This window comes from Euprymna scolopes, chromosome 22, assembly GCF_053919585.1.
Source record: "Euprymna scolopes isolate OS-2025 chromosome 22, ASM5391958v1, whole genome shotgun sequence".
Classification (NCBI taxonomy): domain Eukaryota; kingdom Metazoa; phylum Mollusca; class Cephalopoda; order Sepiida; family Sepiolidae; genus Euprymna; species Euprymna scolopes.
The window spans coordinates 25,674,643-25,746,731 of NC_136503.1; the positions used below are offsets into that span (position 1 = coordinate 25,674,643).

General features: G+C 35.3%; 2 pseudogenes; both read left to right on the forward strand.

Moving 5' to 3' along the window:
* Positions 1–27,450: 27,450 nt before the first annotated feature.
* On the forward strand, positions 27,451–27,577 carry LOC145244167 (U2 spliceosomal RNA; annotated as a pseudogene).
* A 251-nt stretch (positions 27,578–27,828) lies between these two features.
* Positions 27,829–28,064, forward strand: LOC145244148 (U2 spliceosomal RNA; annotated as a pseudogene).
* Positions 28,065–72,089: the final 44,025 nt, after the last annotated feature.

Consider the following 72,089-nt stretch of genomic DNA (forward strand, 5'->3'; position numbering starts at 1 on the left):
GATTGCAACGTCTTGTCAGACGAGTGCTACTCCCTCAGACACTTAGTCCATGAGCCAAAATACCTGAGAGAGTATCTATACAAAGGTGATGTTACAGAGTCTTAGCTTTGTACGACAGCTGAGTCTCTCTCTCGGTTCAAAATGTTGAGATCCAGCAACAAGCAAGAACAAGATAGCCAGCAACAAATTAAACTGCAGACCAGCTTAATCCGGGTACTGGTCTCCTGCTTTATGTTTTTTTTTTAATCAGAGATTTGCTTCTAGAAAAGTTGTCTTCACCACGGCTTACGGGAGTCCTTTCCACCCCAACACACACACACACACACACACACACACACACACACACACACACACACACACACACACACACACACACAAATATACACGGTGCTAGTTGGCCGTTGACCCCGAAAAAGGGTTCATTCGCCCTTTGGAAGATCTTGTTTTTAATCCTTAAGGGAGACTAGCAGCCCTCCTCACCAAACAAGTCTGGTGAGGGAACCAGTTTAGTCGCCGGTGACCCGACCATGAGGCAGGTAGTACTGGGTTACATGGTACCACTAGCATATGACATGACCTGACAAAACATACATACATACATACATAGATACATACATACATAAATTTAAACAGACAGGTGAGATTTATATTATAGATTAGTTCAATAGAATGTTGAACAGAGAAAAGAATACAAAACTATCAGTCTAAACTTTCGTTCAGTGTTATCATTCGATGCCTCTGTTCAGTCTCGGGTGACAAGGAATACCCCCTGTAATGGTAGCTAATCGATGGATTGTGAGGCAAGGGTTGCTCAATCACAATCACACCTCTCCTGAATGGGCATTGTTTGATTCCGTTGGCAAGGAGAAATGCTAAATGACTGGAAACAATGCTGAGATAAACAGAGAGCACATACAGTACCTGAAATTTTTAAATGGTCACCCATTTTATTAATGACCAGGCTCAACGTTGCTCAACCTCGGTAATCTAAGAGGAACCAGTGTGTCAACGTGATTATGCTATATGTTATATATTATTATTATTATTATTATTATTATTATTATTATTATTATTATTAGCAGAACCGTGGAAATTCCACGGTAGTTAGAAAATTTAAACACACACACACACACACACACACACACACACACACACACACACCTCAGCATCCGAACGTGGATTAGAGGGGACGACTCTAAGCTGTATCATCGGGGATTTCGGTTAAACCTAGAAAAAGCCGCAGTTTCGAATGGAATACTGGCTCTCTGGAATAGACTGTCGCTTGAGGTTGTCACCGTTGCATCAACGGGTCATTTCAACGTGAAGTTGGACAAGTGCTGGTCAACTGAATTTTCGACCGTCTAAATTCGCAGCGCCCTCTCACGCTCTTTTTCAGTTTCCTTATTTCTTTTCTCTCTTCCCACGCCCTTCCTAACCGCAACGAAACATGTAATATTTTAACCTATAACAAATAAATTGACTTGAATTTAATTTTTCAGATATTTGACATTGGTTGAGTTAATAATAATAATAATAATAATAATAATAATAATAATAATAATCTATATATTAATACGATAGTGTGTGTTATCTTGTGTATTAATGCTTTCCGGCAAATTTCATTGGTTGAAATTTAATTCTGGAATAGACATTATTTTCGGAATACACATTTCCGAACGCTCTAGGTTGCATTCGATTACCGTGTTCTCATCGCTATATTTTTTTTAATTCTAAAAAATTTACGGTGTTATCTTTCTAGTAAATGCAAAAGTTGTTACGAAATAATTGATTTTAAGTCATTCCGTAGTAAAAAACAATAACAAATCTCTCCGCCGCCAGACGCTATAAGTTTTCTAATTTAAAATATTAGGGACAAAAATTAGGTAGTTATGTGATTTTTTTATTGTTTAGTTTTTTTTAAAAACATTTTTTTATTGAGAGAGAGAGAGAGAGAGAGAGAGAGAGAGAGAGAGAGAGAGAGAGAGAGAGAGACGCTGATGTAATTTTACCAAGAATTCTTCATAAGTTTTGTTTTCGGTATAGATTATAGCTAAAGGAACTTAAGTTATATACATACATTCTTTTTTTTTCTCCATAAGTTTTGGTTTCGGTTTCGATTCAAGCTGATGCACCGAAGCCATATGGATATATTTTTTTATTTTTGAAATCACAAGTTTATAATATATAAAAATGGATCAAAAATTGACTCTTATAGTAATATACACGAAATCTGCATAAATTAAAATATCATATTTAAGCATATTTTACGACCAGGCTATGCCGTGCGTCCCTACTAGCTTAGATATATACTTTTGCAGTTTTAACAAAAGAACTAGAATAATATCAGGGTGTCTCCATTTACGCTGAACATCCATGAAATGCCAACATCAATATATTACATATGAAAGAGTTCACTGTTGAATTTCCACAGGTCCCGCTAGTGGTAATAATAATAATAATAATAATAATAATAATAATAATAATAATAATAACAACATTATTATTATTATTATTATTATTATTATTATTATTATTATTATTATTATCAGAACTATGGAAATTCCACGGTAGTTGACAATTTATAATAAAACACACATTAGTAAGAAACTGCTTATCACATAAACAATTATAATTGGGTAGACCATACACCATTAAAGACTTAACTAAATCACGAAACTCTGGATTTTCAAGTCCTAGTATCTCAGCTGACACAATTGCATTAATTTGTTGAACTGTTCTAAACTTATCTAGATCTTGCAGCATTATGATCATGTGGCAGTGTGATAGCCCTCTTTTTTGCAATCCAATAACATAAACATTTGAAAATTGAATTCCCAGTACTTGTCTGTCTTTACTGTCTTTCAAAAGTTCAGCTAGATGTGCATGATACACACGTGATATAAAGTCAGGTCGGTTTTATGGAAGTCTTGATAGTCCTAAGTTTAAAAAAAAAATATTTTAGGACATCTTGGATTACACGTGTATCTAAGAACTAGGTCTGGTTTTCCGTGTTTTGTAATAATTTCAACATAACATATAAGTAGATAATAATGTTTTCACCTGAATAGCGTAGGTTTAAAAGATCCAGAATCAACAAAAGCACCTGATGATTTTACTAATTTTAACATAACTCTTTAGTAGGTTGTCGTAATATTAATACTCTCGTATTTTGTGTTTACTGTGTTGTCTAATTATCCCCCCTTGCTGTGTACGCTCTAGTATTTTCTATTAGTTTATTAAAGCCTTTATTCTAGGTAAATGTGTCTTTTGTTTTCACTTCATAACAATTTAATGAACTAATCAAAAAATAAAAAAATATGGACGAATTTTTAACTCCTAATCGTCTGGGTATCTCTCCTAGCTCAACCGTAAAGTAAATAATATAGTTTTCTTATGAAATGCGCAGGTTTCAAGGAACCCTAATCAACAAAACAGCCTATGATTTTAAGCATTTCAACATTACATGTAAGTAGGTAATAATGTTTTCACCTGAAATGTGTCAGTTTAAAAGGCTTCTAATAAACAAAAGTATCCTATGATCGAAAATATTTCGACATGGGACTTACGTAGGTAATAATGTTTTCACATAAAATGCGTATGAATTTGTGCTTATTTCAGCATGACATGTAAGTAGATAATAATGTTTTCACCTAAAATGCAGATATTTAAAAATACCTGAAGAGCAAATGCACCTGAAAAGCATTGGAATTCATACTGAACATGACCTGTAAGTAGAAGGTGGCTAGGGTTTTCTTAACTTGCGACACCAATTTTTTTAATGTTGTTTGGAATATTCCACATTCCTTTTAAGTGAGGTCAGGATGATAACTCTCGAAGCAAATAACCGTAATCTATATATGTGTAATGTGTAATATATGTGTGTATGTGTAAAAGTGAAAGCGTCTGTCTGTCTGTCAGTCTGTGTGTGTACATTTCCCTACACAATAACTCTGTCAATTTTTAGTCTACATACTCGAAATTTGATATACATGATGCCAGATGGAGATCAGAGGGTTGATGATGTAAAGATAGACGCTTGGTTTTAAATGCATTAAAATTAACCAACCCGACTTTTTCCAATTGCAGTATGTGATCAAGATCAGAGAAGAGAGAATCATAGAGAATTTGGTCGATTTGAGCCTTTGAAGAGTTGCCATAGATGGTAGTGTTATCAGCATAAATGTCTTCGAATTATCTTAGGATTTGATTTCCGAGACCATTGATGTAGCCACCTCTTTTGGTAACCTTTTCAAATGAATTTGCGTTATAGCAACAGCCGTTTGCCATGGACTTCTCACTAGCAATGTCCATTGGTCTTCACTGGAATTTGCGTGGCAATAAGCCTCCTCAAGATCTAATCCCCTTCCTATCCATCTGACCCGGTTAGGGATTTCTCTTCTCATCCTTTCTACCCTCCTTGATCCTTCTCATCTATTTCGTGTTGTGCGAGTGGATACCAGCATTATATTTTTTTATGGGAGGATAGGAGGGGCAGTTAACTTACCATCTTTCAGTTTCAGTTATCTTCTCTCTCTGTTGAGTTCCTTATATTTTTTTAATATTTTTATTTGTTTTTGTTTTATACATGTGTTAGTTTCTGTGGCTGGTTAGCGTTTTGTTTTCACATTATTATTTTTATTATTATTATTATTATTATTATTATTATTATTATTATTATTATTTACTTAAAGTCATTTTTTATTGTCTTGCAAATTCAATTTGTTGACGACCGAATTGTGCATAGCAAAAGGAGCGGAAGTTAGCATAATAGATCCTTTCCCCCTCCTCATTGTTCATCTGTCATTGGTAGCCATGTTACGTATCGCGTTTGACAGAGAAATTCTAGTAATGCTCTCACAAAATTGAACACGTGTTTTCTTTAACTGTCTCTCTGACTATATCAATCGTCATGCCGTTGTTCTCCTTTGGATGCAGCTGAGACGATGCACCCCAATGTGGCCCGTAGCAGGCTATGTTGACAGAGATGCCACGAATGGCTACATATTTCTTGGCAGTAATTTGATTTTGAAAACTGACTGTAGATATGGATTCTAAAGGAAACCATTCATATCAGACAATCGCTAATTTTGGACTCTGTCAGAGTGCCTCCTTGGGGGAGCTGGTTTTTCCTCCTCACACTAAAAAACGGCTTTTTGCTCAGTGGGGAAGCAAATAAATAGCTATGACCAATGGAGTAATAATACGTGTGTAACGTTGTCCATGAGCAACACACAGTTTCAGTCGTAAGAGACACCAAGTCAAAGAATAGGAAATAACTCCCACTCGCATTTTGATTCTGTACAATAACATTTATTTCATCATTGGTAACGTCAGCCACGTAAAGCCACCCACGTTATCTAGAACGTTCTGCATATATTTTACGAGATCTCGTTTAACACGAGACGTTTTTCTTTCTCTTTTTTATAGTTCTTCCCCCCACCCCATCGATGATGTCACTTCTCATGCATTTACGCATGCGCATCCGCGTTATGTTACACGTGTCTCTAAGAAATCGAAATAATACTTCTATATCCGAAGACGAAACTATAATATTACTACCTTTTAATTTTCCATTCTGTGTACAATATTATTTCAGACTGATGGAGTAGTGAGTATATGTTCTGTTGTCATGGTATCAGACTCCCTGCTATTACTCTCTTCTTTTTGTCGTTTGTTCTGTGGTCATACTACTGCTTTCACGTTAATCATCATCTTTCTTTTAGGCAATAGTCTGTTTTGTTGACATAAGACAACATTCCGAAGTATTACACCTTCCCTTTTGAGAGGGTAGTGTAGTATATATTCCTTAGTAAGTATACCATTCTCTTAGGTAATACCTCTGTTTCAAGTCGAGCAGTAAAGAGTAGGTTGGTTCATCATATACTAATAAAAAATATGATAGCCTCTTTAAGTTGTATCTAAGCTATTTGTTATGTTCATTTGTATATTATTTTTTTTTATCATTGTCTCAAGTAAAAACCTAAAAAAAAAAAACGAAGAAAATCATCTCCCGGAATATTTGCTGCATTAATACAATGCTTTACTTAATATAAAATTAGGTTAAATATTTCATCTGATATTTCCGAAAATCCAATGTTTTTAACATTGTTTCAAAATCTACTCACGTCCAACTTAAAATTGTCTATGTTCTTACCGTATCCCCAATTCTTATTCTAAATGCATATTACTGAATTAGAAAGGATTTCAATAGTCAGTGTGTTATTTTCAAATATCAACCTTGACAATAATTTTTCAGCTCGAGGAGAAAATATACAAAAAAATGATTTCAATGATGTGACGTCGATAGTCTGTGATGGACAACATTGGTATGCATCGCATCAACTACATGCAAAGCATAAAAATAGCGATTGATATAATAAAGGAACCAGTTAAAGAAAATGTGTTTAATTTTTGGAGAGCATTAAAACAATTTTCAAGACTAAAGGCAATAGATACCTACCTCCTGTCTTTGTGATAATTATCTCTCGTTCTTTTTATCGTCTTACATTAACTGGCTTCACGACTTGTCTGGAGTAATTTCCTTAGATAAAGACAATTGCAGCTTAAAATTTAGCAAAGAAAGACGAGTCATGTAAGATCGTCCGGTATAGATAGGTTTTACTACATGTGTTAGTAAACGTGAACTCATAGCCTGAGAAATTGTTCCATAGTAATGGACATGGCTACTTTATATATAAAAGTCACTTTGTGTGAGTGTGTGTGAGTTCTTTCCTTATAGGTTTCGCCTATTTTTTGGCAAATGTTACATAAAGCTAATTTGTATGTCTGGCAGTGTTCTTAGATATGTTTTGTAAAGAAATTCATCCGATAAGTATCGAAAATCGAAAAATTCTGATCTTGAAAGAAGCTTTTCTCTCTTACCGATAAAAATAGGAATATTTTACGTAACACCGGCCACTGAAGGAAACGAGGCTGCCTGGAAGTGGCACCATCAAAGAGGAAAATTATACATTTTACTAGTTTGTGTGGTTAGAAACTAAGAAAAAACAAGTCTTACCGTGGGTGCTCAGCGAGTGAGTTCAGGCCGAGAAAAGGAAAAACAACGATGGCGGCCAGCATTTTATTACGTGCGTTCTCGCATAATCTCGTGTGAGCATGAAGCTGGAAACTACAAAACGAGCTTCATTTCTTGGTGCTGAGCGATTCCAGATCGGGCAGGAGTGTAGGCGCAACGGGAGTGGAGATACTTTCTGAAATTATAATCCTTTTTTGTGTGTTTGAGTTGACCCCCCCTTCCATTACGGAGGCTCAGTTTGCTAGACCGGAAGGAGCAATAGAACTGTACGGCACTAGGTTTGCTGAGGCTCAACATAGAGCAGGGTAGTGTTCTCGTCTTATCTGTCTACGCGCCAACTCTTGATGATGAAGCATCAGTGAAAGATGTCTACTATGAGCAATTAGAAGAAATGCTAAGAACCTGCTCTGAGAAAGAACGTACAGTGTTGCTTGGGGATATGCATGCTCGGGTCATGACTAATTATACAATGCCTCCGAAAGTTTTGAGTTGGACTGATAAATGAAAATGGGCAACACCACTTTGATCTCCGCTGTAGAATTTACCTAATCATCACAAACACACTATTCCCAGGTAACTCTTTTCATAAGGTGTCCTGGTGTCATCGAAGATCATCCCACTGACATCAACTTGACTTTTTCATAACCAAAATAAATAACAAGAGCGAAATACACAACACACGAACAACCACAGTGCAGACTGTGAGACAGATCACAGCATTGTCGTGTCTCGAATGTTGCTTCAACCAAAGCGCTGTTAAATTGCTTAAGATTGACCTCTCCAAAACCAACATTCCGCCCAAATGCGATGAGTTCTACGAGACCTTGTCTGAAAAGTTGAAAACAGCCACAGACGGGATGACCGATTCAGAACAATACTTCACAAACATGAAGAAATCAATCAAAGACTGTGCTGTTGATGTTTTTGAGAGACAGGCCAGGAAAAACCCAGATTGGTTTTCTGCCTTACTTCAGACTAGTAGTAAACCACCTCAGCAGAAATAACCTTCTTAGTGACTCGCAATATGGTTTCCGTTCTGCTAGATCTACCGCAGACTTGCTAACGGTTATATCTCATAGAATTAGAGAATCTCTTGACAAATGCTTCATTTCTAGGACAATTGCTCTTGGCATATGAAAGGCCTTCGATAAGGTATGGCATAAAGAAGATTTCCAGCTACGGTATAACTGGAAATGTTTTCTCAATACTTTAAATCATTTCTCTCCGATAGGCTCATAAGAGTAATGGTTGATGGGCAGAAATCAGAGGCCCACAGTATTAATGCTGGGGTCCCTCAGGGGTCCACCCTGGGCCCAACTCTCTTTTTGATCTACATCAATGATCTCCCAAAACACATACTAAAATAATTCGTTGACTTCTATGCTGATAACACGACTATCTATGGTAACACATCAAAGGCCATAAATGACAATGTTCACTCTGATTCTCTCTTCTCAGATCTTGAGCGCGTGGTACAGTGGGGGAAGATGTGGATGATTACCTTTAATGCATCTAAGACTAAGCTCCTATTATTACTTCATATACGCTCTGATCCCCATCTGACATCGATTGAAATGAATAGCTTTCGTCTAGGGGAGGCCCCATGTTTTGATAAGCTTCTGGGTTTGACCTTTACTCCTGATTTGAAATGGAACACATACATCAAGTCTGTGGCTAAGGTCGCTGGAAAAATGGTGGGATTCTGCTAACGCCCCAGAAGATATCTCACTACTGATGCAATTCTCTATCTATATAAAAGCCAAGTACGTCCAAAAATGGAGTACTGCTGCCACATCTGGGCAGGAGCTGCTAAATCAGCCTATCCTGCTTTGACAGAGTACAAAATAGACTTCGTGGTTTGGTGAGAGATGCCATTTTCTCTTCCCTGCAACCTCTCTCCCACAGAAGAGACATTGCGAGCCTGTCTCTGTTTTATCGTTATTTCCATGGCAAGTGCTCGTCTGAACTCCATTCTCTGGTCCTCCCTCGCTTATCTTTCACGAAAAACACCCGACTAGCTGAAACCACTGTCAATAATTTTCCCCACTCGTTATCCGTGCCTAAATCAAAACGTAGATTCCATGAACAAAGCTTCTTTCTTAGAAGTGCACGCCTGTTAAACTCTCTGTCGAATGCCCCCCCCCCCCGACTTCAACTTGGATGTCTTCAAGTCCAACACAAACAAATTCCTGATGAACCGCCCCCTTAAGTAATGACACTTTATCAAATCTCCAATATTAACTATTACTACGATACTATACCATTAATTACTGTAAACGCAATAACCCTTATCCCCGAGTTGCTTCTGGGCCTTGATAAGTAGTGACCTCCATATAAAAAGAAAAAAAGACCATCCAGCCAGTTCTGGAAGAAAAACAGCATGCACCACTCTCCCATAAAATCAGAACATCTAGAAAAAGTAAAGAATACCACAGGAAATACCACGCTGAAACTCAAAGGGCCATTAGAAAATGTGTAAATAAGTATTGGGATTCTCTGTGCCCTGGAATTGAAACAGTCCGTGATGCAGGAGACCTTCAAAGAATGTACTCTGGAATAAAGTCTGCATTAGAGCTCTCAAAGCAATCACTTGGTATCCTTCAGCATAAAGACTGTACGACAATCATGGATAATTCTGAGAAATTAGGTCGATGGATTGAGCATTACACTGATTGTATAATGGTGACAGCAACGTGTCTCACCAGGTCATTCAGTCAATCAATCCTTTCCTAATCCTAAATGAACTTGACGAAGAATCCCCCATCCAAGAGGTAATCAACAATAAAGCTGCAGGTGAGGACGGAATATCCGCTGAACTTCTAAAAGCAAGCCCAACAGTTCTTACCGAACACATCCATCGGCTTATCCTCAACTGCTGGGCCCAAAAAACTATTCCACGTGATTTTAAAGATACAAAAATTACAACACCTTTCAAAAACAAAGGTTCAAGATGGAGACTGCAACAATTACCGTTGCATCTCACTTCTCAGTGTAACTCGAAAAGTGATAGCCCATTTGGTCCTCTCACGTCAACAGAAAATTGCCGAAATTGGGTATTCTGAATCGCAATATGGTTTTAGGGCAGGTCGGTCAACTCTGGACATGATCTCCTGTGTGGGACAGCTGCAGGAGAAGGCACGATAACAGCGACAACCACAACATATGGTTTTCAAAGACCTGGCAAAAGCATTTGACCTGGTCGACAGAGGAGCTCTATTACTTGTCCTTGAGAAAGCAGGCCGCCCCCCTACCCTGCTGTTACTCATCAAAGCATTTCACGAGAACATGCATGGGCGAGTTCAATATGGGGGAGACTTGTCTGACCGGTTTTCGATCAATCGCGGAGTCAAACAGGGCTGCGTGTTTGTCCCAGCCCTGTTCGGGATGTACTTCTTTGTTTTTAAACAAGCATATCAGAATGTCGATAAATCCGTGGGGGGTTCGATCCTCACTCGTGACTATGGGAATTTGTTTATGCTCTCACGATACAAAGTCAAGTCGAGAATTCAGAAAAAAGTTGCCCTCGAACTCCTCTACGCTGCTGCTCTTTGCACATCTTCCGCTTAGAATCTTCAAAGACTTCTAGATTCTTTCTCAAACTCATGTAGACATTTCGGACTAACAATCAATCTTAAGAAAACCGTCATCCTCTCCCAGTCATCAGAAAGTGTTTATTTTACAATAGATAATACAACCCTGGAGAATGTGGATACATTCAAATGCCTTGGTGCGACGCAAAAACATTACTCTTGACTACGAACTTAGCACGTGACTTAGCCTAGCCTCTACCACATTTGGGAGGCTCACGCAGCGCATTTGGAAGAACAAACATCTGACCATCAAGACGAGATTCCGTGTGTACAAAGCGTGTGTGTTGAGTGTCTTTCTCTATGGGGCTGAGATGTGGTCTGCATATCGTCCTCAAGAGTCCCAGGTTAGTGCCTTCCATACAAGATGTGTCCGATCAATCATTAGCGTATCATGGGAGGACAGAATGACAAACGAAGAGCTCTTCAAACGAACAGGGTCAGGTGAATTTTCCTTGAGACTTAAGTTTATGAGACTTCGGTAGGGCAGACCATGTAAACTGTCATGTGAACATCTACCTCACAGTGTATTACATGGTGTTTTAAAAGAGGTTACTCAGCCTGTTGGTCGTCTCAGATTCAAGGATTGGCTAAAGCGAGATCTCAGGGATTTCAGCGTGGAATATGAGCAATGCACAGCTCTATCCCGGGATCGGGATGCTTGGCGAGCCAAAATTTATGGCGGGAAAGAGAGAAATGAGACGGAAAACCTAAAAAAAAACTCAAAATACGTCGATCCTAGACGCCATAGTTTTGACCTCTATAGCATTGTCGGTCACGACAGACGCTTGCAAAAGAGAGAGGGAAAGAGGGAGACCGGCCACAGGAGATAATAAAATTTCAACAAATCATTTCTTCTTAATAAACAGATTTATTATAATCTGGAGATATAACTTAGTGATAAAGAAATCGACTACAGATCGAATGATCCTCTGTTACTGCCCGGGTGTACTTCATCATTTTATTTTATTTTTTTCTTATTAATGAGTTCAATTTACAATAAAAGAGGCACCATTTAAAATCGCCGCAAACCATTTCTTCGTTTTAATATTTTAAAACTAAACATCAGAAGTAACTTTTCTAAGGTATTTATCGTCAAACCCAAATATCAGCTGACGTGATATTTTAAACAAACACAGACGGATTTGATGAAAGACATTATTATTTATTATTATTATTTATTATTATTATTATTATTTATTATTATTATTATTTATTATTATTATTATTATTATTATTATTATTTATTTATTTATTTGTTTGTTTATTTATTTATTCAATGTTTTTTTTTTGCGAATTAATCCACCGGAAAAATTATTCCTCGTAATCGTAAACAATAGAGTATTGATTTTATAATCATACATACGCAATTTGTACGACTTAAAATATGTTTAAGCGTATTGTATGATTGAACAATACCGGAGGGCCAGCTAGTACAATATATATTTAACGTTTTTAATTGCCTCTTTTTTATAAGTTTTATTATAACCGGCAATGGAAAACATACCCACATGAATATCTAAAGTGAACCATTTTTAGTTTATGAGATTAGAAAGGTTATATAATATAATTAAATACGGCTACCTCGAAAATCTTTGGAGAAGAGTGACCAAGTGTTTAACACTAGATGAAAGAGGAGAACCTTTATCTGTAGAGGCAATGGCCATATCTTAAAATCTATATAAATAAAACAGTAGATCCGTGTGTAAATATTAAACCGATAAACTCTTAAACTACTGGCCACAATACACTGAAATTAACAAGAAACAGTAATCATTCTCTAAGGGTGGCCTATAACGAGTAAAATATTTGTTTGTATGAATGGATAACGCGAATTTGTATTGGTTTCCGCATGTGTAAAAATATTTTTATTTTTAAAACTTTATTATGTGTCTGTCGGGTAAACTTAAACTGCAGGGAACCCGGCTGGAGCACTAACTGTTTGGGTTTTGATTTTAGCTGATGGCGCTTGTGTTTCACTTTTTAAACCAGTACTATATATTAGGTACAATATGATATACAATAGATAATTGGCTTTGTGATACTAAATACGAAATCTGAATGAATTAAAATATATTTAAGCGTATTTTACGAGCGGCAACATCGGCCTACGTCCTGCTTGTTATAAATATACGACGAAAACATAGTATGTTATAATGTGCATATATAAATGTGTAAATATAAATATAAATGTGTAAATATAAATATAAATGTGTAAATATAAATATAAATGTGTAAATATAAATATAAATAAGTATAAATAGGTAAGAATATATATATATATAAATATAAATGTGTAACACTGTATAAAAGATTACTTTTTTAAGAGACAATAGATACCTTCCGAAATAACACGTGCTAGATGAAATGTTCATCGTGTCAAAGTGTAAATGTGTTTTACATCGTATCATCTGTCTCTAGTGAGAATGACGACTTGCTGAAATAATACGCAAACGATGTCAAATGAATTTTGGGAATATGTCTACATATGTTTAACGGTGACTTAAATACGTGTCTTCATATAGATAATAGGCACCTCATGTAATGATAAGCATACGACAAGAAGAGTAACGTGGCAATATCTTTTACACTACGCCAAAAACTCAAGGGACAATGGTTTGCCCGGAAATCATGTGTACACGCTGTAACATGTATCTTTTGTACAATTTGAATACATGTGTTTAACAGTGGATAAAATATGTTTTCTTTTATCTCAAGAGAATAGCTGTGGCACTATATGCTGTAAGTGCTACTGCGTTGTCATTACCCCTCCCATAGCCTGGAGGTGATTAGGGCACTCGCGAAAGGATACAGGGAAGAGATAACAATGCAATTCACCCGGACTCATTCTCTTTTCCTTCGGCGATCAGCATGAGGTAAGGACGTACAATTTTGTCTCTTTTTTAAAGGGAGATACCCCCTCTTTCCCAATGCAATAAGTAGTTAGGGTTAGTTAAACTTTTTTAATGTTTAATTGTTATGAATTGTCTGTTGTAATTGTAATATATTGTGAATATATTTGTAAAAATGAAATAGTTAAGATTATAATATATGTATATATATATATGTATATATATATATATAAATATATATATATATATATATATATATATATATATATATTGCAATCTGTGTTGCATGTTGTTTGATCTGCCTCATAATCAAGACGAGGTCTGCCGTCATCCCAGCCAGAATCCAACAGAAACAAGTCATCATCAATGGCTGAAGAACCGCCCGGAGAATAGCCACACCCAATTCCAGGTATTCTTACACTTTTTGAAGACTTCCAAGTAACTATACCCATAATTATATATGTTATAATTTGCTGCTGCTAACCAGGATGTCATTCCTAGCATCGAAATGAAGCCGAGCAATTATGTTATAAATTGGTGCCTAAAGACAAGAAGAGACCCATGCCAGCCGGTTGTAGTCGATGTCATCTTAATCCGTTAATGTGTCCACGTGCCTATCGTTTGATATCGTGTCTAACACCCGGAGAGCTGGTTTCCTCAACCAAGTTACACTCACCCGGCAAACGAAATATGCATCTCTATTATAATAGAGCATGACACGTACTTATGTGTCTGCAAATATGTCGTAGTGCACGAAATACCGTTTTATGGTTTAGGAGGCAATGGACATATTCTGAAATAATATGTATTCGCTGATTGTGCATCGTGGCAATATGTGTAAATAACTTTAACACTAAAAGTTTTTACTTGAAACAATCCGTTTCTTGGACAGTCGCATCATTTCCTATTCGTTAAAGTGGTTAAATTCGACTGATAAATACAACATCAGTTCTAGGAGATCTACAGGATTTCTTCATTAAGTTTGCAGACTTTATTTTTGTGGACACTTTTAGTCGATAAGTTAAGTTCTGGGAATATATCCACCCACTATCTAACAACACACACATTATAATTATAAGACACATACCAAAATCAATTGAACGTAGAATAAATATCTTCTCCAACAAAGAAACATTCAATAAATACAAAAATATGTATTAAAATACACTAAAAAAATAGCCAATACAAAAAACGCCGACATGAATACAATAGAAGCAATATCAATATGAATAGAAATCGAAGTACAAATGATCTGGTTCATCCTCCCTTCAACCTTATGGCAAAACAAAATTTGAAAAAATGTTTGCACACCTTATAAATAAACACGTCTCACTAGGCTGTATATTACATCTTTAACAAAAACACCTTAAAACTGTGCTAAACCTAAAAAAAAACTCATAAAAACATACAATAATAAAATATTAAGGATAAATAATCAAACAACTATTAATAGTAGTAGTAATAACAATGACTGTAATTGCCAAAGACCGACTGAATGCTCGCTAAACGATATTAGCCTATCATCTCGGGTGGAATAACAAGCTAAAATATACACCGTAGAAAACCCACAAATAGAAAAATTCTATATATAGTACCTCAATAACTTTTAAAAGCAGATTCTATGGTCATCACTCTCAATGAATGATATAGCATATGGTATGAACACACAGCTCTCGGTGCGTCAATGGAATATAATCGACACGAACTTATAGTCGAATGGAAGATACACAAAAGGTGAAAACCAGTATTTCATTAAATTCATCCTGTTATTTATGTTTAACAGAGAAACTTGAAATTATTTGATTTAAAGACCGCGAAAAATTATTAAAAGTTAAAGTAAAATCGACTATAAGCTACAAGTACTTAAAAGATATGCATTAAATAAGCTGTAAAAACAAACAAGTATTTCCTTCATTAGAGAAATATTACAATTCTTAACCCCTGATTGCCCTGATTAACCCCATAAGGATATCTTAATTAGCAATTTTTTTTAAATAAATCAATGCAAAAGGCAAATGGATACGAAGTGATTTCAGTACAACTTTATGTACTAACTATACTAACTTAAAAACGTCGAAGAAAGACGAACAAAAACAATTTGCAATTTTTTTTTACACAATGATCACCACTTATCAAGGCCAGGAAGCCACTCAGGGATAAGGGTTATTGCAAGTACATTACGTTAGTGTGGAGATTTGATGAAGTGTTTACTTAAGGGGGTGGTTCATTAGGAATTTGTTAACGTTGGACTTGAACACATCCAAGTTGTAGTCCGGTGGGAAGCAGGCAGACGGAACAGAGTTCCACAGGCGTGCAGTTCTAAGAAAGAAGCTTTGTTCATGGAATCCGCGTTTTGATTTAGGCACAGATATAGTGGGTGAAATTTTTCACAGTGGATTCAGCTAGACGGGTGTTTTTCGTGAAAGATTGGCGAGGGGGGACCAGAGATTGGAGTTCAGACGAGCACCTGCCATGGAAATAACGATAAAACAAGGATAGGCTCGCAACGTCTCTTCTGTGGGAGAGAGGTTGCAGGGCAGAGAAAAGGGCATCCCCCACTAAACCACGAAGTCTATTTTGTACTCTTTCAAGGCAGGATAGGCTGTTTTTAGCAGCTCCTGCCCAGATATGGCAACAGTATTCCATCCTTGGACGTACTTGGCTTTTATATAGATAGAGAATTGCATCAGTAGTGAGATATCTTCTGGAGCGGTAGAAGGATCCCACCATTTTTCCAGCGACCTTGGCAACAGACTTGATGTACGTGTTCCATTTCAGATCAGGAGTAAAGGTCAAACCCAGAAGCTTGTCAAAACACGGGGCCTCACCCAGACGAGAGCCATCCATCACAATTGATGCCAGATGAGGATCAGAGCGTTGATGATGTAAGGATAGGAGTTTGGTTTTGGATGCATTAAAGGTAACCAGCCACGTCTTCTCCCACTGAACCACGCGCTCAAGATCAGAGGAGAGAGAATCAGAGAGAACTTTGTCATTTACAGCCTTTGATGTGTTGCCGTGAATGATGGGGCCACCCTCTAATTTCCTATAACATCATTTCTAGCTATACCAATTAAAATTAAAATAAGCAAATGAGAACACAGTACATCATTAGCTGGAAAAATATGAGTGGACTTTGCATAATTATGAATAACGGTTAATTAAAATGTTGAGTGAGTGATATACTTATTAATAGACTGCTGATATAAATCTACAGGAATTATTAACATAAAACAGCGTGATAGAATGGATCAAAATGCATAATGGATTTTGAGTACTTGCTAAAGACTTTAACTCGTTATTTTATGTGAACTGGGAGGTCTTCCAATATAGATGCATTTATACTATTTGTTTGTATGCATGCAGTCAGAAAATCTTATCTCTATAAGGAAATACAGAAATTTATAAAATATATATTGTATATCCCAGCGTTGATGAAAGGATAAACAGATCAAATGAAAGAATGACAACCATTGAAATAAAGTTTATATATATATATATATATATATATATATATATATATATATATATATATATATATATATATATTAAAACTTATACATGGATACGCTTAAATGTTTCCATATGTGTTTTAAGGTTTGATTACTATATGCAGGTTAATATAAAGAACACAAGTCCCATGATACCATCATTATAAAATCTTATAAAAAAAAGAATGTATACATGATACACGTTGTTAATTTGATCATATAGACACATGTTCTAAAGAAAATTAATGAATAAATAAATAACAATAAATTTAAAAACAAAATAAATAAATAAAGTTGACCAGTAAAATAACGAGATAAAAATACGTCAAAGTAAACACAGAAAGACAGAAAGTCTACAATAAATAAATGAGAATAAAAAGACGAGGCTAGAACCACTTCAGATCAAAGTAATAGACACTTAGTCCTAAAACAAGATTATAGCCGAATTCCCCGCTGCTACCTTGACCAGGCTAGATTGTATTCTCCCATCTCACCACCTATTCCCTTTCTTTGCCGCAACCTTACGCACTAACTTCAACTACCCGAATTCACGAACTAAACATCCCCCCATTTTTCCAGGGTTTAAGTCGTACTCACCGAGTTTTTTTTATGTACATAATGAATGAACTCTGATTTTCGTTTCAGTGTAGCTTCTTTTTCTCGGTCTGATGAGGGGGGGGTCTCTAAATTGAGATTCTACTGAAACACGTATGCATATATGTAACCAATAATGATTGTATAATAAACATACTATATATATATATATATATATATATATATATATATATATATATATATATATATATATATATAGATAGATAGATAGATATCTTTGGGGTCCAATGATCATGTCTTATCTTGATTATGTATCCTGGCTGGTGGCGGGTGGTACCAGTCGTTTTTTTTGTGTCGGGCTCGCTTCTCCTACCACGATTCTCTTCGCCTCTTTTGATACCGCTGATCTTTCCACAGATCACGCTGATCAGCAAGTGGTCCCTAGCTTTCAAGGTCTATGACGACTTCTTTCACATCTCTCTTACACATCTATTTCGATTGAAGCTGAGAACGACCCCTTTTTCTCTATCTGATTATCAATTCTCCACAAAGGAGGTGTTTTGAGATCCTGCCGTCTTCCAACCGGCTGGCATATTCAAGCCACCACAGTCAACTGCATACTGGGGATCGTTACACATTCAAGAACCTCGCTATTGGTGATTATATATATATATATATATATATATATATATATATATATATATATATATATATATATGTCATCCACATACAGTACTGTTTCGTTGTATCACAACTCATCAGTGCGGCTAGATACACCTTTCCTCAGCCGTGGATCGAACCTACAACCGTTGAGTTGACAGTCGGCTATTGTAACCATCGGACTACGAATCAGTGCCGTAAATATTTCTCCTCGAGTCAACGGTTGTAGGTTCGATCCACGGCTAGGGAAAGGTGTATTTAATCCACACCCGCCCGTCGCTTGCAGTACTCAAACCATAAGTCTGTTTATAAACAAATTAATAGTGGGATTCACTTGCTCAAAGCGACAAAGTATTATAAAATGGCTGACTGGAAAGCCATCAGGGATCTCATCAGAAATGTCTCATGGGGAAATATCTCCTCTCTTCCCGCTGAACACTGCGCAAATGAGAAATCTGATTGGTTCACATCTTTCAACCCAGAAATTCTTAGCAAATCCCACTTTCCTCGATTGTTCACTTCTACTTGTGCAGCAGCCATTGCACAAAGGCAGCATGCATACCGCAGATTTAAGTCCAGTTCATACAGATAAAAGTATATAGAAGCTAGAAGTAATTGTAAGGCAGAAATAGCGACAGCTAAGAGTGAATATACAGAAACAATCACAAAACGCACCGAAGCACAAAAATTAGGAATCTGTGATTTCTGGAAAATCTAAAACAATGCAGGAAATAATGGGCAATCAAAAATTCCCCCAATATCTTACAATCATGAAGTTATTTGCACGGCATCCGAGAAGGCTAGCATGCTTGCAAGTCGATTTGCCTCAAACTCCACATTGGACCAAGCAAACCACGCTAATATCAGAAAAAAAACTATATCCATCAAAAGAATGTGGACCTGACCTTATCTTGACTGCTAGAAAACTGTTTCTGTGGTAACAATTTACAAGAATTCTGGCGAAAGAACTGACCCATTGTATTATCGCTAAACTTCTGACCGACCAACAATACAGATTTAGAAAAGCCCGTTCTATAGCAGCTATCCTAATTGTCATCTCTGAACATATATACCACAAAATGGACAAAGCAGGAGAGGGTAGAGCGGTAGCCTTAGATATATCAAGGCTTTTGGCAGGGTATGGCACGATGGTCTTTTCAGAAAAATCAGAACATACGCTATAACTGGATGAATACTTAACAAAATTAAATCCTTTTTAAATAAGAGACGAATCCAGGTTGTCCTCGACGGTCGTACATCTAAACAATATGATATAAATACGGGTGTACCTCAGGCGTTTCTCCTTAGAACTTGATTATTCCTAATATTCATAAATTACCTCCCTGATAAAATTATCTCTGAGATTGGTATATTTGCTGATAACTCTATAACAGGCACGAGGAGAAAACAAATGAACATATATCTAAGGAAACGGCAGAAACACTAGAGGAAGATCTCCAATCTGTAGTGGAATAGAGACAAAAATTGAGGTCACATTCAATCCTGCCAAGACTAAGCGTGTTTCCTCCAATAATTACAAGAAGTCTTCTCAACCACTAATAGCTATAGCTAAAGATATATTACCTGAAAGTACTTCTTTTAAACTCCTCGACTTAACTTTCACAGGGAACATAGGTTGGAACCGGTACATTGAGAGCATTGCTACGACCGTTGCGATGAAGATGGGCTCTCTCTACCGTGTTAGAAAGTTACTTAAGCCGGAAAGTAGCCTGTACCTTTACACTGCCAGCATTCGCCCATGTATGGAGTATTGTTCTCACATTTAGGCTGGTGCATCTGCTACTAGTCTTTCGCTCCTGGACAGGATTCAAAGGTGAGCTTTCAACCTGATAGGTCCGTAAATGTCATCCAAGCTGTCCTATCGACGAAACGTTGCATCCCTCCGCCTGTTTTACAAGTATTTTAATGGTGGATGCTGTGAGGAACTACAAGCCCCTGTGCCTCTTCAACGTAAATACCCCGAGAAACCCGACAAACAGCCATGTCTCACCCCTACAAAGTAGAGATGTAGTTGTAATAAAGCCTTCTACTCATTAGTTTCTTCCCAAGACTGCTAGACTCTGGAACTCCCTTCCGGGTTCATGTTTTCCCAACTTTTCGTGTAATGTGAATGTACATCTTACTGCTCGTCTCCCTACATAGTATTCCTACAACTACTGTCCCCAATAGAAGCCCCCCTACATCAACGTGGAACTGTGTTTTGATAGGAGTGAAAATGGAATAACACACACACACACACACACACACACACACACAAAAACACACACACACACACACACATATATATATATATATGAGAGTACGACCGTATGTTTAATTCGAATGAGCAAATACTTATTCATTTTTTCTTGCCGTAATTCAAAATGACTTGAGATTTTTTGGGCGCACATACAATCGAGAAAAATCTGTAATTTCTAGGAATTCTCATTTATGCAGCTCACTAGAAACCAAAAAATCACTCCCCTAAGAAAATATTTGACCAAAGCAACTATTTTATATGCTTTTTACGTAGAACTAGTTTACGACCCTTCTGAATGTATACCACAGAGATATACAAACTACGTTTAACATTACAAACAATGCAATTCGGATGATCTGATATGTAATTAAACGTAAAAAATGTGTTTTTTACGTTTAATTCTCAAAAAGCTGCATATTTAGCATTTCCTTTTAGATTCACGATATTATCAATCATGAGAAGAAAACATGAAATTGTTTTGTTTTATTATGTAATACACGTTCAATTTTCAAACTTATCGATTAATCATATAATCTAATATATTCAGTATTGGGTTACTCAAATGTAATGAGTAGGGCTATGACCATATCATATACTTTTCATTGCTTTAGTACTCGAGTATATATCCGACACACTTAGACACAGTTAATCAACCGCGAACGACATCACTCTATATAAAAGCATATAAGATATCAACGGAGACACACTCGAGAGTCAAAACAGTAAGAAGAATATCCTATTGTCATAGCCCTAGTAAATAGTATTGCGTTTAATCATATAATCGAAGCGGATCAGTGTTATATTAAATGACTAGCGGGGGTACCCGGCGTTGCCCGAGTGTTTGTTTCCGGGACAGGGGGGGGGAGAATTTAAAAAAATGTTATGGTAGGTAAGTAGGAAGGATCAAACCCGGAGTCATGAGTAAAAGTAGGAAAATAAAGTGAAAAAAAAAACAAAAAACATCTGCAACGTTAACAGTTCGGCCACCAAGAAAAGTCCATTCCAGTTGTTTAGGAAAAAAAAACAAACAAAAAAAAACGACTACGGTAGGTCGGCGCGAACGTGAAAATATAATGTGAATTGTCCAGCACGCTAACCACTACGCCACAGAGCACTGCAGCCTAGTTTAGTGATTTTAAATAACTTCACATGAAAGAACTACGAAGCCAAACCGGTGTTCTCTTCTCAACTGTTCCTTGTGAACGATCCCCAAACGGTGTTAAGAGGTGGCAGGGGATGGAGGAATTTATTAGAGAGAAAATATTTTACCACTTCCATTGATCTTAACCGATTTTGGCCGTGACTTCTCAGCAGAAAAAGTATAGAAATCTAAGATTATCGAGGAATTTGAGAAATAATAAGCCTATAACACACCTCAGATATTGTTCTGCCGTTTGTGCATATTATATTTGCATGAAATATCTTGATTTTTAATCCTATTAATGTCAAAATCAGACGGGAAAAAATGAGTTCATTTTATTTATATAGAAGAAAAGATAGAAGATAGAATAGAGAAGAGAAGAGAAGAGAAGAGATAACATCTCATGTAATTCCTACACGTTTAATTTTATATGCTAATACAAATAACATTAAATTTAATGTTATAACCTCAAATCAGTACTAATGTCACATCAAGGGAACGCATTTGAATGTAAAAGTTTAGAAGTTCACGCCTCAGAGGTTGACATTAAGCAACAATTGCAAACCACTTGATGTCAGGGCGAAACTTTCTCTCCTGCTCACTATCTCTCTCTTGACCAGCGAGATATCGAGCAAAGATGTCCACCGAATGGTTCATGGAGAGAGACGGACTATCTATCTATCTATCTATCTATCTATCTATCTATCTATCTCTATAATATAAAGCTGAACATCTGTGTGTGTGTGTGTGTCTGGTCACGAATAGGCTCCTCTATGGTTGACTATTTTAAAAAACTGATTACATATAATGCTAGAAGATGTATCGAGGATCAGGAATGGGTATGTTTGATCTGGTAGAACGGTGGTTCATAAAAATTGTGGGGTCTGCGTTCGCGCCTTGCCCTCAAAGTATGGATATAAAAAATGAAAAAAAAAAAAAACGTTTACAAATGTTTTTGATATAGATGTACATAAGAATACTTTGATAAGTATGTTTCAACTTAAATAAGGATGGTATGATAAAATTGTGGGGTCTGCGTTCGCGCCTGGCCTCCATAGAATGGAAATAGGCACAAACTTTAATAAAGACTTTTCATATCTATCTGCGTAAGTATACTTTGATAATTATGTATCAGTTTGAGGAAATATGGTATAATAAAATTATGGGGTGTTCGTTCGCACCTGACCTCCATAGAATGGAAATAGGTCACAAAGTTTAACAAGTGTTTTTTAATATAGATCCACAGAATATTGTGATAAGTGTTTCAGTATGAACAGGTATGGTATAATAAATTATGGGGTTTATCTATGTTATTTTTACTTTCATCATGTTTTGCTTTGGTTTTGATACTCCCGAATTCGAAGCTATTTCTTTACAACCCTTTCTTTTCATAACCTATCATGCTTTCATAAATCAGAGTCCATTTCTTGTAGGCTGTTTTTGAACCCAGTCAACGACCGGTCCTTTTGCTAGTATATATATATATATATATATATATATATATATATATATATATATATATATCCTCCCATATACCATGACGATATTTGCTGTGATTGATTTTGTTAAATGTTGTAAAAAAGTAAACACGTAGTATAGTATAGTATTGTGGACGGCGTTATGTGAAGTCTTTATGCACAAATCAGTAAACTAAAATACAATATTAAATATAATCATATAATCTCATGTAATCATCATGGCATTAAATCACATAATCCTATATAATGACTGTCAGGCTTAACCACATCTGATATAATCAGTATTATATTTAATCATATATTATCATATAGTAAGTATTACATTTAAGCTTGTAATAGCCAATAAGCAGTATTACATTTAATGATAGAATCTCATATAATCACTTCCATATGTAATCATATAGAATCGTGTAATAAATATTAGATTTAATCATATAGCATCAGATAATCGATATGATTACATTTAATCTCTTATTAGATTTAATTACAGAAAAACAAGTCAGTGTGAATGCGATTTTCATGGATTTTAGGTAACACACATCACACACACACATATATAATAAAGTCGTATTCATTTTTTTTTTACAAAGGAATCATCACTTATCAAGGCCATAAGCCCATTCGAGGAAAAGGGTTAATAAGTGTATGTTAGTCAATGGAACAATATCATAGTAATCGTTAGTAGTGGAGATTTGGTAAATTGGATTACTTAAGAGGATGGTTCATCAAGAATTTGTTTACGTTTGACTTGAATACAACCATATTGTAATCAGTTAAAAAGCAAGTAAATAGAAAGTTCCACAGGCGTGCAGTTCTACTAAAGAAGCTTTGTCCATATAATCCACATTTAGGTTTAGGCACAGATAAAGAGTGGAGGAAATTATTGTTAGTGATTTCAGTTAAACGACTGTTTTTCATGAAAGTCAAGCAAGGGGGGGTCATAGATTGGAGCTCAGACGAGCACTTGCCATGAAAATAACAGTAAAGAAGAGACAGGCTCACAAAATCTCTTCTTTGGGAAAGAGGTTGCTGGAAAGAGAAAAGGTCATCTCTCCACCAAGCTACGAAGTCTCTTTTGAATTCTGTCGAGGCAGGATGATTATTTTAGCAGCTTCTACCCAGATCTGGCAACAGTGCTCCTTCCTTGGTTCTTATACAGGTAGAGAATTGAATTAGCAGTGAGATATCTACTAGAGCAGTAGAATAATTCCACTATTTTTCCAGCAGCTTTAGCAACGGATTTGATGTATGTGTTCCATTTGAGATCAGAAGTAAAGGTTAAACCCAGGAGCTTGGCAAACCATGACGAGAGCCATACATTTCAGTTGATGCTAGAGGAGGATCAGAGCGTTGATGATGTAAAGATAGAAACTTGCTTTTAGATGCATTAAAAGTAACCAGCCACCTTTTTCACAATTTGGTTAATATATACAAATGGTACACTCTTTTACAAATAGATTTTAATACTGGATACGTACGTACGTGTATAAAGATTTTCAAATCATAAATTATTCGGTCGGGAGATCCTATTCATTAAAAAGGCGGATAGAAGGGGGTAACGTACTACGAACATTAAATTAGTATATAAATACGCTAATCTAATGTTCGTAGTATATCATAACCTTCTATCCTTCCTTTTAAATGAATAGGATCTCCCGATCACCGAAGACGCAATGGTAAAAAAAAAAAAAAAAAATTAAAAAATGATGTCGCTTTTGGGTCGTACGTAAAACTAATATATACCATATTGATCTTCTGGCTGCAATCCAAAGGTAGTATTTGTTGTGTCTTAAGATGGCATTCATTTGTTGAAGTGTTATCGTGGGGTTTACCTTCGCGCCAGGCGTTCATACATTTGAAATATATCACAGACTCCTATTGGAGATAAACCGTAATAATCTTCTGACACTACATCAAGCAGGTTACTTAGATAAAAAGTTTTACAGTTTTAACAAAAGGGTTACAATAATATCGCGAAGTCTACATTCACGCTGAATGTCCATAGAATGCCCAGCAGCAATATATTACATCTGAAAGATGCCGCTGTTGAATTTCCACAGGTCCCGCGAGTTTGTATTATTCAGACTATTGTTGCCATCTTGAGCTTTATTCATACAGCGCTTCTGTTGGTGAAACTTCCGACCTTCTGCATGTCTATTGTTGAACTGAGGAATTTTCCTCTCGAACTCGCAAATCCGCACGAAATTTCGAACGACTGTTTTATTTAATCCATAGGAACAGCATATTCTCGTTCCGTCAACCATGAACGGAAAGAAGTCTTAATTCGCCCGTACTGAAGATTTAATTTTAAACTCACAGAAAAGTGTCATCACCTAGTAATTTATCCATTACGCCAGAGTTCCTCGCACAAAGAAAGAGAATATGTATGGATTTAATCCTGTTTAAAATTCCTTGGAGATTTCAAAGTCCGACCAAATACACCTGAAGAAAGTCGGCGGAAACTTTGTGCGAATAACACTTAAGATACTTTATATATTTATTTGCGGAATATTATCCTTATCTTTTACAATATAGTATAATAGTCGGCAAGTAAATAAATGAAATATACACATTACTCATCTCAAAAGAATTGCAATAATTAAATAAAAAAACATTCAAAATCTCCAAAGTATAGTTTAAATTTGTCCAAAGACTCTAAATAACGCAGAATCCTATAAAATTGTTTGCAGGGAATCTTCAGGATAAGTTAAGTTTTTGGAATATGGTTTAATGTATACGATTTGACTGATATAGAATAGGAATAACGATGTACAGAGACTGATGAAATATACGTGATCATTGAAATGACAGTGTGTAGTATAAATAAAAAAACAGGATTGAGATCTACATGTAGTTTGTCTTGAGATTGTGAAATTAGATTACAAACATTGAACTCTCTATTTGCATAGATTCGATTACAAAAAACAACAGAAGATATTGCTAAGTCTGCTACAAAAATATTGACTCCCTTTTACCGAGTTAGAAAATTTCACTCGCGTGCCAGTACCTATACCAGAATAAAATCACCATTCGTCCATGCATGGAGTATTGTTGCATCTGGTTTGGGTGTCTACCAAATTATTAACCCCCCTTTTCTTGGACAGGGTTCCGAAAAGAGACGATAATCTATTAGTCCCACACAACATTTTAAGTTCTTGTCCCTTTAATCGCATCAATGTTAGATTCGTGTGCTTGTTAGTCGCGTGCAAGCGACTCTATAAGTCACTCCGTCGGTCCGTCAGTCAGTCGGTCTGTCGGTCGGTCTGTCGGTCGGTCTGCCCGTTACACTTCTGTGCTTTGCCTTTTTGGTTAAGATAAAAGATCTGTTGTTAATAAATGCTGTTCATAGCTTTTTAAGCTTTTCTTGGCCTTTTGGCTAAGATCAAAGTGTATTTTCTTCGCAAATTCAAGAACGTTTTATTTTTCCAGTGAATTGAACTTTTTTCACACGTACACACACATTTTAATTACAAAAAAAAAAAAAAAAAAATTACACACACACACACACACACTACACAAAGTAATTGTAAATATATTCTTTTTTGCAAAAACGCTGGGGTTTTCATTAGTTAGTTTAGAGTCCAGGTATTGTGGTAAATGTTGCCAGTCAAGAGTAAAGTGGCCAAAGACTCCATTTTCACTGTAGTAACAAAGACCCTGCAACACTCCCCCACCCAGATTTAAAGGGCCTTGTGCCTAAATTTGTTTTGTAAATGTGAATTTTGCTTTTAATTTATTTTAATTTTACATTGAATTATTTTGATTGTAATTTTCATTTTCACGAAATAAATTATATATAAAGATCAAAGTGTAGTATCTGTTCCGGTAGATAATGCAAGCAAAGCCAATAAGTGGGGGCAACCCCACGTATAAGGCCTTGGTCAATGTAGGGGCAACCCTTCATACCAATTGTCACTATCCAGCTCCCATTTCCTACCCATCGGGAGCTGGTCCACTTTTTCCCTTCCCCTCCCTCTCTCTCCACATTAAAAAAACGGCCTTGTGCCTAATTTGCTCAGTGGGGAAGCACATAAATACAAAGCCTTCATACCAATTATCCAGCTCCCATTTCCCACCCATCGGGAGCTGGTCCCCTTTTCCCTCCCCCTCTCTCTCTCTCTCCACATTAAAAAACGGCCTTGTGCCTAATTTGCTCAGTGGGGAAGCAAATAAATACAATCTGTTCCGGCAGATACTGAAAGCAAAGACCATATGTGGGGGCAACCCTTCATATAAGACCTTGATCAATGTAGGGGCAACCCTTCATACCATTTGTCACTATCCAGCTCCCCTAATCCCCGGGGAGTTGGTCTCCATTTCCCCTTCACTCATCACATTAAAAATCGGCCTTTTTTTTTGCCTTATTTGCTCGGTGGAGGAGCAAATAAATACCCTTTTCTTGGCCTTTTGGCCCAGATCAAAGTGTAATATCTGTTCCGGCAGATACTAGAAGCAAAGACCATATTTGGGGACAGCCTCACAGATAAGACCTTGGTCAATTTTAGGGGCAACCCTTCATACCAATTGTCACTATCCAGCTCCCCTACTCCCCGGTGAGCTGGTCATCATTTCTTCTCCACTCCTCACATTAAAAACCGGCCTTGTGCCTAATTTGCTCGGTGGGGGAGCAAATAAATACCAACTCTTCATACCAATTGTCACTATCCAGCTCCCCTACTCCCCGGGGAGTTGGTCCCCATTTCTTCTTCACTCCTCACATTAAAAATCGGCCTCGTGCCTAATTTGCTCGGTGGGGGAGCAAATAAATACCCTTTTCGTGGCCTTATGGCCAAGATCAAAGTGTAGTATCTGTTCTTACTACATGCTGTACTTATGTTTGTAACTTTGTGATATAAAGTGGGGGATCACTTTTCTGTATTAATTTAATGTAAAATGATCACCCACATTACAACCAGTCAGTCTCAACGCCATTCAAGTCATTCTCCAGATCATTCAAGTTGTTTTTTTAAGGATTCCAGTTATTTTTTAAGCATTCAACTCATTCTTAAGGTCATTCAATTCATCCTTAAGTTCATTAAAGTCATTCTAAATCATTTACTTTTTATTTATTTTTTCAGTCCATTTTTCGGTCATTTTAGTTTATCTTTAAAAATTTCATGTCAATCATACATTCACGCATTCATTCATTACACGAGGGCACGCGACTAATGGCTATCGGCCTTGTTTTTTAATCGAATGCTCTTTGGCAAACATGCAGCACTTATCCTTTCTAAATGTAAATATCTTTGACAAGCCAGATAACCAGCAATATCTAACCCTTTTACAGCAGAGTTGCCCGGGTGTTTGGGGGTGTGTGTTGAGCAAAAAAAAAAAAAGTAGTAGTAGTCAAGTCGTACTACGAAGGAGGAAAAGAACGTAAAAAAAAAACGTGACGTCTTTGCCGTTGCGTCCATTGCCAAACCGGAAGTGGCGAAGGTTTAAATTAAGGCTAGTCAATCGAAAAAAGGGAATGATTTTCAAAAATATTAGCGAAAAAAGCGATACGCTCCTTGTAGAAAAGTGCTGAGTTGAGGGTGAAGGAATTAATGTTTTTAGCCGATTTTTCGATATTTGTCGACCGAAGGGTCGAGCTTCAAAACAGTACCGATCTCGCGTAAATCCGTCGCCTCTGTCGAAAGTTTTAGACAGACATACAAACATACATACATACATTTAAACAGACAGGTGAGATTTATATTATAGAAGACATAAATACTGAAACAGACAATAATCGATGCATCTTTTTGTAACCAATTTCGGGTTAAATTTTAACACATTCTTGGATACGAAAAGGTAAAATAATTACTTTGAACACATTATTAATTTCACACACAAAAAAAATATTCTTACTGAAATGGCAACAGTGATGGAATAAAAGTTATCAAATAAATTCCGAAGATGTAACATAGTACCTGACTTTAATGACAATCTTAAACGACAATATTGGAAACCTTGACTATCTTTCCTCATACCACAGTTAAGCTCATTAAGCCAATTGCCACTGTATTAACTTTAGAAGAATGTCAGATCATTACAAAGTTTTGGTGCTTATGTTGGACTTTAATTGAAATTATAAAGGAGTACATGAAGTCAAGGTTTGCAAGGGGGATCAGATTTTATTTCACCAGTGACTATGACCCGATGTTTAGTGTGTTGTGGACACATCCCACATGAATTCCTATCAGAATGGCACTGCGACGCAAGATACTCGGCGTCGATAGTCACATTTCTTTTCGGAGCAGCATCTGTCTATCGTCGAGCCACGCTATGTTTAATATGTTCAAGAACATTTGTTGCAGCTATGACAAAACTGAAGAGTGACTGGTAGCGTTGGTCATTAATATAAATTCTTTGTAGACAACTTATTGTCTAAGACTTCAGAGACAGGAATCATTGCAACAGAAGAACGAAATGATTGATAGCAAAATACAAAACTAAACAAAAGAAAAAACCCTTTTGTCTGTGTTCACAACAATAATATTTATTTTATGTCTTGGAATTTTTAAAATGGAAATTGATTATTCGTATTATTTGGATTCTTCAAACAATTGTTCTCATCTTGACTGTTATTTTCACAACGTTTCGGCCGATGTAAGCTCCCGCTTTCTGCAGGTGTCTCTTAACTACTTAACTAATTCAGGAATCTTTCTGTCGAACTCGGGAATCTTTCTGTCGAACTCGGGAAACTTCAAGAAATTTCGAGCAAGTCTGTTATTTAATCTACGGAGATAGCATGCTTTCGTTCTGTCAGCCATTATTAAGCAGAAGTCCTATGTAATTGGCAATTGAATGTTTGAGTGCCGATCGTCCTACAGATTGAAACTTTAATTTTCAGCAGAATGTAATTTACAACTGCATTTTTACTAACATCCGACACTCTTAAAATGTGTATCTGTCCCAGGACAACCTTAAACAAAACTTTTTAAAGAGTATCTCGACCGAAAAAAAGCAGAGAGTATAGAAAGAAATGGAAAATTAAACCAGCCTGGGTCAATCAATATGTACCTCACCCTAAGTTAATCGTAAATATCTGTTATTACTGTCTATCGTCCTCCAGGTGGCTTTATTGTAGCTTGACACGCGTTATTTTCAAAACAAGGCTGAGTCTTCTTTATGTGAGAGTTCTGATTGGCGGATTTCTCTCTTAACAACGGCTAAGGCCATTTTTGTTATAGTATGTGACAGTTTTCTGAGGTTGAGAAAATCGTGCTATTGTTTCCCGCCTCGAGTCAAAGGCCGCGCAAAAAGGGGCTCATATTTCTGATTTGTATTGCAAAACATTAAAAGGTTTTACTGACAGGACATTACAAAAGGGTCTACTTTAAATCGAAAAATACATGGAGCTAGTCTTTTTTTTTTTTTTACATTTTCACGCCAAACAAGGCATATTGCAACTTTGATGTAGGTAGATGCTATCAGGAACATAAGCTACAGGGGTACTATGTAGGGAGTTGGGCAGCAAGATGTCTGTTCACATTATTCCAGTCGTATTAAGTCAGGAAAACTGGAGGCGAAAACATGTGATTTACCGGGGAGCATTTACGTACTTTTGTCGAAAAGTAGCATCACTTTATTTTTTAAGAGCGAAATAAATTCAAATCTGAGCGATATCATAACATATGTAAGTGCTAGAGCTCGGTGCAGCTTTTTGCAGCTAAACTTGTTGAAATTGATTGATGAGTCTCGCGTGAGTTGCATTGAAACTCAAGAAGATAATCCGAGGTGTCAACACTGATCCTAAAATAGTATACACAGAACAAGCTGTAATAGAACTCCGTAAGAATTAATATGTTTGCACTTCTCTGCTTGGCGATCCATCATACGATCTAATCAGAGTTTAAGCGAGAAAAAATTAAATTAGTCAAATACATGTCTTAGGTTGTAATAGTTACTAACAAACTAAATTATCATGAGATGCAAGTTTGGTTACCCCTTTCTAAAGACTACAGCATCTGTCTTTACAAATGGCAAGACTTAAGATAGCCAACTCGTAAAAGCATAGAAAATCTCGTAAAAGACCGCTTTCAAATTTACCTAATTCTTTTTATGAAGAGACACCTCTTATTCTTATAAAAAATTAATGAAATGTATAGGTTGTCGATCAAATGATAATGGGGCAAGGGACATTTGATGACTTATAAAGATGGTCTATGAAAGTGTTTGTTGGCAATGAATTTGAGGAGGACCATATTGCAGTAATCAGGAAATTACACTTGTGCCAACTTTGCCCGCAGATGCGTAGTTCTTGGAAAGAAACTCTTTAATATTATGAAAGTCTGCCATTTAAAATACTGGGTTTAATATTAACAGACTACATATGTAATAAACACAAATCGGATACTGCCATCGAATCGAGCTACCATCTAGAAATTTAGTATTTAATAAATTCATCACCAAAACATACTGTGCATAAAAATGTTCATATACGGTATCATCACGTTGAAAAACCGGTTCTCGTTATATCACACAAGTTAGGGAACATTGAGCCTAACCTGTACCTGACCATTTGGGAATACCAGGTACTGTATGTATGAGGTAATTCACGCCTCATTGCATAAAATTGAAAAACCTATGATTATATTTTTCTCAGGCCGGGATATAGATGCAACTGAAGATCTCTGATAACTTTAATAGTGTATTAACATTTCCCTTTCGGGGAATGTCGATTCGATCCAGCTACAGTAAATGCCGCCGGCATTATTGTATGGCATTAATATGGTTGTGATCTATATCTATATAAATAAAACAGTAAATGTATGTATGTGTGTCTGTGTGAAAATATTTAACCGATAAACTCTTAACCTACTAGTCACATAACAGTAGAATAATCAGCAAATAGTGATCATACGCCAAAGATGGTTTATAATGAGGAAAATCTTTGTTTGGATGGACGAATAACGCGTGCATAAATATGTCGGCAAGTTGAAATGCAAAATATTCATTTGAACTTGCCGACAAATTTTATTATTTTGCGCATGCGCAAATTCATTCATAGCTTGAAGTGATTTAATCTGAAATCTTTATTATTTATCTTTCGATAGCTATAACGGTAGGGAACGCGCATAAAACGCTAAATATTTTGGATTCAGTTCTATCTGATGGCATCCAATCATTTTTGAAACTTTTGAAATCAGTAGTATATATTAGGTACAATATAATATTCAACAGATAATTGGCTCTGTAATAATAAATACGAAATCTGCATGAATTATAATATATTTAAACGTATTTTACGACCAGGCAAGCTTGCCCCCCTCCCTCACTAGTTGTAGAAATATGACTTACCATACAAGGACGCTTGTCAGAATATTTTCTATCGGAGATGCATTGTGGGACTAGAATTTTTTTAAAAACATTAATTTTTGTAAATTTTGCCTTTTCAACAATAACAATAAAAATAATAAAAATAACAATAAAAATAACAATAAAAATAATAAAAATAACAATAAAAATAACAAAAATGACAAAAAATAACAATAAAAATATCAAAAATAACAATAAAAATAACAATAAAAATAACAAAAATAACAAAAATAATAATAAAAATAACAATGAAAATAACAAAAATAACAATAAAAATAACAATAAAAATAACTCTAGAAGTGTAAGCCATTTTGAGTTTCAGAACAGTTTCAGATGGTTCGCTGTTACACACAAGTCCTGAGAGGTGACTTGTTTGTAGTAGACAGTTCCACAGAACAAAATATTCTTACCGTGTCAAAGCCGGGAAAAGAACATGTGAAATTGCTCCAGAAAAGGTTTAATATTTATGAAGCAATTCTGGTTTCTGATTGGTTGGTAGCAGAACGTGAATTAATTTGATTCGTCAGTTCTTAGAAGCATCGTTCATAAATAGAATCGTCCGACTGTGTGGGATCATACCCCATTGATACCAAAATATTGCAACAATAACAATAAAAATAACAATAAAAACAACAATAAAAACAACAATAAAAATAACAATAAAAATAACAATAAAAATGACAATAAAATAACAATAAGAATAACTATAAAAATGACAATAAAATAACAATTTACATAACAATAACAATAACAATCAAAATAACAATAAAAATAACAATAAAAATAACAATAAAAACAACAATAAAAATAACAATAAAAAGAACAATAAAAAGAACAATAAAAATAACTATAAAAATAACAAAATGACAATAAAAATAACAATAAAAATAACAATAAAAATGACGATAAAAATAACAATAAACATGACAATAAAAATAACAATAAAAATGACAATAAAAATTAAAATAAAAATAAAAATAACAATAAAAACAACAATAAAAATAACAATAAAAATAACAATAAAAAGAACAATAAAAATAACAATAAAAATAACTATAAAAATAACAATAAAAATAACAACAAGAATAACAATAAAAATAGCAATAAAAATAACAATAAGAATAACAATAAAAATAACAATAAAAATAACAATAAAAATAACAATAAAAATAACAATAGAAATAACGATAAGAATAACAATAAAAATAACAATAAAAATAACAATAAACATGACAATAAAAATAACAATAAAAAGAACAATAAAAATGACAATAAAAATGACAAAAAAAATAACAACAAAAATAACAATAAAAATAACAATAAAAATAACAATAAAAATAACAACAAACATAACAACAAAAATAACAATTAAAATAACAAAAAAAATAACTATAAAAATAACAATAAAAATAACAACAAAAATAACAATACAAATGACAATAAAAATAACAATAAAAATAACAACAAAAAAAAAATAAAAATAACAATAAAAATAACAATAAAAATAACAATAAAAATAACAACAAAAATCACAACAAAAATAACAATAAAAATAACTATAAAAATAACAATAAAAATAACAACAAAAATAAAAACAAAAATAACAATAAAAATAACAATAAAAATAACAACAAAAATAACAATAAAAATAACAATAAAAATAACAATAAAAATAACAACAAAAATGACCATAAAATAACAATGAAAAATACACTAAAAATAACAATAAAAATAACAACAAAAATAATAATAAAAATAACAATAAAAATAACAATAAAAATAACAATAAAAATAACAACAAAAATAACAATAAAAATAACAATAAAAATAACAATAAAAATGACACTAACAATAACGATAAAAATAACAATAAAAATAACAACAAAAATAACTATAAAAATAACAATAAACATAACAATAAAAATAACAATAAACATGACCATAAAATAACAATGAAAAACACACTTAAAATAACAATAAAAATAACTATAAAAATAACAATAAAAATAACAATAAAAATAACAATAAAAATAACAATAAAAATAACAACAAAAATAACAATAAAAATAACAATAAAAATAACAATAAAAATGACACTAAAAATAACGATACAAATAACAATAAAAATAACGATAAAGTAACAATAGCAATGACTATTAAAATAACGATAAAAATAATAATAAAAATGACTATTTAAATAACAACAAAAATAACAATAAAAATAACAATGAAAATAACAATAAAAATAACAATAAGAATAACAATAAAATAACACTAAGAATAACAATAAAAATAACAATAAAAATAACAATAAAAATAACAATAAAAATAACAATAAAAACAACAATAAAAATAACAATAAAAATAACAATAAAAATAACAATAAAAATAACAATAAAAATGACAATAAAAATAATAATAAAAATAACAATAAAAACACCAAAAAAATAACAATACAAATGACAATAAAAATAAAAATAAAAATGATAACAAAAATAATAATAAAAATAACAATAAAAATAACAATAAAAACACCAACAAAAATAACAATACAAATGACAATAAAAATAACAATAAAAATTACAACAAAAATATCAATAAAAGAACAATAAAAATAACAATAAAATTAACAATAAAAATCACAATAAAAATAACAGTAATAATAATAATAACTTAACAATAAAAATGAAAATAAAAATTACAATAAAAATAATAATAAAAATTACAATAAAAATGACAATAAAAATAACAATAAACATAACAATAAAAATGACAATAAAACTTCAATAAAAATAACAATAAAAATGACAATAAAAATAACAATAAAAATAACAATAAAAATAAAAATAATCACTTGTTTGATAAAAATGCGAACCATTATCCATTCGGATTTTATTGAATCAGAAAAAAAACGTCATAGTGAAAATCAACCCTCAGCAACTGTGGCGATTCTGGACAGGTACAAAAAAAGACATGAGCAAATTTCTGTCCTCAAGCAATCAGAAATAAACCAACCCCAATTCCGAAGTAGGAGGCAATGCCAAGGAGGTTAGCACATCTGTTAGGGAGGTTAGCCTCTTATTAACGGACAGAATTCAGACAAAATAATGAAACCGCTTAAAAATCAGAGCTTAGAATCAGAATGAGATATGGTTTCTCCAGGTACGATAAAATTCCATTAAAAAATGCCAGATGGAAACCAAATTTGATAAACTCAAATGAAATATAAAAATCTAGGTAATAACTAGGCCTGAGACAAAAGAATATTCTTTTCATTCTTTTGACTCTCTGGTATATATCCGACGCAGAACCACTTAATAAACATCCGTCAATATAAATAAACATATAAGATATTAACGAATACATACTCAAGAGTCAAAACATTGAAAAGAATATGCTGTTGTCACGGCCCTAGTAATAAGACGCTAAAGGGTTCGGTGGTCATATTACATGATCACATTTCACGCACAGTACAAATCCTCCGATCAGCAACGATGATGTTTAGTGATAAATCTGATGTCGCTAAGGTAAGAAATTCTGACTTCACCAATTGTGACATGAATCGTTCTAAAGTCACATTATATTGTTCTCTTAAGTAAAACAGTGCTTTTTAAATAAATAAAAAAATTTTACTGACTTTTATTTTGTTTATTACTTTAAAAGGAACTAAACTGTTGCAGTTTTTTTTTAAATTCTATATGCATATAATGTTGTTTGTCTCACTCTGATATTAATATGTCTGACCTACTTTTATCTATTTAAAATTACTAAAATGAATTATATATATATATATATATATATATATATACACTAACACGCATATATATATATATATATATATATATATATATATATATATATATATATATATATATATATATATATATATACTAGCAAAAGTACCCGTCGTTGACTGGGTTCAAAAACAGCCTACAAAATATGGACTCTGATTTATGAAAGTATGATAGGTTAGAATTTGGGGGTATCAAAACCAAAGCAAAATTTGATGAAAGTAAAAATAAAATAGATAAACTCCATAATGTCTTATGCCATATCTGTTCACACTGAAACACTTAGCGCAATATTCTGTGGATCTATATTAAAAAACCTTGTTAAACTTTGTGACATATTTCCATTCTATGGAGGTCAGGTGCGAACGAACACCCCATAATTTTATTATACCATATTTCTTCAAACTGAAACATAATTATCAAAGTATACTTATGCAGATAGATATGAAAAGTCTTTATTAGTTTGTGCCTATTTCGATTCTATGGAGGTCAGGCGCGGACGCAGACCCCACAATTTTATTATACCATCCCTAATTTAGTTAAAATATACTTATCAAAGTATTATTATGTACATCTATATCAAAAACACTTATAAACGTTTCTTTTTAATTTTTAAATTTTTTATTTCCATACTTTATGGACCAGATGCGAACGCAACCCCACAATTTTAATGAACCACCGTTCTGCCAAATCAAACATACCCATTCATGTGTCTCGATACATCCATCATTATATGTAATCAGTTTTTTTTAAATAGTCAACCATATAGGAGCCTATTCGTGACCAGACACACACACAGACATTCAGCTTTATATATATATATATATATATATATATATATATATATATATATATATATATATATTGAAGATCAGAGACACCTCTTGTTTGTTTCTCTTACACTCCATTTTTTTCGTTTTGGCGAAATAGTTTCCGAACCATCTGTTCGAGTGTAAAAATAAATTTGCCGTATTTTTAAGTTTTAATTTTTATTAGATCGTCTAAGATTTTCGTTAATAGAAGTATATCGTCAACGTATCTTACGTAGATGGATGGATTTGGTATGATATTAAAAACTTTCTTGGTTGGTTATACAAAATTCAGAAACCAACGGGCCGAGAGCAGAGCGTATTGAAACGCCGTCGACCTGAGTATATAGGGTGCCATTGGGGCCATGGAAAAGGGACCTCTCTGCTACAGGAAATTAATAGTTTTCTTCGTGTGTTAGGGTTGATTTTAAGTGCGGGAAGAGTGGGGTTATTATATATATTATTAATTATTATTCCTACAGTTCCATAAACAGGGACATTTGTGAAAAGACTGTCAACGTTCATTTTTGGGTTCTACTGAATGAAGTATGTCTATTACATCTTCAGAAGATAACTAGGGGGTATATATGGCATAATTGGTTTATGAAGGGTTATTATGAGTTTATGAACGTGTGTAAGGAATCTGCGAAATGATGGGATGAGGAGGGAAATTTCCTTCATATATTTTTACGTTTCCATACATATAGACCGGTCTATGTTCACCTATAATTTTATTAAATTAAATAATATACTATTTCATTTTTAATTTTTATTATTTTTCATCACTTCTCTGAGGTCGAAAACGTTCGTGAATATGGCAAATTTCTTTTTACACTCGAACAGAATGTTCGGAAACTAGTCCGTCAAAATGAAAAATGCATTGTAAGAGAAATAAACAAAGGTTGTCTCTGCTCTTCATTGAAACGTGTATAAAGGAGAGAATGCTGCCCAAGTTTACGAATATATATATATATATATATATATATATATATATATATATATACTCATGAGCAAAATATGGGCCAAACAAATTTTATACATTTTATTGCACTAAAAGCTATATTGAACAAAGAAGAATTGAACAAGAAAACTTAAACGAGACTAATAACACAGAACAAGACATTTACTTTAATAAATGCTTAGGATGGAATCGCATTCCCTTTTGATTTCTTCATCAGATCAACCCTTTTAGACATGCTCTTAACCAAAGTGGAACACTGTGAAGAGGAGATGCTATTCCATTCGCTTTGCACAGCTTCCCACAGTTTGTCATGTTTCTCAAAAGTTCGTCCATCCAATGCACGAGATATTATGGACCAAATATTATCGATTGGATTTAAATCGGGGCTTTTACCTGGCCAAAATATCACATCAATTGAATTATCAGAAAAAAAACATTTTTTGTGACTTTAGCAGTGTGTGCAGGCGCATTATCATGTTGAAAAATAATGTTCTGGGATATTCCCAGCTTCTGGATATTTAGTAACACTCCTGTTTTTAACATTCGAATGTATTGCTTTGCATTGATTGGCTTCTCACATCTAATAGGTTATCCAACTCCTACTGCAGTAAAAGTTCCCCATACCATGATCAATCCATTTCAATGTTTAACTGTCGTTTTTATGCAACTTGTCGAAAATCATGAACCGTTCAAGAGCATCGAAAACATCACTAACACGACAAAATCTTAATTCATCAAATCAGAAAACATTCCCGAACCATTTTGTATCTTTCTTGCCATAACACGAGGAAAATCTCTTTTTATCATTGATGTTCTTCTTAAATAAAAAATGGCTTCTTTGCACATCTTTTAGGGAAAAATCCTATTTCTCTTATTCGTCTAGATATTGTATATCAAGAAAGAGAATTTCCAGTCCCTGTTTTAATTCTTTGCTATGATCAACCTAACATTTCTTTGAATCCTTCAAAACAGTTAATTTAAGAATGTGGTGGTCCTTCAAAGTTGATGCTCTAGATCGACCAGATCCAGATTTCCCTTTTACCAAGCGTTCGACTTCGAACCTTTGACCAATTCGCTTCACTACAGAAAGAGATGTTTTCACATTGTCTTTTCTTAATATATAAAAAAAAATCTGCTTGTAAATCATTTTGGACTGTCTTAATCCTGCAATTCGTTTTTTTATATCCTCCCCAAGATGCGATCTTACCATTTTTAGGATTCATTTTTTTCACTTATTATTATATGCTATAATAATAATGACCTACAAAATAGAAATTTGCAGTTAAAATTAACAAAAATTAATGGAAAACTATTGAAGAATCGATTTCTTCCTTCTTTCACTCTTGGCCGATTTTTTTTTGCTCATGAGTATATATATATATATATATATATATATATATATATATATATACACATATATATATATATATATATATATATATATATATATATATATATATATATATATATATATATATCAATACCATGACCCACAGTTTACATTTCATTCTAATGGAATCAAAAGTGTGGGAGATATCTGTTTAACCGGTCACACGATTCGAAACCCGAAAACGAATCACCTTTTATAAAAGTTCGACTAATTCAACAACCCAGCAAAACGCTGAGAAATAATCTTGATTTATCTCATAAAAATAGTCAGCCATCTTAATCGCGTTTAACAGGTCAAGTTAACAAGAACTTTGTATTTAAGCTTAGATTAAACAGCTTATTATATTTTCTCTTAAAGAGCCCACACTAAAGTGGGGGGGGCTATAAATAATTATTTAATAAAACTAATTAATTATTATTCACATAGTATATGTTTAATCCTAATAGAATCGAATAATTCGGAATATTAATTCGTGAGATTTCTTCTTATATTTTTTACTCCCTCCTAAAAGGATACCCAATCAAAACCGGGCCCCACTTTGGCTAATGGCTCTGTGCGTGAGTAAAAGTAACGACAAAAATAACACCAGATGCGTTGTGGAATTTAAACTCACAAAATAGACGGTGAGATTAAAATTGACGTCAGTGTTGCGCAAAATTGAGTTGAGGCCATTAAACCACACCTCCTATTTGAAAAATGCTTACCCTTATTGCTGCGAGATTTAAGTTTGGTTAACAAATTAAGTTAATGGTTTTTACACTTTCTCGGTTAGTTTCGAAGAGCTTTTCCAAAAGCACTAAGTGCCCTATATTTCTGTTTATCACCATTTGATTACTTTAATAAAAAAAAAAAAAAAAACTTTGCCATGTTCTCTATTTCAAATGTGCTCAGTCATCTCAATACCAGGCTCGGTCCGTCGTGATGGCGTGTAGACCGTCCAGTGGTATGTGGGAGTTAATCTCGACGTAATAGTTTTGTGATTAACTTGTTGAATAGAAGGGTCTTATTTGAGTTCCGTCTTCCCATCGCTAAAAACGCTTTGTCCGTCGGCCGATCGGCACGTTTCATTTTCCTTTTATAGCAGTTAGAACTTCGGATATAATTTTTGTTGTGACGGTGGTCAAGGGATTAAGGTACAGTGCAAAAGGAAAATGAAACATCCCAATCGACAAAGCATTTTTAATGATGGGCAGACGGAAGTAAAATAAGACTCTTTTATTCAATATGTTAACAATGAAAATATTATGTCTAGCTTAATTGTCACCAACCGATGGACCATACGATATGATGATGATTACTGTTACGCTAAAGTTTGGAACAAGTTATTTGTCAGTCTGCCTCGCTCAAATTGATCGCAATTAAAACGGACAAGGAAAGGGAAATACATATATATGCAACTTTTTCTTGTTTAAACAAGCATTAAACGAACAGTTTGCACACGTCGGTTTCAACAAACACATACTTAAGCAAATGCGCGTTATCGCCAGTGAGCGATCAATATACAAAACAAAATCCTTTTACATACGTGCGTAGTCACTAGTCTTCATTCTTTGATCCTCGCTTTTCCATTCGTGGCCGTTTTTAAACGCTGTCCTTGCTTTCAAGGTCCGACTGACTCGAATATCTGTTATATTCCATGATCACGTTACGTCATTTATATGTGATATAATTTGACACTTGCATTTCGATTGCGTTTTTCTATGGGAATAACCCTTGACATCCTCGCTTCAATCACAACAGATGCACTAAGTATACCAGATGCACTAAGTATACCAGATGCACTAAGTATACCAGATGCACTAAGTATACCAGATGCACTAGGCGCATTCCAAATTTCCGCCAGGTTACCCTTCCATGTACACATATAACCATCATAGTACAAGTGTCCGCTCGATATACATGCGCTCGACTAACCCGAAAAGAAGCAAAATCCCACCACTTCATTGTTGAGCTCACTAGATAACGGAAAGCCTTATAATCTTCTTTCCACGCACAGATAAACTTTGGAATTCCCTCCCTGTTTCCTGCCTCCCTGATTGTGCCAACCTGCTGAGGTTTAAATGTGAACAAACATTTGCTGCTCAACTCTCGTTAATTCTTCGTTAGCAATTCCTTATGCTCGTAGTGGCAATATACATTTTAGGGAATGAAAAAAGAGTAAAAACAAATTAAATCGACACATCTTACCAAGGGCTTTGTTCTTGGTGTAATACTTTTAAATGTAAATTGCTTCAGACAAGGCTTGAAGCAACGCAAGGAGCTAAAAAAGAAATGAAAAGAACGAAGCTAAACTTGTCCTGCATCTTGGAAACAAATTGATCCACAACAAGTAATATCTGGCTTGCAGGGAGTCAACATATTGAAGAAATTCGCGAAAACTATAATGGATGTATGAAGAAACTATGAATTGAAATGTTGGAACAAAAATGTAAATTTATATTTTGAAAGCAGACTTCAATTTCTGCTTTTTAAAACAAAAATACGAGCTCATGTTTTTTTGCCACGAGAAAAAATGAAAGTTGTTTTTATGAACATGTTCGATGAGAACAGATTTTTCATTGTGATTTCAATCTATCAAGCTTACAGAAACCTGCGGCTGTATCCTGTTTATTGCACTAGCTGAACGCCCAGAATTGCCTGGTCGTACAATACGCTTAAACATGATATTTTAATTTATACAGATTTACCGGTGGACTAATTCACAAAAATGAATAAATAATAATGATGATGTCGTTTATGAAATTCCATCTGTGTTTGTTTACTATATCACGTCAGCTGATATTTTGACTTGACAATGAATGCCCTGGAAAAGTCACTTCTGATTAATGTTAAGTTTTTAAATATGCAAAAGAAGAGATGATTTGCGGTGATTTTAAATAGTACGCCTTCTTTTAGTGTAAATTTAACTCATTAATAAGAAAAAAATAAAATAAAATGGTGAAGTACACTCGGGCTAAAACTAGGAGATCATTCAATCCGAAATTCAATGCTCTACCACTGAGCTATACTTCTAGTTTACAATATTTCTTTTTATTTTTAAGAAGAAATGATTTGCTAATATTTTATAATCTCGTTTGTCGATTTAATATAAAATACTCCTTTGAAATATTCTTCTTTTTTATCTTCCGTTTTCCTGCTTTCCAGCTGACTACAATATGGCTGTCTTCAAGTCTAATGTAAACAAGTTCTTGATAAGCCGTTCCCATTAAGTTAACAAATTTACTGAATTGCCATCACTGACAATTAGTATATTGTCTAATTTACTACTGTACATTCTTTAACCCTTATCCTCGAGTGGCCCATGGGCCTTGATAAGTGGTGATGCCTATGTAAAAAAGGATCAGATTTTTTCGATATTTATCAGATGAATTTCTGTGCAAAACATATCTAAGAACACTTACACACACACATACATACATATATATATATATATATATATATATATATATATATATATATATTACCTTTGTGTAAAATTTGCAAAAGATAAGCTTAGCCGTTTCACAACCTATAAGGAACTCTCTATCTCCCTCTCTCTCTCTCTCTCTCTCTCTCTTTCTCTCTCTCTCTCACACACACACACACAGACAGACAGACACACACACACACACACACACACACAAAATGACTTTCTATAATAGTACCTATTTACTATGCCTCCCCACAGGACAGAGTTAGACACCAGGGTCGTTTTTTAACGTGGAGAAAAGGTACAAAAATAAAAATTGTCTCAGCCGTGAAGGATTTCTCCTCCACTGAAAGAGAACAAGAAATAGAAGTGCAGCATCTGAAGAACAGATGGTATTTATTTGTTCTCCCACCGAGCAAATTAGGCACAAGGCCGATTTTTAATGTGAGGAGTGAAGGGGAAATGGGGATCAACTCCCCGGGGAGTAGGGGAGCTGGATGGTGACAATTGGTATGAAGGGTTGCCCCTACATTGACCAAGGTCTTATCTGTGGGGTCGCCCCCACATAGGGGCTTTGCTTGCAGTATCTGTCGGAAAAGATGGTATTTATTTGCTCCCCCACCGAGCAAATTAGGCACAAGGCCAATTTTTAATGTGAGGAGTGAAGGGAGGGGGAAGGGAAAAAGGGGACCAGCTCCCGAGAGGTGGGAAATGGGAGCTGGTTAAAGGTCAGGCATGTGGGGTTGCCCCCACATCTGGTCTTTGCTAGTCATAGCTAGTCATAGCTAGTCATAGCTTGCAGTATCTGTCGGAACAGATGGTATTTATTTGCTCCCCCACCGAGCAAATTAGGCACAAGGCCGATTTTTAATGTGAGGAGTGAAGGGAGGGGGAAAGGAAAAAAGGGGACCAGCTCCCGAGAGGTGGGAAATGGGAGCTGGTTAAAGGTCAAGCATGTGGGGTTGCCCCCACATCTGGTCTTTGCTAGTCATAGCTAGTCATAGCTTGCAGTATCTGCCGGAACAGATGGTATTTATTTTCTCCCCCACTGAGCAAATTAGGCACAAGGCCGTTTTTAATGTGCTGTAAAAACCAGCTCCCCTAAAAGTAGGCAAAAAGGGGGCACTCTGGTTACCAAAAATAATAATTGTCCCAGTATAGAGGGTTTCCCCTCCATTGACTGGTACAAATTATCCTAAGTGCAGCATCTGCCGGAACAGATGGTGTTTATTTGCTCCCCCACCGAGCAAATTAGGCACAAGGCCGATTTTTAATGTGAGGAGTGAAGGGAGGGGGAAGGGAAAAAGGGGGCCAGCTCCCGAGAGGTGGGAAATGGGAGCTGGTTAAAGGTCAGGCATGTGGGGTTGCCCCCACATCTGGTCTTTGCTAGTCATAGCTAGTCATAGCTAGTCATAGCTTGCAGCATCTGCCGGAACAGATGGTATTTATTTGCTCCCCCACCGAGCAAATTAGGCACAAGGCCGATTTTTAAAGTGAGGAGTGAAGGGGAAATGGGGACCAACTCCCCGGGGAGTAGGGGAGCTGGATAGTGACAATTGGTATGAAGGGTTGCCCCTACATTGACCAAGGTCTTATATGTGGAGTTGCCCCCACATATGGTCTTTGCTTGCAGTATCTGCCGGAACAGATGGTATTTATTTTCTCCCCCACTGAGCAAATTAGGCACAAGGCCGTTTTTAATGTGAGGTAAAAACCAGCTCCCCTAAAAGTAGGCAAAAAAGGGGCACTCTGGTTACCAAAAATAATAATTGTCCCAGTATAGAGGGTTTCCCCTCCATTGACTGGTACAAATTATCTTAAGTGCAGCATCTGCCGGAACAGATGGTGTTTATTTGCTCCCCCACCGAGCAAATTAGGCACAAGGCCGATTTTTAATGTGAGGAGTGAAGGGAGGGGGAAGGGAAAAAGGGAACCAGCTCCCGAGAGGTGGGAAATGGGAGCTGGTTAATGGTCAGGCATGTGGGGTTGCTCCCACATCTGGTCTTTGCTAGTCATAGCTAGTCATAGATTGCAGCATCTGCCGGAACAGATGGTATTTATTTGCTCCCCCACCGAGCAAATTAGGCACAAGGCCAATTTTTAATGTGAGGAGTGAAGGGAGGGGGAAGGGAAAAAGGGGACCAGCTCCCGAGAGGTTGGAAATGGGAACTGGTTAAAGGTCAGGCATGTGGGGTTGCCCCCACATCTGGTCTTTGCTAGTCATAGCTTGCAGTATCTGCCGGAACAGATGGTATTTATTTGCTCCCCCACCGAGCAAATTAGGCACAAGGCCGATTTTTAATGTGAGGAGTGAAGGGGAAATGGGGACCAGCTCCCCGGGGAGTAGGGGAGCTGGATAGTGACAATTGGTATGAAGGGTTGCCCCTACATTGACCAAAGTCTTATATGTGGGGTCGCCCCCACATATGGTCTTTGCTTGTAGTATCTGCCGGAACAGATGGTATTTATTTGCTCCCCCACCGAGCAAATTAGGCACAAGGCCAATTTTTAATGTGAGGAGTGAAGGGAGGGGGAAGGGAAAAAGGGGACCAGCTCCCGAGAGGTGGGAAATGGGAGCTGGTTAATGGTCAGGCATGTGGGGTTTCCCCCACATCTGGTCTTTGCTAGTCATAGCTTGCAGCATCTGCCGGAACAGATGGTATTTATTTGCTCCCCCACCGAGCAAATTAGGCACAAGGCCGATTTTTATGTGAGGAGTGAAGGGAGGGGGAAGGGGGACCAGCTCCCGAGAGGTGGGAAATGGGAGCTGGTTAAAGGTCAGACATGTGGGGTTGCCCCCACATCTGGTCTTTGCTAGTCATAGCTAGTCATAGCTAGTCATAGCTTGCAGCATCTGCCGGAACAGATGGTGTTTATTTGCTCCCCCACCGAGCAAATTAGGCACAAGGCCGATTTTTAATGTGAGGAGTGAAGGGAGGGGGAAGGGAAAAAGGGGACCAGCTCCCGAGAGGTGGGAAATGGGAGCTGGTTAATGGTCAGGCATGTGGGGTTGCCCCCACATCTGGTCTTTGCTTGTCATAGCTAGTCATAGCTTGCAGCATCTGCCGGAACGGATGGTATTTATTTGCTCCCCCACTGAGCAAATTAGGCACAAGGCCGTTTTTAATGTGAGGTAAAAACCAGCTCCCCTAAAAGGGGTCACTCTGGTTACCAAAAATAATAATTGTCCCAGTATAGAGGGTTTCCCCTCCATTGACTGGTACAAATTATCTTAAGTGCAGCATCTGCCGGAACAGATACTACACTTTGATCTTGACCAAAAGGCCAAGGAGAGAGATAGACATAAGATCGCCGAGATAAATCAAACACCTGATTCATCGAGTAAGATCACACGTTAAGAGACATAGAGAAGAGAAACAAGCAGAGAGAAAGAAAGGGGAGAGAGAGAGAAAGAAAGAGGAAGGGACCAAAGAGAAAGAAAAAGAAAAAGGGTGAGAACGAGAGAGAGAGAGAGAGAGAGAGAGAGAGAGAGAGAGAGAGGAGGAATTATCCAATAATTTACAGTTAAATAGCAGCTTATGATCAATCAAAGATGTCAAGAATTCTTCACAAAACTCGTTTCTTATAATCATCTCTGTCAGACATAATTGTCGGTAGATCCTCTAGATACTAGTCAGTCTTTTACAAGTTAATAGATGAACGTGTGCGGATGTCTTCCAACTGATTTTTTTAGTTTTTTTTTTTTACTAGCTGTTTAGACCAGCTTTGTTCGGGCCCATGGACTGTTCATAGATTTATGTGCATATATATATATATATATATATATATATATATATATATATATATATATATATATATATATATATATATATATATTAAAATGTTTGATTCATGTCCAGGGAACCTATATTTAAAATTTCAAGTGTTTAGACCCAAAATTTATGCAGGAGTTTGGTAGGGTCTGCAAAGGTCAACTTTTTCAATTTTGACAATTGGTAGCAAAATTTCCGCCCAAAAACGGATTAAAAACTTGCTGCATACCCTTTATATAAAATTTCAAATGTTTAGACCCAAAAATTAGCTGAATAGTTTGCTAGGGCATGATAAGGTCAAATCTTTCGAACTTTGACCCCTTAGCAGCCAAATTTTCTGCCAAAAATCGATTAAAAAACTTACCCTGTATTTGAATACACTTTATATAAAATTTCAAATGTTTAGAGCAAAAATTGGCTGAATAGTTTGCTAGAGCGCGATAAGGTCAAATCTTTCGAACTTTGACCCTTTAACAGCCAAATTTTCGGCCAAAAATCGATTAAAAACCTTGCCCTATGTGTGAATACACTTTATATAAAATTTCAAATGTTTAGACCAAAAATTGGCTGAGAGGTCAATTTGTTTTAATTTTGACCCCTTAACATTTAGTGTTTTGGTCTCAAATCAAATTAAAAAGGTTGATCCATGTTCAAGGAACGTACATCTAAAATTTCAAGTGGTTACACCCAAAATTGGTAGAGGCGTTAGGAGTTTGGTAGAGTTTTCAAAGGTCAAATCGTTTAACGTTGACCACTTGACAGCCAAATTTCTGTCCGAAAACCGATTAAAAATATTTTCCAAATCTCAATACCCCTTATGTCAAATCTCGAGTCTGTAGACTAAAAGCTTGCAGAGTAATTTGGTAGGGAAATGTGCACACACACAGACACACAGAAAATTTTACTTTTTTTTTTTTTTTTAGATATATAGATAGTTTCGACAATTTACTTATTTTCTTCTTAATCTGTCGGTTGTTTTTAGCAGTGTCGTGTTTTGTAAGATCTCAAACATGACGTGGAATCAAATTTATCCAAGACTTTACGCCTGATTTTTTAAAATGGCACCTTGTCCTCCTACAATCTATCTATTAATCTATAAAAGTGAGAATGTATGTGCAAACACACTTCTCAACCTATGTACTAAACGAATTTTTTATCTACAGACCTGAAATTTGGCATATAAGATATTCAGCCATGTCGAAAATTTTTTAATCCGTTTTCATCCGGAAAAAAAGGTGCTGCTAAGGATTCAAAATGGAAGAATTCGTAAGTTCGAGTTATCGGATTATTATTCGTTTGCTAACTGTTACACGAATGAGCATGCGTAAATAGTTCACACTTACACATTATCTTTGTTAAAAATAAGTAGTTTTGAAAACACATTTTAAAAAACGTATCACGCTAGTCTAATGGTTATCGTACTTTACTCAATGTCCCTAGGTTTTGGTTTCGATCTCAGCTCGAGTATTTTTTTTCTTTTTATTACTTACAAAAGTGAATGGTTTAGAAAAAACAATACTTGCCTGCAAATGTTTCAATTTCTCTATTAATAAAATATAATATTTATGCGTATGTTACGACCGGGCAACGACAAGCGGCCTGCTAGTATATCTGTAAATGTTTGCGTGTGTGTATGAGGATACTTCTCAACTTATATATTCAACAATGTTTATCTACAGACTTGAAATTTGGTATATAGGGTATTCAGACACGTGGAAAACTTTTTAATCGTTTTTCATGATTCATATAATATCATTGAATATATTAGAGGAGCTTACCCCGTTTCAGTCTCAAATCATCTCCCTGCCATTCATGACACCGTGAATAAATCCGGAAAAAATCTACTTAAGAATTAATTTTCTGAATTTCCCAATTAATATCCCTTTTCTTTTTTAATAATAATTAATCACAATTTTCTTACATAATAACATTTGCTGCGTAATAATAGTAGTGTTAGGACGATTACTAGGAATCGGAAATCGGAATATTTTAAGGGAATCGGAAAAATATGCGCGTATTTTCCGATGCCCGAAACGATTCTCCTAATTGTTTATTTTTTTTGTTTAAAACTTAATTATCTATTGCTGGTACGAATAAAAAAAAATGTGAAAAATATTTATTGATTTTAAACCACCAATAAAATTAAAATATATATATTACCATATTAGCGTATTTTTACGTTTGCGAAAATATGTCTGTGTTACATTTTTTTTTGCGGTAATCTGCACAATAATAGTAATAAAATCAACTTTGCATTTAAATATATAGAGATTTTATAAGAATCCAAATCGAAATCGGTATATGTATCAGATTCGGTACTTGAAAACAGAATTTTCAATTATATGAAATCGGAAGAAATATGTGGATCGTCCCATCACATTAATAATACTGGCGCGTGGGTAAATTGGTGATACACAATCTAGCAAGATTCAGTTTCTGAGTTCGATATTCACCAAAGAACGCAAACTGTTTTTTTAACTTTTATTCTTATATTCAAACTAGCATTTCAGCCCGGCGTTGCCCGGGTTTTTGGATGTGTATGTTGAGCAAAAAAAAAAAAAAAAAGTGGTAGTAGGAAGGCAGGCTGGAACCCCTACCGCAAAGGAGGAAAAGAACGAGGTCGAACCTAACGTGTATGCTGTAACGACCACCGCTAAACCGGAAGCGACATTTTTTAAAATTAAGGCTAGACAATGTAAAGGAGAAGATAACTTTAAAAAAATATCGGCGAAAAAAGTGACCCCCCCCTGTAGAAAAGTGCCTAGTTGAATAGGAAGATATTAATGTTTTTAGCCAATTTTTCGATATTTGTCGTATGAAAGGTCGAACTTTTAAACGATACTGATCTTGATAAAATCCGTCGCTGCTATTGAAAGTTTAAGGCAGACATGCAAACATACATACATACATTTATATATTGGTAAGTAAAAATTTTCGACCCAAACTGATGAAAAGCTTGCCCTATCTCTGAATACCCTTTATGTAAAATTTCAAATATTTAGACCAGAAATTGTCTGAGTAATTTGGAAGAGACCGCATAGGTCAATTTTTTTTTAACTTTGACCCCTATTCTGACCCCTTAAAATTTATTGTTTTGGGCTCAAATCAAGTTATTAAGTTAGATCCATGTCAAAGGAACCTATATCTAAAATTTCAAGTGCGTGGACCCAAAATTATCAGAGGAGTTTGGTAGAGTTTTCAAAGGTCAAATAGTTGAACTTTGACCCCTTAATCGCCAAATGTCTGGTCTAAAACCGATCACATCGATTTTCCCAAATCTCAGTACCCGGTATATCAAATTTCGAGTTTGTAGACTAAAAATTGACAGAGTTATTGCGAAGGGAAATGTACACACACACACACATACACACAGATACGTTAACTTTTATATATATATATATATATATATATATATATAGAGAGAGAGAGAGATAGATAGATAGATAGATTGTACATTTTACTTTAAGAGAATAGGAGAGAAAACTGAGTGGTGAACGTTTTTACATTTTATTTTAAAATCGTACACAAGCGCCCTTTTAATGTTTTCTTATGTTTTTTTTTTATTTGTAAGCAAAGAAAATATATAAAAAAATTGGTCGAGTTTTCTTCTTTAATGAAGACTTAAATGTTTTTTTAAACATTTATTCATACCTAAAATTACATTATTGGCTGGCAAATAAATCCTATTTCAGTCACGTAAATTCTTGAGGAAAGTAAAAATTCTCTTGAACAACGGCGCATTATTTGGATTCTCCAAAGTACTATTCATCATCAGTCGAACTCGGGAATCTACACGGCATTCCGAACGGAACCCTTTTTTTATATATAACCTACCGGTGTAACATACTCTCGTTTTGTCTGCTATGACTGGGTAAAAGTCCTAAGTTATTCTCAAGTGTATTTTTGCGTGTCAGAAACACCGAGGATTGAACCTTCAACCTCGTCAAGAACCTCAGGCATTGTGGAAAAAAAACTTGTAATCAGTTGAAAATTACACTCTTCTGGAGACCGAAAGGTCAATCCTCGATGTGGGCGACACTAAAAATACAATTGCGAACCACTTAAAATTTCTACCTAATCATGGCTGAGAAACAAGAGCATACTACCCTCGTGGATTAAATAAAGGGTTAAGATCGAAATTCCGTACAGATACTTGAGTTTGATAGAAAGATTTACGAGTTCATCAGAATAGCAGGCTTTTGTGGTCGTTACCAACATCTATCTTCATGTAACAATAAATTGGACAAAATATGCGAAACAGGGGAACAAGAAAAGTAATTAAGTCCAAATTTCTTCACAGAAACAATAGCTGTTGCTTTTGCTTCCCAAAGTCCGTTTAAACAAATTAACACAGAAAACAGAATGCATGATAAAATGGAATCTCCAATCACGAGACAATCTTTTAACGAGTTATTGCCCTGAGCGATAATAATAAAATGGAGAAAAAACGAGAATCTGTCTTTTCTACCTACAAAACAATGAAATCAAAGAAAATATAGTTTTACGTGAAGAAAGACTGAAAACAAAAAGCATGTCATATAAACTATTAAAATATTATATAAAAATTGTCTTTCATAAAAATGACCCTTCGAAAATGTTTTGTTTCAGTCTTTTTCCCGATGTTTTCTACGCCGACATAATTCTCCCCAGACTAAACTTTCTTTAAACTTTCAAAATTAATGTTCCTTCTCTGTTTGTTTTTCTCCTGCAATAATAATTTAATTTCTTTAAAACAACTTCTCGTCCAGACCAAGTTCTCTGTTTCTCTCACAAAAAAACCGAACTTATTTTTGTGTATTTATTTATTTTCGGACTGTTTTTCTCATCTTCACAATTGTTGATTCTTTCTTAGAACTGCACGCCTGTGGAACTCTGTTCCGTCTGCCTGCTTCCCTCCTGACTACAACTTGGATGTCTTCAAGTTCAACGTAAACAAATTCCTGATGAATCGCCCCCGTAAGTAAACACTTCATTAAATATCCACTCTAACGTACTGTACTTAATATAACCCTTATCCCTGAGTGGCTTCCGGGCCTTGATAAGTGGTGACTTTCGGACATCGGGCAAGAAGTGTAGCCCTCCCCACCCACTCTGACAATACGAATGGCTTAAGAAAATAAAATTCTTAAAATAAAGATTCCGAGTTCGATAGGATACACCCAAAGAAAGTTAAGTACTACATCGGTCTAAAAGTTGTGACATTGAGACTTAAAATGAGGATAATAGTCCGAAGATTAAAATCAATACAAATAATTATTTCTCATCTCTAAAATTCATATACTTTATATCAAATCGGATCGGTGATCGGAACCTGAATTAATACGAAAAAAAGTGTAGCTAGTATATTTATTAAACACCTCTTTAGAATGTTAGACTCAATGGCAAGTAGGTTATTAAATAAGCAAAATGCCTAAGCACCACAAGTGAAATTCTCTGATAGGGGGCCTCGGGCAGTTAGCTACAAACAAATCTCTTCTCATATTCAGAGAACACAAAGGCAGAAACTGAACAGAAACAGCTCGACGGGCACAATCGGGCGTATTGTCAAAGAAATATCTTTGATGAGTGCGCATAATATATATATATATATATATATATATATATATATATATATATATATATATATATATATATATATATATATATATATTACATTTTCACTCCAAACAAGGCACATTGCCACTTTGGTGTAGAAGGCTACTATCAGGGGTAACAACTACTGGGTTACTATGTAGGGATTTGGGCAGTAAGATGTCGGTTTCCGTTACATTTGAACTTCTGCATGTCAGTACCGTTGGGGAAGCAAGGACATGGAATGGAATTCCAGAGTCTAGCGGTTCTGGGAAAGAAACTACTGGAGTAGAGAGATCTTTTACATCTAGGGATCTCTACTGTGTGGGGTGGGATTCAGCTGACTGTCGGGTTTGTCGAGGGTGTTTATGTCGTGGAGGCACAAGTGCTTGCAGTTCGTCAGAGCATTCACCATTAAAATACTTGCAGAACAAGCAGAGGGATGCAACATTTCGTCGATGGGACAGAGGCTGAAGCTTAGATACCAGTTCTGGGCCTATCAAGTTGGCGACTCTCCTTTGAAACTTGTCTAGGAGCGAGAGACTAGTAGAAGATGCACCAGCCCAAATATAACAGCAATACTCCATACATGGGCGAATGGTGGCCTCATAGAGGTACAGGATACTTTTGGGTGTTAGTAGTTTTCTAGCACGGTAGAGAGAACCTACCTTCTTCGCAGCGGCCCTGGCAATGCTTTCAATGTAATTGTTCCAACTCATGTTTCCTGTGAACGTTAGGCCAAGCAGTTTAAAAGGTGTACTCTCAGATAAAGAGTCGTTGGCCATTGCTATTGGTGGTAGAGAAGGTTCCTTGTAATTATTGAAGGAAACAAGTTTAATCTTGGCGGAATTGAACATCCATTTTAGTCTTGGCGACATTGAAGGTGACCATCCATTTTTGTCCCCATTCCACTACAGCTTGGAGGTTATCCTCTAGTGTTTCTGCCATTTCTTTAGAAATATGTTCATTTGTTTTCCTGTCGTGCCTGTTATAGAGTGTGGTGTCATCAGCATATATACCCATCTCAGAGGCAATTTTGTCGGGGAGGTCATTTATAAATATTAGGAACAATAGAGGTCCAAGGATAGACCCTTGGGGCACTCCCGCATTTATATCATATTTGTTAGATGTACGACCATCAAGGACAACCTGGAGTTTTCTCTTATCTAAGAAGTATTTAATTATGTTAAGTATTCTACCAGTGATACCGTATGATCTAATTTTCCTGAAGAGATCCTCATGCCATACCCTGTCAAAAGCCTTAGATATATCTAGAGCTACTGTTCTACCCTTTCCAGCTTTGTCCAGTGACTGGTATATTCTTTCTGAGATTACAGTTAGGATGTCTGCTGTGGAACGGGCTTGCCTAATATATATTGTTGGTCAGTCAGAAGTTTAGCATCTGTAAGGTGATGGACTAGAGAATGGTTAATTATGGTCTCAAATATTTTGGCAAAAAGTGGGAGGAGACTAATGGGGCTATAATTTATTGGGTAAGTTCTTTCGCCAGAATTCTTGAATACTGATACAACAGAAGCAGTTTTAAAACAGCCCGGAAAGCAAGATTCATTAAGGCATTTGTTGTAGAGTTTAAAGAGAACTGGAGCTACTTCGGCTAAGCACTTTTTAAAAATAAATCTGCGATGAGATCGGGTCCACATGTTTTTGAAGTGTCAACGTTTTTTTTATGATAGCATGCACCTGAGCAGGGGTGATTTTCAGATCGTCTAGCATGGCGTTTGTACGTATAGGAAAGTCAGGCAGGGGGTGGTTGAAAGGGCCCAGTGTTGAGTTTGAGGCAAACCGACTGGCAAGCATGTTAGCCTTGTCGGTTGCTAAGCAAACAACCTCATGATTGTTGGTTAGTGGGGAATTGTTGATTGCTCATTATTTACTACACTGTTGTAGATTTTCCAGAGGTCACGGGTTCCAAATTGTTATGCTTCGATGCGTTTTTTAGTGGTTTCAGTAAATTCTCTCTTAGCTGTCGCTATTTCTTTCTTAACGTTACTTCTAGCTTCTATATACTTCTGTCTGTTTGAATTGGACTTATGTCGGTTAAATCTACGGTATGCATGCTGCCTTTGAACAATGGCAGTTGCGCAAGTAGAAATAAACTATTGGGGAGAGTGGGGCTTGCTATAAAATTTCCGCATGGGAACATATGCTTCAAATACAGTTTTGAACCATTCAGTGGTCTTATTTGCATCATCAGTAAGAGCAAAAAAAAATTCCACATGAGGCATCTCAGATAAAATCTCTGATGGCTTCCCAGTCAGCCTTTTTATAATATCTCGTTGTTTTGAGCACTGGCTCTTCAGTTTTGGCTCTAGAGTTTAGGGCGATTTCAACCATTATCATTGCATGATTAGCGTTTCTAAGTAAGCTGTCGTCATTTGTTATACAATCATCGGGAACTGTGGTCAGGAACAGATCTAGAAGTGATGCGTGTTGTTCTTGCTGGTCAGGGAAACGGGTTGGAAACGTAACCATTTGTGTATAACCATTTGTAACCATATATATATATATATATATATATATATATATATATATATATATATATATATGTTTCATGATTAAAGTTAAATTCTGTAAATCAAAATATATATACACATATATTTAAGTTAAGAATTTGTTTGAAACAAGGAATATATAGAGAAAAATTATGTTTATTTCCTTAATCCATGGATTTTCAATATCATCATCAGAAGAAATGAAATGCACTTAGCAAAATATTCAGCCATGAATAAATAAGTATTTTGCTTTTACACGCATATATTGAAAATGTTATATGAATAGTGAATAAGAGTCATAGTAGCGACATATTAAAAAAAAATCAATTAGTATTATACCTCAATGTAGTATCGGACAGGATAATTCACTTGATCTCTAATCTGTAACATCTCATATATATATATATATATATATATATATATATATATATATATATATATATATATATATATAAGCATAATATGTCGCTACACATTAATGAGTATGTTTCGATCAGCTAATTCCGAATAACTAGAGACCTCTTTGTGTGATACAGTTTATAGGAAATCAAAGCGCAACAAAGGTAAGTCTGTAACAACTTAGTCTCCGTATAAGCTGTATCTCCTAAAAAGGTCTCTAGTTACTAATAACTAGCTAACTGAAACATGCTCATTAATGAGTAGCGACATATTACTGCTTATTTAAAAATCAAATAGGTGTTTGTGTTCCATATTACCGTATGCGCCCTCTTGTGTTAACCTGGTTAAAACTTCCTTGGTTGCTTTACTTCTGGAAAATATTAATCTTGACTTGATTAATCATGCTCTATATAGGAGGATTTCGACACCTCCCTGCAAAAAGTTTCAAAAACCTAACGTCGTCATCTCACCTAACGGGGATATACATGCGACTGGAGACCGCTTGTGAATTTCATACTCCCATGAAATTTGCTCCTTCGGAGGACGCCAGTTAAACCCTAAATAGGGTTGGTACTGACTGCACACACACACACACACACACACACACACACACAAACACACACACAAACACACACACATATATATATATATATGTATAAATATATGTATATAGATATGTATATATATGTATGTATATATGTATATATATATATATATATATATTGTGTCAGGTCATGTCATATGCTACTGGTACCATGCACCATGTAACCCAGTACTGCCTGCCTCATGGTCGGGTCACCGGCGACTAAACTGGTTCCCCCACCAGACTTGTTTGGTGAGGAGAGTGGCTAGTCTCTCTGAAGAATTCAATGTAAGACATTTCAAAGGGCGAATGAACCCTTTTTCGGGGTCAACGACCAACTAGCACCGCGTGTGTTTGTGTGTATGTATGTGTGGGTTGGGGTGGAGAGGGCCCCTGTAACCCCTGGTGAAGGCAACCTTTCTAGGAGAAGTAAATCTCTGATTTAAAAAACCATAAAGTGGGAGACCAGTACCCGAATTAAGCTGGTCTGCAGTTTAACTTGTTGCTGGCTATCTTGCTCTTGCTTGTTGCTGGATCTCAACATTTTGAACCGAGAGAGAGACTTAGCTGTCGTACACAGCTAGGACTCTGTAACATCATCTATGTATAGATACTCCCTCAGGCATTTGTCTATAAAAATGGTCCCGTGGCGATGGAAAAGTTGTGATGCGTGGAGGCTTGAAATGCTGGAAGCATGTAATAATTGATCTCAACGAACGTCTTTAGTGTCATACCTGCTTGAGTGTGTGAATTCACCGGTGGGACTAGAAAAAAGTCATTTTTGGGCTCATGGACTTTAAGTATCTGAGGGAGTGGCATTCGTCTGACAAGACGTTGCAATCATTATGTTATACATATAAATATGTATATATATATGTATATATATGTATATATATATATTTGTATATATATATATATGTATATATATACATACATACATATACAATATATGTATATATTTGTATATATATATATATATATATATATATATATATATATATATATATATATATATATATATATATATATATATATATATATTAGGCACCGCCAAAAATGGCCGCAAAATCAAGTTGTTGTTGTTTTTTAAAACGAAATTACATTTATTAAAATCCATTATTTCTGAGTAACTTTTTTTCCCAGAAAGATAAAACCCTGAATTTTATCATATAGAAAACAGAATAATGTAAAACTTTTTCTACTATTTTTAATTAAATTTTAAATGTTAAATTTTCCCAAAAAGTTAACAATTGACATTTTTTGTCTTGCACAAAAAACGTACATAAATATTAAAAAAAAAGGTTTTTGAAATAATTAATTTATTTATTTATTGTCTAACTAAGATTTAGGATGATTTTCTAAGAGAATATGCAAAAATATTATAATATAAGTACCTGGATTTCAAATAATTTCACTTATTCATATATGTAAATAGTTATTTCGCGTCGATCTAGAGTCTAGATCGACACTGTTTACGTTTGCGTTTGATAAGAAGCAAACTATGGAAGACCAAACAGGCCCAAAAAACTTATTTTTCAGTGACGAAAATTTCAATGTATTATTAAGCTGAGGCTGGCCAGTACCAGATGGGTGACCATTTGTATGAGTTTGGTTTTTAATGTGTATGTGTGTGGGGGCCAGGCTCCCCAAAATGGGGGGGGGGCAATTTAAAGCAGAATAAAAAAAAATTATTTCAGCGCGTTTGGTCCACCGTAGTCAAAAGGTGGCAAACGTTTTCAAACGGGATCGAGAAACTGATGCTATTTTTAACACAAAGGGCACAATATTTATCGAATTTTTTTTTTTTTGGTATCGATTCTTCAAAGCATGCCCTGTTTAATAATGGTCATGCATTATTCGGCTCGCTAAAAAAAAATGTTAATTTATTTATCAAAGATTTTAAAATGGCATTTTTCGTATAAATATGAAAAAAAATTTTTTTTGTTTTGCTTAACTTAAATTAATTATTTTACTTAACATATTCACCGAATTTCACACTTCAAAACTCAAAAGCGGGATAATTAAACACAATCGAAGTTCTGATATTCAGACGTCAAATTAAGGTATGCAAACATTTTTTTTTAAATCTATAATTCTGTCCCTTACAACAACACAATATGTTTTGTTCAGTTTCAGATGATTATTTTAAGCATATTTGTTCCCACTTCAAAACAAGGGGGGTTTTGTAAGCAAAATAAAATATATATAAATATCGTTTATGAAAAATAAGTACACCGTTATAAAGTTCATTCTTCTCTTAATAATCGCTGAAAATTTCGTATTGATCGGATAATTACCTGATTTTTGGTAGATTTTTAAAAAGACGGTCCGTCAAAAAATACTGACCTGCCCCCCCCCCAGTTTTGGCGGTGCCTAATATATATATATATATATATATATATATATATATATATATATATATATATATATATATATTATATTGATTTCGTATGCATATTGTATTCTGTAAAGTAGAAGTAATCGCTGTAAATACAGTATACGCCTTAAGAATTAGAAGAAAAAAGTGCATGAAACTGCATGATATATATATATACACACACACACATATATATATATATATATATATACGTATATATGCAAATATATATAAATATATGTATATGTATTGGGTGTTTGTGAGCGTGTGTGTATGTGTGTTTGTGTGCGTGTGTATATGTCTGTGTGTGTTTAAATCTCAACCCATGAATCGTGTGAGTAATTAGCGACCACCCTGCAACCCTTTGCATCTACCCGACCCTCTTCATACCTACCGCCCGAACCCCCTATACCGTGTGTGGGACACGACCGATTCCTATTTCTTTTTCCCCTAGTCCAGTTCAGTCGAGCCCGGCCCGGCCCGATCACTACATGGCCCCACCCGAACGCCACCCCGTCTTCTTTAGCAAAAAGTTAAAACAAAATAAATAAATAAATAAAAATGAAAAAAAAAATGCTTGTTTTTCTCGCGCCATTCGATTCCAGTGGGCATGCGCGCCCACTGCCAGTTTCTTTTTTTTTTTTTTCGTTGGCAAACAGCGCCACCCCGTGGCATGCAGTCACACTACTGCCGGCAGAAATAGAAACCATATGGACGTGACGTCAAGCTGCCTCCATCCAATCTGAGCGTCAAATAAGCAGCTTTGGGTCTCTCGTTTGCTCCCTTTTGATGGTTAGTGCTCAAGGGAGAAGCCGAGAGGACCGCCGCCAGCGGTCGGGTTACAAGTACGATTGCACTATATATTTCATATTAGACTATCTACGTTCTATTATTTGTTTGTTTGTTTTTACTAGAGCAAGCTTGGTTCAGTCTAGGACGAAGCGAACGAGAAGAAAGACGTCGATTGGAGAAGCAAATTATATTAAATAGGAAAAGAAAAAAGAAAGCATTTAAAAATCTACTTATATATAAAAGGCACTATGTCTACGTGTGTGTGCGCGTGCGTGTGTGTGTGTGAGAGAGTTTGTTCTCTATGCGAACTGAAACGGCTAAGCCGATTACTTTGACATTTCAAACAAATGTTCTTCGTGTATCTGAGAGTGTTCTTAGATAGATTTTGCATCGGAATGCTTCCGATAAGTATCGAAAATCGTAAAAACATTCGGAACAGTTCGATTTTGATCAAAACATCACAAGTGCATTGTAGAAGCTTTGTTACTTCACAAGCAGGAGAGACCGGCGTATAAAATCAAGAGTGGGCTCTTTTATAAGACAGGGGCGCGATCAAAATAAATGTGTCTGTTTAGAGCACAATTAAACCATGATACTTGACTTCTGTATGTGAAATTTTAATTCGAGCCATTATATAAAAATAATTTTATAAAATCAACAATATTTTCTCTACAATGCTATGAAAACTACAATGTATTGTGGCGGTATGAGAATCCCGGTTCACCGTGGAGGGTCTCCGACTAGCGCAGGCAATTAATCGATTTGACTGAAAAATGAGCGATTTCACCAATTTCGATGGCAATAGTATTGAAAGTGTTGAATATCCGTTGATCCTAATTAAATCCCGGACAACATAGGATCTCCTTGCTAGTAGCTAATAAGCATATGCAGAAAAAGAAATGTTACAAACAACGCGTATTTTCTTGCGTTAACATTTTACATTCTGAAAGGAAGCCACTCTAAATCTAGACAAAAAATGCCATAGGAATGTTTCTTCATTGATTTAGGACAAGGCAAATAATGTATAAAGGGTGGAACAATAAAATTGTCGACCTAGAAAAAACAATATGATTCCATTTCCGTTTGATGAAAACCGGTTTTCTTATTTTTTGCAGACAATCTACTAGTTGGCCAGTTGTGTACAAATCCCAAGAGCGAGTCGAGGCTTCTATTATGTCTGAAACTGACAAAATGTTCAACGAGCGAAATGGCAGATGCGTCGCTGTACAACTCATGCTCTCTACTGATACAAGTTATGACCATTACTGATGACAAGTTAGGACCATTGCCAGCACCCTCAAAATGCATCGCTAGATTGGGTGTCAGCATGACTCGGCGCTGACTCGCTAGTTAAAAATTTTTTTTTTTTTAATTACATTTTCACCCCAAACAAGACACATTGCCACTTTGGTGTAGGGGGCTACTATCAGGGGCAGCAACTACTGGGACACTATGTTGGGATTTGGGCAGCAAGATGTCGGTTCACCTTACACTTGAACTTCTGCATGTCAGTACAGTTAGGGAAGCAGGGACCTGGAATAGAATTCCAGAGTCTAGCGGTTCTGGGGAAGAAACTACTGGAGTAGAAAGATCTTTTACATCTAGGGATCTCTACTGAGTGAGGGTGGGATTAAGCTGCCTGTCGGGTTTGTCGAGGGTGTCTACATCGTGGGGGCACAAATGTCTGCAGTTCGTCAGAGCATTCACCATTATAATACTTGTAAAACAGGCAGAGGGATGCAACGTTTCGTCGATGGGACATAGGCTGAAGCTTAGATGCCAGTTCAGGACCTATCAGATTGGCGACTCTCTTTTGAACCTTGTCTAGGAGCGAGAGACTAGCAGCAGATGCAACAGCCCAAATGTGACAACAATACCTCATACATGGGCGAATGGTGGCCTTATAGAGGTACAGGATACTTTCAGGTGTCAGTAGTTTTCTAGCACGATAGAGAGAGCCTACCTTTTTTGCAGCGGCCCTGGCAATGTTTGCAATATGAGTGTTCCAACTCATGTTTCCTGTGAACGTTAGGGCAAGCAGTTTGAAAGATGTACTCTCAGACAGGGAGTCACTGGCCATTGCTATTGGTGGCAGAGAAGGTTTCTTGTAATTATTGAAGGAAACCAGTTTGGTCTTGGCAGCATTGAATGTGACCATCCATGTATATCCCCATTCCACTACAGATTGGAGGTTATCCTCTAGTGTTTTTGTCATTTCTTTAGATATGTGTTCATTTGTTTTCCTGTCATGCCTGTTATAGAGTGTAGTGTCATCAGCATATATACCCATCTCAGAGGCAGTTTTGTCGGGAAGGTCATTAATAAATATTAGGAACAATAGAGGTCCAAGGATAGACCCCTGAGGCACTCATGCATTTTTATCACACTGTTTAGATGTACGACCGTCGAGGACAACCTGGATTTTTCTCTTATCTAAGATTAGAGACTTGGCTTCAGAAGGAGTGCTTCGACTTTGTACTCTTCTCTCACTGCCGCTCCTCCTCCCCCAACCTGAACCTGCTGGACTAATTCGTTTGGTCAAACGTTGAGAACATCACCAACATTACCTCCTAAAACACCGAAGCCAGCCTGATCGCCGCCATTCGCCGAATATTCGTCTAACTTTTGCCGGCGCTTGTGTAAAAGGCATGCTCCTAGTTCCGAACCCGTATCGAGGCGTTGATTGAGACTGAAGGCGGCTATATTGAATACATATCAGCTCTACTACAAAATCAAGTTACCTTAATTGATTTTTAAAAATAAATCTGTAGTATTGCTTTCTTTAAGGTGACACGTTTATTATTTCATGCTGTAGTATCAGAATTTTAATTTACGTTTTGATTCATGGGTTTAGTATTTATCTACTTTATTGCTGAAAGGGTTAAACACAAGTTCAGGTAACGATTTGAAAAGCGTGTGCACTCTGGCATATACAAATGTCTAAATTCACAACGCGATTAGCATAAAACTAACCCATTCTCATAAGAAAGAAGGATATTCTTGGGATAGTGGACCTATTAGAGCTGACTAGAATCATACCTCAGACCGACAGTTGAGCGCTTAGAGAGGAATAAGATCTTTAAACTAAGCGACATCATTGAAACATTTGGATCTTCTCATAGCTTTCAGGAAGTGCATCAACACCATTTGCTCTCTTCTCCCGTCGGCCACTTAAAATATCTTATTCGTCTCTTAGCGCTTAACGCAGGCACGTTTTCGCTTAGGGGCTATAGGCGTTGACCCGAAAAGTTCATTATGCAAACTGACGATCTTGAGGAATCAGTGGTCTGCTCGCATAAAAGATCGTTTCAGATTGATTAATAAAATCAAAATTAAGTGGTTGCTCCTATTAGCATCCAACTTAAAAAGTCAAGCTAATATGTTAAACATTTTTATTGTGTCTGTTACTGTTTTTTTGTAAAAAAACCCAGGCTTTACATTGTCCGCTGAAATGACGTTTCAACTCACATTCAGTAATATATTGTTATCGCTAGAATTTATTTTAAGATTTATCAGTAGAATGTGATTGACGCCGTTTCAGTTTAGAAGATTTCACTCACGAGATCATATTTTCAAAGAGCAATTCTCAGAGGATCAGTTTTAGAAAAGAAAAATAATAATAATAAAAGTATGCTAAGCAAATATATGCCCAAGATGATCTTTATCATTCGAGGGGAATATTTACACCATAAAATAGTTAATAAAACATCATTTAATCTTTATAAACGCAACCGCTAAAAAACCTTTATTCAAGAAACTGTTTTCGTTTTACATTGGCACCTTTTCTGAAAATGAGTATGATGCTAGTACTGCGCAGTTTTAAGAGGTTCACTTTCATATGCTTTGCCTTTTCTCTTTGAGAAAGAGTTAGTTTATTGTTAATCGATTGGGGAGCCCCACACCGGGCAATGCCGACGGGGCTGTACAGATATATTTTTGCAGGTTAGAGTACTTCTCTAGATGTGGGCTGCTACAGTTTTAGTCCCACTTTCAAAAACCTTTCTATCATATTTCTCACCGTGGCGATTGGGTGAAATATACACAATGTTTATTTAACAAACATTCATCAAAGAGCATCGTTATTATGTAAACGTAGTACTAAAACTATGCTAATCATATCAAATTTTTCTTTTAAAAAGACCTTTCGGCTAAAATGCAGTAATAAATATTTAGTCTGTAAATGATAATCTATGTATAATATAAATTTCACCTGCCTATTTAAATATATGTATGTATGTATATATATGTCAGGTCATGTCATATGCTACTGGTACCATGTAACCTAGTACTACCTGCCCCATGGTCCGGTCACCGGCGACTAAACTGGTTCCCCCACCAGAGTTGTTTGGTGAAGAGGGTGGCTAGTCTCCATGAAGGATTAAAAACAGAACCATCGAAAGGATGAATGAACCCTTTTTCGGGGTCAACGGCCAACTAGCACCGTGTGTGTTTGTGTGTATGCATGTGTGTGTTGGGGTGGAGAGGACTCTTGTAAGTCGTGGCGAAGGCAACCTTTCTAGGAGAAGCAAATCTCTGATGTAACAAAGGATAAAGTGGGAGACCAGTACCCGCATTAAGCGGGTCTGCAGTTTAACTTGTTGCTGGCTATCTTGCTCTTGCTTGTTGCTGGATCTCAACTGTTTGAACCGAGAGAGGGAATTAGCTGTCGTACAAAGCTAAGACTCTGTAACATCATCTATGTATAGATACTCCCTCAGGCATTTGTCTATTAAAGGGGTCCTGTGGCGATGAACATTTTTGGGCTCATGGACTTTAAGTGTCTGAGGGAGTGGCACTCGTCTGACAAGACGTTTTCAAGCGCAATCCCTCGTACGACAAATATCAGAAAATTCGCTAAAACATTAATTCCTTCACACTCAACTGGGCACTTTTCTACAAGGAGGGGGTCGCTTTTTTCACAAATATTTTCGAAAGTCAACCTCTCTTTTCGATTGACAAGCCTTAATTTAAACTTCACCACTCCCGGTTTTACGATGAGTGCAACAGCAAAAACGTCACTTTTTTCCATTCCCTTTTACTCCTTCGCGGTGCAGGTTCGAGCCTGCCTGCCTACTACGACTTTTTTTTTGCTCAACACACACCTCCAAACACGCGGGCAACGTAGGGATCCCAGGCTAGTTCCTACATAACTCATGCATGATATCTTAACAGGTATGAGAGGATGGAAAACTAAATAAGCTACGATACACTCTGTAAAGCTCTAGAATTAAATTTCGACTATCAGACGTTGTATAATATTATATGTAGAAGCAGATTTAGGAGTGAAACATTTGAATAGTAGATATAGTTATGGGAAGCAAGGTAAGCTGAAATAACAAAAAATTACAAGTACTTCTATTCAATGTGAGAGCGTACCTGGGATTATCAATTTAGAAGCGTATTCATACTTTTATATCCTTTAAGTTGGTTTTATCTCTACAGATAAGATCCTAGTAGTATTCTAACTACTCATTCTAATAATGATAATAATTATCTTGTACTAGCATAGGTGCCCGGCTTGCCCGGCGGTGCCCGGCGTTGCCCGGCGTTGCCCGGCGGTGCCCGGCGGTGCAGGTGTGTGTTGAGCAAAAAAAAAAAAAGTAGTACTAGGAAGGAAGGTTCGAACTCGTATTGCGAAGGAGGAAAAGAATGTGAAAGAAAACATGACGTCTTTGCTGTTACGACCACCGCCAAAGCGGAAGTGACGTAGGTTTAAATTAAGACTAGACAATCAAAAAGAGGTGATAGCTTTCGAAAATATCGGCGAAAAAAGCGACCCTTCAGTGTAGAAAAGTGCCCAGTTGAGGATGAAAAAATTAATGTTTTTAGCTAAATTTTCGGTATTTGTCGTCTGAAGGGTCGAGCTTCAAAACGATACTGATCTTGTAAAAATCCGTCGCCTCTGTCGAAAGTTTTAAGCAGACATGCAAAAGTACATACATAGATTTATATATTTGTAGCTCAAATTTTCGACCCAAACCGATGAAAAAACTTGGCATATCTCTGAATAACATGCATGTAAAATTTCAAATGTTTAGACCAGAAATTGTCAGAGTAATTTGGTAGAGACTGCAGTGGTAATTTTTTAAACTTTAACTCCTATTATGACCCTTTAACATTTATTGTTCTACGCTCAAATCAAGTTATTAAGTTAGATCAATGTCCAAGAACATATATCTAAAATTTAAAGTGTTTATACCCAAAATTAGCGGAGGAGTTTGGTAGAGTTCTCAAAGGTCAAATCATTGAACTTTGACCCCTTAACAGCCAAATTTCTGGCCGAAAACGGATTACAACGATTTCCTAAATCTCCATACCGTGTATATCGAATTTCGAGTGTGTAGATAGAAAGTTGACAGTTATTGCGTAGGGAAATGTACACAGACATACGCACACACACACAGACACGTTCAATTTTATATATATATACTAGCATTTCAGCCCGGCGTTGCTCGTTTGGAGGTGTGTGTTCAGCTCAAAAAACAAGTGGAAGTAGGAAGGTAGGCTTGAACTGTACTGCGAAGGAGGAAAAGAACGGGGGGGGGGAACCTGACATCTATGCTGTTACGACCACCGCCAAATCGCTAGAGAATCGAAAGGAGAGAATGACTTCCGAAAATATCGGCGAAAAAAGCGCCCCCCCCCTGTAGAAAGGTGCCCAGTTGAGGGTTAAGATATTAATGTTTTTAGCCAATTTTTCGATATTTGTCGTATGAAAGGTCGAACTTCAAAACGATACCGATCTTGATAAAATCCGTCGCCCCTGTCGAAAATTTTAGGCAGACATGCAAACGTACATATATACATACATACATATATTTATATATTGGTAACTTAGAATTTTCGACCCAAACCGATGAAAAAGCTTGCCCTATCTCTGAATACCCTTTATGTAAAATTTCAAATGTCTAGACCAAAAATTGTCTTAGTAATTTGGTAGAGTCCGCACAGGTCATTTTTTTTAAACTTTGATTCCTATTATGAATCCCCTTAAAATTTATTGGTTTGGGCTCAATCAAGTTATTAAGTTAGATTCATGTCCAAGGAACCTATATCTAAAATTTTAAGTGTTTATACCCAAAATTGGCGAGGAGTAGGGTAGAGTTCTCAAAAGTCAACTTGTTGAACTTTAACTACTTGACAGCCAAATTTCTGGCCGAAAACGGATCACAAAGATTTTCCCAAATCTCAGTATTCTGCATATCAAATTTCGAGTCCGTAGACTTTAAATTGACAAAGGTATTGCGTAGGGAAATGTACCCAGACAGACACACAGACAGACACACAGACACGTTCACTTTTATAGATATACTAGCATTTCAACTCGGCGTTGCCCGGGTGTTTGGAGGTGTATGCTGAGCAAAAAAAAAAAAAACGGGTAAGTTTTTTTAACTTTGACCCCTATTATGAATCCCCTTAATATTTATTGTTTTGGGCTCAATCAAGTTATTAAGTTAGATCCATGTCCAAGTAACCTACATCTAAAATTTCAAGTGTCTAGACCCCAAATTGTCGAAGGAGTTAGGTAGAGTTCTCAAAGATCAAATCATTGAATTTTGATCCCTTTACAGACAAATTTCTGGCCCAAAACGAATCACAAAGATTTTCCCAAATCTCAGGACCCTGTATATCAAATTTCGAGTCTGTAGACTAAAAATTGACAGAGTTATTGCGTAGGGAAATGTACATAGACACACAAACAGACAGACAGACAGACAGACACACAGGCACACAGACACGTTCACTTTTATAGATATATAGACTAGCATGGGAGCCCAGCGTTGCCCGGGTGTTTTGATGTATATGCTGAGCAAAAAAACAAACAAAAGAAAACCAACAAAAACCGGTTAATTTTTTAAACTTTGATTCCTATTATGACCACTTAAAATTTATTGTTTTGGGCTCAAATCAAGTTATTAAGCTAGATCCCTGCCCAAGGAACCTATATCTAAAATTTCAAGTGTTTTGACCCAAAATTGTCGGAGGACTTTGGTAGAGTTCACAAGTCAAATTGTTGAATTTTTACCCCTTAACAAGCAAATTTCTGGCCCTAAACGGATCACAAACATTTTCCCAAATCTCAGTACTCTGTATATCAAATTTTGAGTCTGTATTTATGTAAGTTATTGCATAGGGAAATGTACACAGACAGAAACACAGACAGACACACAGACACACATGCATGTTCACTTTTATAGATATATAGATAGATATATAGATAGATTTAGAAAACGGGTAATGAATTTTGTTTTGAAGAGAGTCTCTAATAACATCGGGAGTAATAAGTGTTGTCGGTGACTAAATTCTTAGATTTCAATAATAAAGATAATAGTAAATGAAGTAAGGCAGTTTAAAAATAGCTCTGAAGAAAACTTGTTTAAACGAAATATAATTATTTTCATTTATTTAAAAAAACAACAACAACAACAACGTGTTTTATCATGGTATTGGCTTTCTAAATAATTTTCATATTCAGACTAATTAATTGCATTTAATGCATATATATATTTAATATATATATATATATATATATATATATATATATATATATATATATATATATATACATATGTATATATAATAAGTTATGGAAATACATATGGCTATTAAGCCATACAAAATATTCCGCGTTTCATTCTCGTGAGAATTCGTCAGGCGTAAGATAAATACATGGGTAGAGTTTGATAGTAGGTTATGAAAAATATATATAAGTAATATATATATATATATATAATATGCAAATATATATAGTAATATATATATATATATATATATATATATATATATATATATATAAGTAATATATATAGTTTCCAGAACTTACTATAAGACTGTAAATTATGAAAATATATGTCAATTAAGTTACACAGAATATTCCGGGTTTCATTCTCGTGAGAATTCGCCAGGCAGAATATTATGTGCAGCTTAATTGCTATATATATTTTAATAACTTACTATCTAGTTCTACCGATATATTGAGCAGTGTTGAAGTAAAAAATTACGCATAAATTATATGTTAATTAATTTATTTTTGTGATTATATGAAGTAATAATTTGTGATTATATGAAGTAATAATATGTGTAATCACACACACACACACACACACACACATATATATATATATATTATGTACAGAAAGTTGTTAGTTGAGACAGATCATTGGTACCGTCGGTTTCAAGCCCGATAATAAGGCCCGTTTAAGGTATCCTTATCAAGCTCTCTTCAGCCAATATTCGAGACGAATATTGGCTGAAGAGAGCTTGATAAGGATACATTAAACGGGCCTTATTATCGGGCTTAAAACCGACGGTACCAATGATCTGTCTCAACTAACAACTTTCTGTACACAAAATATAAGTACGCTCTTAAAATTTGGATTTTCCTTTTAATTGAGCACTCTGCTGGAATTCTTTTTCCAAAAAAAACTAATCATATATATATATATATATATATATATATATATATATATATATATATATATATATATATATATACGTACATACAAGCGTGTATAAATGAATATATATGTATATATATATATATATATATATATATATATATATATATATATATATATAATAAATTCCACAGCCAAACAATGTCGCAGCCCACAAGAGCCATGACAGTCGACGAACCGAAAGTTCAAGACTTGAGTTTCGCCCTCATTTAGGCCTATCAGTTTGTCACATCCGAACTCAGGATTCGAAACCCGAGCCTCTTTCATTCGAGGCAAGCACTCTGCCAACTGAGAAAACGCCCCGCACACAAATTGTGTGCGGGGCGTTTGCTCAGTTGGCAGAGTGTCTAACTGATAACCCCCAATGAGGGCGAAACTCGAATCTTGGACTTCCGGTTCGTTGACTCTCATGGCTCTTGTAGGCTGGGACGTGGTTTTGCTGTGGAATTTATCACATATAATCTCTCACATTCTGAAAATCATATGTATATATATATATATATATATAAATATATATATATATATATATATATATATATATATATAAGTATATTTTAAAATGCGCAGGAACAAATGCACGCGTTTTTTCCCCACACTTTATTGACCCTTTCAGTCAAACATTTGTACCTAAATGTTCCGGATGTAATACAACGTGTAAAATTTCTGATCTTACTTGGAATGGATTCTTTGAATTTGTTCTTTTATATCCTTAATGCCGTTTTGGTATTTTAGTAGGCATGTTTTATATGATGTTTGTGCATTGATAAATCTCAAACAATATAACGGTAAGAGTACACATCCTGAATTGTCTATGACGGGTCACGAAAACTTTCTTTACATAGATACTGAATATATATATATATATATATATATATATATATATATATATATATATATATATATATATATATATATATATATATATATATATATACAGTAGCGTCCAAAAGTTAAGGAACGGTCGAATATTTATTTTTATATGAAAAAGGAAAACAAAGAATTTGGGTGAATTTTTCAATGTTTAATAATAATATGTAAATAATAAAATTTTATTTTTTTTTATTTTTGATTTTCAATACATGCTAGTTTTTATTTATATATAAATACATTTAATTAAATTACAGGCGCCCAAAAGTTAAGGAACGCGGAAAATTAATACAAACTTTAGCAATTTTAACAACTTAACTTGGTAGAGTTCAAAATAGACCGCGTAGCCTCGTAGGAGATGTCTTTTTCTCTTCCATGCAATCTCTATCTCACAGAAGAGATGTTGCGAGTTTGTCTGCTTTATCGTAATTTTCCTGGCAAGTGCTCAACTGAACTTCAATCTATGGTGCGTTAAAAGTACAGTAAAATTTGGAAGTAGCATTAAAATGATATTGGCCGTGATATCTCCTAAAGGGACTTGGCCCACTGTGAGGATTCATGGAAAAATTAATGCCCGAATGTACAGAGAATTGATTAGTTCTTGTCTTTCTGATTCTAATATCGTTATGCAAGACAACGCACCGTGCTATAATACAAAAATAGTTTTAGAAAAGCTAAATAGATCCAATATTTGCGTTATGGATTAGCCAGCTCAGAGCCTCGACCTGGACTCCATTGAAAATGTTTAGAAAATTATTGGTGATAAGATCACTGAGAAACACCAAAAAAATCTTCAAGATTTATGGGAATGTAACTTTTCACTACATACTGAAAGGATTCTTTATTTTTTCATTAATAATTTTCCCCGTTACTTTACTTTTGGACGCATGTTATTTAATTATTACGCATTGGAAAATTCACCGATTTTTTTCCTTTTTCATAGATAAAGTTAGAAGTCATTCAAAAAAAAAAAATAAAAAGAAGAAAATGATCGACCATTCCTTAAGTTTTGGACGCTAGCGTATATATATATATATATATATATATATATATATATATATATATATATATATATATATATATATTCAAGCACGTCTGATTGAACACGACAGAGTTATTCATTTTTCCGATTTTTCTGGATATCTTTTCCATGTGCCAAGCGGTATTTTTTTTTTATTTCAGGTGGCATGTTGCTTAAAGTGGCGCCCAAAAGTTGTTGTTCAGCCATATTTTTACAAGCGCTTTCTATCGGTGTATCCGATTATCATCAGGAGCGATTGTTGTTATCGTTTTCTTTTTCTTTTCTCTTTGAGGCTTAGTGTATTTATAGTTTTTTTTTAGCTTCTTATTAAATAGTGTTAGGATATTTGTCCCGGTGTTAAATAAGATCCGGTTAAAAAGCGGCTGTAGTTTTTTGATGTTTGGCTTCTAGTTATTTTAGTCGTTGTGTGCAGTTGTTAAGGTATCGAATTTTAATATTGTTAGTTAAGATATTTCTAATGTCGGACTACTGTAGGTTTTTATCTTCGGATGTTAGATGTTGTTTTATGGCACTATTGTAATCTAAATCATAGGTTATTCGTCAGGAGAGTGTGGTTTTGGTATGACCTATGTATGCTATATAAAAAGGACTGTTTTACAGAATCAACACTTTTTTTAAACTCCGCAATAAACGAAACTAATCGGCAGCCTTCAATTTATACTAATTAATTTTACACGTCAGGATAACTCTAACGTTGCCTAAACACTTTGACATATATATGTACCGGCTCAAAAACTAAATCTGCAAGGCTTTAATCTTAATAAAAGAACCTAGTCTAGAATCAGATGATCAGACCTACATAGATATTAGACATTAGATAAACCCTACAATACGGCATCAGTAGTCTATATGTCACCTATCGCTCGCCTTTGACTTATTGATGTGTTTTTCTAAACTAGGCTTCCAGTAATATAGAGGCAACACTTTTGTTGGATGCAAGCGCCCAAATCCACGTAATTTGTGATTTTAATGTCTACCATAGAGATTTGCTTTGTTTCTCAGGATACAGACACGCTGCTGGTTACAGTGCACATCATTTGTCTATTGCGCATCTTCTTTCACAAATCGTATCTTTCCCGCCCCGCTTCCCAGATCGGAACGATTAACAAATCTCACTTGTCTATTTCTTCTCGACAACACTGCCTGAGGCTTGTGTGATGGATGCTAATAACCCACTCGGAAACGCTGATTACCTCATAATTGATGCTGTCAGCTTCAATCTCCGACCCAAGACTGAAGCGCCGTTACGTAAAATAACGAGATGTGTCTAACTGACTGATCAAAACCCCTTAGAAATATCCCATAGAGAAAATGGTGTAACAGAGTGCGAGAAAGTGTGTAGAGTAGCAGTTGTTTACATATAAAAGTTATATAGTATCTATGTATAAAAATTTTATAGTAATAAATTATATATAAATATATAGTAATTATATATAAAAATTATATAGTAATTATATATAAATATTTTACAGTAAATCTCATTATATGCAATAGGTTAATTCGACTTGTGCAGCTGCTATTTCCTTAGGCAGCAATCTATTAAATCAACTGCAATATGTTATCTACATAGAAAACCATTATAGCATTAAAAAAAACAACAATTGCAACAGTTATAATAGTCACAAATAATAGTATTTATCGCAACATAACCAGAAAACGCAATGAGTCGCAGAAATTATTATCTCGTGACTTCTGGAAAATTTATAATCATGTTTTTAACATTGGGCAGTTAACGATTCTCACACTATATAACAATCATCAAACCGTTTGCAAGGCAACGGATGAGGCTGAAAATGTTGCCCAGCTGCTCAACTTAAACTTCATCTTAGACTCTACTAACCAGCCCTCCAACATTTTCAAAAGAACTTCATTATTCAATGATGATTCTTTTCCATGTCCTGGATATCATAAAAACGAAAATTTGTCACCCCTAAAGCATGAGAACCTAATCTCATTCTTTGCTATAGTAAGAAACAATGCTCTGCTGACCT